Raw genomic sequence first — 72089 nt, forward strand, 5'->3', positions numbered from 1 at the left:
TATTATGGGGGATTCATGAATTACCATACATTATGCGTAAGTACAGATACTTATCACTAGTTCCCCATGTACCTAAACATGGAACGAAATTAAAACATTGCTACCTCTCGTACACAGAATGATTAGGTCATGTATATCAGACTGTTTTTTTATATACCCCAACACGGAACGGTTATTTATGTGTATACACTTATCACTTTGCTAATACACTGGAACACGAAATGGTATGTATGGCCATAATGAAGCTTAGCATAATGCAAGTGATTTCATAATGAGTGATGCACACATATCAAAATCACATATCAAAAACATAAAGTGAAATAACACTTATATCGAAGTAAAACTTCAACAAATTCTTACTTAGCACATACGAAAGACAAATTAACACTTGCACATTTTTATACTGAAAATATGTAAAATACTTCATAACTATATAGACTATGAATCATTAATATCCATTTACTTTAGGTCCTTAGCAGTCGTAATCTTAATTTCGATAGAGTTCTAACTTTATTTATGATATTTTTCTCTCAAAAATCTGACAGAGTTTCAAGACATTTTTTTGTCACTTTCTTGACTCAAAAATGTCCAACACAATATTCAAAAACTACTCTTGAAAATTAAAGAAAAACTAAACTTTAAAACTTAAGAAAAGACTCACATTTCTAACAGTTTAAAACTTTCTTTTGACCGTGAGTCTTATTCATTTTCTCTTCCTCTTCTTTTACTCTCACGAATTTACTAGAGTTTCTCTAATATTTTTATCTACAACATCACAATACTTTCAAAAATCACACACTTTATACTCTTTCTTCTTTCCTCACCTCTCTGTTTCTCACTATTTTCTCTCATCCAGAATGTCTCTTCCTCCCTTCTTTCATCCCTTATTTATAAGCGTGGGGAGCCATGAGAGAAAGGTCACCACTATTCCGTCATACCATTTTATTTAAAAGTTGTTACCTTTCATCATATCACTTCATCTAAAAGGTTATTACTTTTCATATGTCGCTTCATCTAAAAAGTTTTTTCACATGCCACTTCATTTAAAAAGTTACCACTTTTTACATGCCATTTCATCTAAAAGTTATCACTTTTTGTTATGTCACTTCATTTAAAAGTTACCACTTTCTGTAATTTCACTTAATCTAAAAGTTATCACTGTTCATTATGCCACTTCATATAAAAGGTTCTCACTTTTTTCTATGCCTCTTCATGCTTATTCTAGCTACTTCATCCTTATTCATCCTCTTTTCGTTTGATTATATACTATGTCTTTAACCTTATTATATATTTTCAAATACATATAAAAACTAAATTAAATATATCAAACATAAGAAATTATGTAACGACCCCGAAAATCCAAAAGAAAATATATAATAATTTAAGTGCGGAAGCAAAATAAAAGGTTAAGGTTTACATCCCTTATACAATGACTTAAAAGTACTAAACAAACATTACGGAATGAATTATCTGAAAGGAACACGAGAAATACGAAAAATAATAGAAAATAGAAAGTATCTAACATTTACTCGCAATCTTCCTGCGAATTGGGCTCTGGAACCAGGTTCTCTTGATATAAAATGGTTAGATAAGGAATTAGCTACACTAGCCCAGTAAGGATATCACACTACATCACTACCACAGAAGCAAAGATTGGTAGAAAATCAAAACAACTAATGGAGCACTAAATTTAGCAAATTCGTTAATCAATTGTAAAATCATTTAGCTCTCACTTACCATTGTGAAATTTATGAAAACAACCTATAGAGACAATAATATCATACAGATCATACCTTCATGCACAATCAGCAACATATAATACGTTATAAATTCATATTTATTAACAATAAACTAAATCATAACTGTTTCTTGTTTCACCAGCCTATTAGTATCCGTGGGGATCCATAAGGGTGTCCCCGCTACACGTGAACGTCTTCCCTTAACAATCTCAAGTACAGGACCGTCCTCATACCCCATCTGGTATGAGCGCCAAAATATTAAACCTTAATACCCCGTCCGGTATGAGGGTGAAGCAGATCGTCCCCATACCTTGTCCGGTATGAGTGCCAAATTACCAAGTCTCCATACCCCGTCCGGTATGAGAGAACATTCACGGTAGGGTTTCCTATGAACTCGGTCCATCCACCATCTCCCAGGATATCTAGTGATGCTGTCATCTTATCTGTTTATCTGATCACACCCCTTTCATGTTTTTCCTTAGTCTCCATTACCAAATCAAACATAATCACATAAACAAATGAACATGCATCCGGTAATGCAATTATATCTTAAATCCCAAAATCAAGCAGTGGTCAAGTAAGGTAGTAATACATGCATTTAAACCATAAAATAGATAAACCAGATACCATCATGCTTTTAGACTGTAAAATAAATCAATAGAAATCAACAGAGAACAATGTACGGTTCGGGCTCCATTAGTAATTTGTAATTAATTATGCACATCTATTTAATTTCTACAAAAGACTTTATTATTATTTATTCAAACTTCAAATCTATGATAGGAAATAAGATGAGAGGTCCTTACTTGATTTGACACCGAAAAGCTAAATGGTTTACTGCGCCTACGGGCGGTCCTTGGGTTCTCTGAATTTTTCTTGAGGAACTAAAACGCGCTTATGGTACCTACAAATGTCGCAAGTAAATTCAAAAATCAGTCCTAGGGCCTACTCGACCAATTTTAAAAATCCGGCACGGCGGCGAGGCTTTCTGATGCGACGGCTTCTCCGGCTCACGTTGCAGTTGGGTGTTTTGCTTCGGTCAACCTGTAGAGAAGAAAACGGTAATCACAATAGTAAAAAAATTACACAAAATGAGAATCGAAAAGGGCCTCATCAGAGGCGGTTTGTGAAATTTCCTGCGGCGGCGTCGCCAGGCTTCAGCGGTATTTTTCGACCAATTGGTCAGTTTTTTCACTCCAATTTGGCCATGGGTGGGTTTAAAATTGAATTTCGTGCAAAAGGAGAAATTTTTACCTTTTTTGGCGGTCAAAAAGGGTTCTAGTGTGGCGCTGGGTGGCGGCAGTCGGCTCTCCAGCGATTGAATTGTCTTCTCCGGCGAGGAGTTCTAGTGGCTAGGATTAGGGTTTGGTGCGGTGGAGTTATTTATACCCATCGACTTTCGATCTGGGTCGTTCAGTGTTTTTGATCTGGAACATACGATCGCGATTAAATAAGAAGTGAATTTGGACCGTTCATCGCGATTTAATCTGGGTCGTCCGTACGCGATTCAATCTGGGTCGTCTGTGCGTGAGAGAACAGATCTCGATCTTTCAATTGCACGCACGCAGATCACCCATGTGGCTCCCACCGCGTGGCCTCCCGCGTCAGCACCTCTGCCACTTGGCGCGTCCTGGTTGATCGAGGCAGTTGACCGAGCGTTTAACGTGGCACAATTTTTCTAAATTACGTTTTGACCTCCCGATTTTCGATTTTTCTTTCAAAAATACCCATAAAATCCAAATTTTCACCCCTTTTTCCCAAAATTATTTTCAATTTAATCCTTAACAAATTTTTACCCTTTTTTCATTAAAATAAAATAAAGTAAAATAAATAAATAAATAAATAATTATATTTATTAAAAAATAAAAATAAAAATAAAAACTAATTTTTTTTTTGTTAGGTGTTACAAATTAACTCGGGAGTATTTTCGAGCTATCACATCTTGTCCCTCTTTAAAAAAAAAAAATTGGTCCTCTAAATTAGACTTACCGGTGGTCACAAACAGATGTGGGTATTTAGCCTTCATTTTTTCTTCTGGCTCTCATGTGGCTTCTTCAGTCAAATGATGCTGCCATAATACCTTTACTAAGGTGATTACCTTAAATCATAATATATTTTATTTGCGATCCACTATTTGCACTAGAAGCTCAATGTAGGATAGGTTATCCTAAAGTACAAGGGATTCATATCGGACTACCTGCGATGGATTTGACTGATATTGCTTAAACATTGACACATTGAAGACATTGTGTATGTTAGCTAACTCAAGTGGTAATGCTCAACAGTAAGCGACAGCTCCCACTCTATTCAATATCTTAAAAAGTCTGATAAATCTAGGACTAAGTTTTTCTTTCTTCCAAAATCTCATGATCCCTTTAATTGGTGAGATTTTTAAAAATACATGGTCGCTTACTTTGAATTCTAAATATCTTTTCTGATTTTTAGCATAATTGTTCTATTTACTTTGAGCTGTTAGAAGATGTTTCCTTATTAATTTCACATTCTCTGTAGTTTCTTACACTAATCCAAGTCCAACTAGTTTTTGTTTCCCAACTTCTTCCCAACAAATAGATGATTTGCAGGGTCTTCCGTATAAAGCCTCATAGGGTGTCAATTGAATGTTGGAGTGATAGCTATTGTTATATGTGAACTTAATCAAAGGTAAATGATCATCCCCAATTACCTCGCAACTCAATAACGCAGGCTCGTAGCATATCTTCTAGAGTTTGGATTGTCCACTCTAACTAGCCATCCGTCTAAGGATGGAAAGCCATACTAAAGGATAGCTTGGTTCCCATAGCATTTTGTAAACTAGTTTAAAATCTTGAAGTAAAATGAAAATCTCGATTGGAGATGATTGTGATTGAAATTCCATGCAATCTCAAAAATTTCCTTGATATAGAGCCTCTGACTATTAATGATAACCTAAATGGCATCATGCTATGATCTTGTTTTAAGTATGCCTACCACCAAATCCAGGTAATATGTTCCCATTTCCATTCTGCTACTAGCAAGGGCTGAAGTAGTCTTACTGGCCTTTGAAGTGTAGCCTTTACTTATTGGCAGGTGAGACACTTGAAAACGAACTCTGTTATATTTATATATGTTGACAAATCCCAATAACATAATTCCTTCCTTAGTGGATTTTTTTTCACAAAAAGAAAAGAAAAAAAAAACCTTAGGATTTAAAATAAAATTAATTATACAAATAAAATAATATAATATTAGTTAATAATTCAATTGATGGATTCCGGCTATGTTAATGAGAATCAGAAGCAAATAAAATTAATGGATTGAAGAATATCATTTCTATAATGCTTGAGGATTTTATTTTTTTCAAGTGACAACAATTTCTATAATTATTTATATTAAACACAAAAGTAACTTTTAACTACAAATACTTTTTAATAAAAATTATTTTAATAATATTCTTAAAACTTAAAATTTTTAAAAATATCCATAAAGTGCAATGCCCAAAGTATTTGATACTCAGTGTACAAGTTATTATATATGAATATTCAGTATTACTTAAAAGTTAATATGAAGTTTGGTGTATCAGCTATATATATTATTTTTTTCAATTAATGAAACCTCATTATTAATAGATATAATAACATAATGATAATATATATTAGTTAGATACAAAATTAATTTTCTTAATGAACAAAAGGATAAATAGAGTAAAGTTTAATCAAATGACTTAGTACTCAATAATTGATTGAAATATTTGTTTTCTAGATTAATATCCGATATTTATTTACATTGTAGAAGCTTATTTTCTAATTTTGGCCCAACTGATAAATTATACTTTTTAAATTTTCCTATTTGAGAATAAAATCATGTTGTGTTGGTACACCATGTTTGTTTTAGAGGGTGTTGGTGCTCTATTAAAGTTTGTTAAAATATTTTATTTGTTTTTTTTTCTAGTACAATATAATATATAGATAATTTATTCTTGTACTATGTAAGAGTTGAAAGTGGCTCTCTAACATAAAAGATAGATAGATAACTATTGACATAAAGCTTGTTAGTTAAAATATTTGCATTTCATACAATAATCTTTCTATTAATAACAACCCGTTTTAACTTCCAAAAGAAAATGACAACTTTTATGCTTAGCGGCTAAGCAAACTTCCTTCTAGAATCTCGTTCTGTAACATCACGCACTCCTGTTGGAGTAATGAACGTCGACACACGTAAATTAAAGTGATATTTTAATCATGTTGTACAATACTTATAAGTTTAATTAACCTAAATTTCCCTTATGACAAAATAACTCACAAAGCATTATGAGGTGCCGATTCCCAACATCTAAAATTGTTGAGCTACTTATTCTTCCTTTCCTTCCATTTATCCTCAGAGTCTAAGATTCCAATTCTTTATTCTCCTATTTTGTTCTTCATTGAATCCTGATACTGACCTGCAATACCACAATGAATTCGGGTAAGTTTCACATAATCTGCAAGAACAATATAGTACCTTAACCGCAGACATGAAGACAATATACGAAGAAGTAGAAATTACAAGAGCAAGATAACCGAATTACATAAAGATGAATCAAGAGTTACTAAAGATAAATAATTTATGTTCAATACTGAAAATCCCTATTTGCTTTATTTTTTATTTTTTATTTTCTCAACATGAAAATAACTTTTGAGTGTGTTTTATCCAAATTCTTGACTTTCAAAATGTTTCTATGTACACAGTAACTACATAATCTAGATTTGAAACATCTTACATCCACCATTTTCCTTTTGTCCTTCATTACTATTATAGAATTATATATATACATATAGGGGTGTACTTATTTCTTACATTGTAACATTGCTATTTCGACTTCTTATCTTGGATTAATTTTACTTCTTCTATTTCGTTCCCATACTTTCCCTTTTCCTATGAACTATACTTTCAATTTTTCTTACACTTAATATTTTTAGTACTTTATACTTTCACTTAATGTTCATGCTTAACTTTCAAATGCTATACACCTTATACAGACTACCTAATACTTACACTTTTTGCTTTTAATATTTATGATTGACCCTTTTAACGCTTTATCTATACTTTAACAGTTATATTTTCCACTTAGTCAGTTACAGTTATCAATTTTAATTTACATCTTAATAGTTATGATTGACAGAACAGTTTTCACTTTCACAGTAGAGTTAACAGTATGGTCCACTTTCACAGTTCATACTTTTATAATTAGGCACTAATATTTCATCGTACAATGCCACTTTCAACTATTAAGGAGAGCAATAGGGATCTCCACTATCAATGTAGACACAATCACAATAACAATAGAATAATACAATACGTCCATAAGATGGGATTCACTAATCGATCGAAACCGGCCACACATGTACCCACCCCTTTATGGACACAGTAACAATACAATATAGTTTATCTTTTTCCATTCATGAGATGAAGTCATCAATCGATCGAAATCGGCCACATACATACCCACCCCTTTGTGGACACATTAACAGTACAATATAGTTAATTTTTTTCCATTCATGGGATGGAATCACCGATCGATCGAAACTAGTAACACACACACAACCCTCCATGAACACGATAATAGTAATTTTGTAATTAATTTATTCATTCATGAGGTGGGGTTCACCAATCGACCAAAACCAGTCACACATGTAACCTCTCGGTGAACATAGTAACAGTAATAATATAGTTGATTTATCTTTTCACTAGATGGGGTTCACTAGTCAACCAAAATCGGCCACACACACCCAACCCTACGTGAACACAGTAACAATAATAGTATAGTTGATTTTTCGTCCATGTGATAGGGTTCACTATCACTTGGCTCGAATCTTGGCCACATCATGCATGCAATCCTCCTTGATATATGATCAGACGGGTTTAAAGGCTTGATACATTATATTGAGTCACGACTTTTAAACTAATAGCATATAATTAACTCTTAACACTGGGACCCATGCTTACACTTATTTATATGTTTATATTTTTTAATTTCTAATCTATAGTTAGTTTTCTTTCAACATCTTTACTCTTGATATGGACTATTGTTTATTTTTTTTGTTTTACTTCAGTTTTCTCTTAAATTTGTTATTATAATTTTATTAAGTATGAAGATGAAATTTGTTATTTCTAAATTTTTCTCAAGGATCTACTATACTTATTCCTAGTTTTTAGAACAACGATTTCCCTTTTCAAATTTTAGTTCCAATATTTCACTAAATTGAGATTTATTATTATTATTTATTAATTTTGAACATACATGTTATTCCTTCTACATCTTCTTTAAGGAGCCATAATCTTTATTCCCACTAACATTTGGCCTAACTGTATGGACTCTGTTATCTTTATTCTTTCACTCATTTATCTCGATAATTTTTAAGATTCCTTTCGTCTCATTATCATTCTAAATTCCTTATGTGTTTAGATCTTTAACAATATTTCAACGTTGGTGAAATTTAAATTGGTCCATATCGAATTCTTAAATTATTTACTACCTTCCTAGATCTTAATTTATTTGAGCCTTAATATTGTATTAATATTTACTTGTGTGTGTATACTATATTTTTCGGTTATCCCTATCGGCTTCCTTAATTAAATTTATTTATATTGAATAATTAAAGTCTATCCCTGTGAATTTCATTGAGTCAAATTAATTTCCATAAATTGCTTTGGTATGGGTTAAGCCTTTCTAGGTCCCTATTCTCCTAAGTTATTTTTTTATAAGGTTAATTTCCTTTATAATCACCAATTATAAGTTTGTTCTTGTGATTGCCCATTTTAAATAAATGTCATGTTTATCCCATCCCATTCACTTCCTAAAGGATTTCTCACTAAAACCCAAAATTATTTTTGATTTACTTCCCATCGATTCAACAAAAATACTATTAAAGTTTAAAAGGACAGGTGTTAATTTATTTTCAGATAACTATGTTCATCATCCCGTCTACTCCAGCACGTCTTTACCACCTCTAGATATATTTAAAATGGATTAAACCGTAAATACATACCCTAAACAGGAAGACATGGATTCACATGACCATTTTGTAGTAGGTGTCAGACATATTTTAAAACAGTATGGATTTTTCATAAAACAGTGCAAGCCCATATGTTTCAGCCTCTACCATAGGGTTCTCGAAAATCCTAATACTCCTACCATGAACTCCAAACACCCACAAATATTAAGATCTAATATAATCATTTAGATGCACCTATATTAAAATAAACATACACAAAAAGGAGAATGAGAGACCTGGGATAGGGCACTATGCCGCTCTTACTTAGGCATGGATCCAGAATTACCTTGGCTTCATGGTAATGAAATCGGGGTATATCTTTTCTCCATCAACACAAGCAAACATCATAGGGTTTTCTAGAAACTATAAAGGAGATTATGCTTCAGGGGGACAAAGAGCATATCGAAAAGAACAGGAGAGCTCTAACTGTGGTAGGTGTTCAATGGGCTAATAGAGCTCTCTGTCACTTCTCTCTTCTCTCCTACCCTATTTCGTCCTTTCCCTCAGCCTTTGTTCACGGTCTCAGCTCTCTTTGTGTATTGTCCCTCTCACTTCGCCTCTCTGTTCCCCGATCAACCTCTTTTGTCTAAAAGAGAAATTTAAGTTAGGGTTTTGTTTAAATATTTAATTTGAGATCTCTCTGATCCCTTGTATAAAATCTAGACCGTTGGACACATATTTAAATCTTTACCGTTTATTTCTTATTGTCTCTTTCTCGGTGGCAAGATATGAACGGTTATTGTCTATCTCTCTTCCTCACTCCTACGTGGTCGTGCCTGATTGGGCCCCTCAGACACCTCATAAGCTGAGGTATCTCAACTCTTTAAATTTGTGGACTTTTCATTTCCTTCTAAATTTTTTTCATTTGGTCTGTAAAAGTTAATTAGTTTTCCTCATATCTCATAATATTTTTACAATTTAGTCCCTTTATTTTTATTTAATTTTTTATATTATTATTAAAAATTTTATTATTTCTCGGATTGTTACACGTTCTATTGTCACATGTCACCACTCTAAAAGATGGATATGTCATTGGAACAATTAAGAAAAAATAAACATAGTAAGGAATATTTGGATATATATGTCAATCAATCCTTACCTGCCAAATATGAAAGGAACATAAATGACAACTTCATACCTTCTTCCATTTACGGTTTGTGAGTTATATTTTACAAGCTTTGTTACCAAAACTATAATTGTAATAACAGGAGAGACTATTCTCAAAAAGTGCTCATTCTTCATCATCTTCTTAGTTCTTCTGTTAGTCTCAGTAATTAATTAATTATATGTGTGTGTGTGTGTGTGTTAATTTTATGTGTATGGCTATTGTGGTTAATAAATGGAGGTATATTTGTTTAGCAGGCTGATCGACAAAGAAGGAAGCTACAAACCATGAGATTGTTTTGGAATAACCAATTTTAGCTGTTGGCCCTCCAAGCAATAGCTTAGATAAAGATGTGCAATCATTGTCTAGGGGGTCGAATGTGGCAAGCCCTACTGCTATAAACTTGACTCTAAAGTTGGCGGCTCCTCCTCCGAGTGAGAGGCCTAAACTTGATCATGAGAAGGATGATAAGAAAGAGAAAAGGTATGTTGTTGTAAATAACATGTGGTAAATAATTGAATAAATTGATTAACCCAAAATTTAAAATTTTTCTCTTACACATTCCTCAAATGTGAGTCCACCAGGCTGAAAGTACGAATCAAGTATAGGCCCACCAACTCTTGGATAAACTTAATTTCTAACAAAAATTAAACTAATAGGATTCAAATATTATACATTGGCTCTAATATCATGTAAAACATTACATTAAATTGATGATGCTAACATCTTAAGGTCTTAAAAGAGTCTAATCAAGTATTTTTACTACATGTCCTCCATTCATAGAGATGGGCACATGGGTTAGGACATCCATTAATCTATTCCACCCTATCCTAAATAGAGCAGGCAAATGTTTATAATTTATTAGGTATGAGGTAGGTGTAGACAAAAAGTTACAAAACCCAAAATAGGTACGAGGCATGTATGGATTTCAATATATCCACCTTCCTCGTCATGCTATAATATATATATGTATATATGTAATCATCTTTTGATTTATTTTTAGTTATACATAAATTAATCAAATTTCGATAGATAAATGTTTTATGTTAAATACTTATAATATTATTTTATATTTATCATTAATTATATTGTGTAAAATATTATTTTAAATTATATTTTATTTTTATTAAAATTTAAGATTTTTTAATTAGTTTTAGTCGTTTATTGAATATTTATAAAATTTTCTAAAGTTGAAAAAGAAATAAATGGGCGGGTAAAATATTTTATCCATGAGGCAGGTGGTAAATATACATTTATCAGTCCACTTCGACTATGAGGTAAGTATATATTTGTCTTGTTACTAGTGAAGTGAGTATGAGAATTGAGATAATCATCTCATATCCATCCTTTGCTCATCTCTGTCCACACATAAAATCATTACGCTGAAAGTGTGGGTAAAACACAAATAAAAAAAACATCGAATTAACTTAATTTTTAATAGGAATGCTATTAGTGTAGAGGCCCGGAAACTTAAATAAAAATAAAGTCATTAATTAAATGCGACAGCAAAATAATAGAGTTTAGGGTTTACATTCCTTACATAATAATTTAGAATACCTAATAGGGCTACGGAAATGTTCCTTCTAAAAGAATAAACAAAAATAAAAAAAATAAATAAAAGGCAAATAACTGAGCATTCTATAACGACTTTCACTAGCTTCTGAAGGGAGTCCAAGTGGTGAACTTATTCACAACCCTATTGATCGGGATCTGGGTCTTGATCCTATTAATCTAAAATAGTTAATGAAAGGTGAGCTACACTAGTCTAATAAGAATATCACACTACTCACCGATACAGAAACTGAAGGTTGATAAAAATTATAAAAATAACTAATAGAGCTCTTGATTTAAGTAAATTCATTTATCATAAAGAAAAATCATTTATTGCATATATTTAATATTGCGAGATTTTTAAAAATCGACCAATAGAGATACAATAATTCAAATAATATTTCAATTTCATTTTCAAGTGAGCAATAACAACCACTTTTCCTTTTTATTTGTCTACTGATATCCCTGAAGGTCCATAAGAATGTTCCACTATACGTGAACTAATATTCAACATTATCAACTAAACGGCCGTCCCCATACTCCGTCTAGTATGAGCGCCAAAAATATAATCCTTCAATACTCCGTCCGGTATGAGAGTAAATCAAGTCGTCCCCATACCCCGTCTGGTATGAGCGCTAAAAATACCAATCATCGATACCCCGTCCGGTATGAGACAACATTCCTGATAGGGTTCTCTATGTATCCGATTCGTCCACTATCTCCCAGGATATCCAATAAGGCTATCATTCATTAATTCACATGATCAATCAATTTTTCGTTTGCATATTAATTACCAATTTCACAAATCAACCGTAAATCACACAAAACAGACAATATATATATATATATATATATAAAAGAAGCACAATTAAATCAATTAACCATTCCAGTATATCATCATAAGCTATAAATTTAACAATCAGTTAAACATGACAAATAAAGAACTAATCGGTTCTGGTTCCATTAGTAACTTGTAATTATTCTCAAAGTTTTTCTAAATTATAAAAAATAACATATTATTGATTATCAAACTTCAATTCCGTAACAGAGAATAAGGTGAGGGATTCTTATCCTAATCGGTGTCCGAAACACTAAACTTTCTACTATACCTACTGACGATCCTCGAGTTTCTTGAATTTTCTTGCAGAGATTAAAACACATTTCACATACCTAAAAATACCCCCAAAAAACTCAAAATCGGTGTTAAAAATTTTTTTCGGCCAATTTTAAAATTTCGGCACAGCAGCACTGCCCTGCTCCGGCGACGGCAGTGCCGGCGATGGCGATTTGCCCCAGCTTGGCTATTTCAGTCAGTTTTGGCTGGTTTCGGCTGGTTTTATACTCATCCCTGCTAGAAAATACATTAGGGGGTCTCGGTTGGCCGAAAAAAGTCAAAAAACAAAAACTACCGGCAGCGAGATTTTTCGATGCGATGGCTCCGCCGGCTCACCTTCGCGACTGAATATTTTTCTTTGGTCAACCTATAGAAAACAGAATGGTGAATACAACGGTGGAAAAATCGCACGAAATGAAAAACGGAAAGGAACTCATCGGAGGCAGTTTCAGATTTACCCGCAGTTTCTGGCTCATCTGCCGTTCTTTTTGCTCTGATTCGGCCATGGGGGTGCTCGAAATAAAATTCCGAGGGGATAAGAGAATTTTTACTTTTTTTGTAACAACCCCAGAAATTTAAAAAGAAATGTATATAATAATTTGAGTGCGGAAGCGAAATAAAGGTTAAGGTTAACATCCCTTACATGATAACTCAAAAGTACTAACAAACATCACGGAACAAATTTTCTGAAAGAAATACGAAAAATAGAAAAAATAAAGGAAACTATAAAGTATCTATCATCTACTCGTACCCTTTTTGCAGATCGGACTCGGTAACTGGGTCCTCCTGATTTGAAATGGTTAAATAATGGATGAACTATACTAGCAGTAAGAACATAACAATATATCACCGTCACAGAAGCAAATATGGGTAGAAAAACCAAAAACAACCAATGGAGTACAAATTTTAAATAAATTCATTTATTAATAATAAAACCATTTACCATCCACTTACCGCTGTGAGATTTATAAAAAATAATTTCTGGAAACAATAACATTATAAATATCATGATTTCATATACAATCTCCAACATAGCACATATTATTCTATTATATTCAAATCATCAAACAACAATTTCTATTTTTTATCAGTCTACTAGTATCTATAGGAATCCATAGGGGTGTCCTCGCTACACGTAAACTCTTTCTATTAAAAATCTTAATTCTAGGGCTGTTCCCATACCCCGTTCGGTATGAGCACCAAGACATTAAATCTCAATACCCCGTCCGGTATGAGGGTGAAGCGGGTCGTCCCCATCCCTGTCCGATATGAGTGTCAAATGACCAAGTCTTCATACTCCATCTGGTATGAGACAACGTTCATGGTAGGGTTCCCTATGAACCCGGTCCGTCCACCATCTCCTAAGATATCTAGTGAGGCTGTCACCTTATCCATTTATCAGATCACATCCCTTTCCTGTTTATTCTTAATCTCCGTTACCAAATTAAACACAATCACATAAACAATGAACATGTACCCGGTAATACAATCATATCTTAAATCTAAAAATCACACAGTGGTCAAGTAATACAGTAATACATGCATTTAAGATTCTAAAACTAGACACCATCATGTCTTTAAACCGTAAAATAAATCAATAGGAATCAACAGAGAACAATGTCCGATTTCGGGCTCCATTAGCAATTCGTAATTAATTATGCATATTTATCTAACTTTTACAAAAGACCATATTATTATTTATTCAAACTTCACATCTATGATAGGAAATAAGGTGAGGGGTCCTTACCTGATTTGATGCCGAAAACTAGATGGTTACTGCGCCTACAAGCAGTCCCTAAGTTCCCTGAATTTTTCTTCAGAAACTGAAACGCGCTTCGGTACCTACAAGTATCCCAAATAAACCCAAAAATCAGACCTAAGGCCCACTCGGCCAATTTCAGAATTCCGGCATGGCGGCTCCGCGGTGCTCCTGTATCGGCGTCGCCGCCTGGGGTGGCGATTCGCTCGGGTTGGCTGTTTTTGACCGAATTCAGTCGAACTTGCACCGGTTTCTGTGAGAAAACACACTTAGGACCCTCGGTGGACCGAAAAAAACATAAAAAATTGAAACTCACCGGTAGTGGGGCTCTCCGGTGCGGCGGCTCCTCCAGCTCACGTTGCGGTTGGGTGTTTTACTTCGGTTAACTTGTAGAGAAGAAAACGGTGGTCACAACGGTGGAAAAATCACATCGAACGGGAATCGGGAATTGGGCTGTCCGTGCGCATTTTTGATATAGGTTGTTCGTGCACACGGGAACGGATCTTAGCCGTTCGATCGCGCGCACGCAGATCGCCCATGTAGCTCCCCCCCGTGTGGCCTCCAACGTCAGTGCCTCTACCATCTGGCGCGTCCTAGCGGACAGCTGACGTGGCGTAACTTTTTTAAATTATGTTTTGACCTCTACTTTCCGATTTTTCTTTCAAAAATACCCCTATAACTCAAATTTTCACCTCTTTTTTTCAAAATTATTTTCAATTAAATCCCTAATCAATTTTTTACCCTTTTATTATTATTATTATTATTATTTTCATTAAATCAAATTAAAATTAAATAAATTAAATTAAAATCATATAAATAATAATTATATTTATATATATATAAAATAATAATAATAATACAAAAAAAAAGGTTGGGTGTTACAACTCTCCCCCCTTAAAAGAAATTTGGTTCCTCAAATTTTTCTCTTACTCTTGATCGAACAGCTAGGAGTACTAGGCTTTAAAGTCTTATTCTAGCTCTCATCTGGCCTCCCTTGGTGTGTGATTCTGCCATATGACCTTCACAAAGGATATCTCCTAGTTGCAGAGTAATGAAACACATTGTGGACCTTAGAAAGTTCAGTAGGTAGTGCTAGTCTGTAGGCGACAGTATCAATCATGTCTAAGACTTCAAATGGTCCAATAAATCGGGGGTTCAGTTTCCCCCTTCAAAATTAAATATACTACCTGAAAAACTTGATTCTGTGTTGTTCGTGTCTACTCTTGGAAGTAGGACACTACTGAGAGAGGTTGTATACAGGGCCTGTGTCATAGATATAGCAGATAGAAAATTGAATATAGACCTAATAGAAATTGACACGAGGGACTTTAATGTAATCTTAGGAATGAATTGGCTAACGGCGTATTATGCCACTGTAGATTGTTTTAGTAAGAAGGTTGTATTCAACCCTCTTAATGATGAGTCATTTACAAATTAATAAAACTGTTTAACATTTATTTCCCTCATGGAAAATTTTCTTATTATCGAGTGCTTTAACCCAGCTGTTTTCTCTAACTAGACAAACCGAAGAAAAAAAATTATATTCAAGAGATTCCGGTAGTCTGAGATTTTTCATATGTATTTTCAAATGAACTACCTAGACTGCCAGTAGATAGGGAAGTCGAATTCACCATAGACCTTCAGCTAGGTACCCAGCCTATTTCGGTTACTCTTTACAGCATGAGCCGTGTTGAGATGGAGGAACTGAGGAAACAGATCACTGAACTGCAAGACAATGGATTCATCCAACAAAGTGTGTCCCCTTAGAGTGCCAGAGTCACATTTACAAGAAAGGCTGATGGGATGTTGAGGTTATGTATTGATTACAGAGGTCTGAACATGGTCACGATCAAGAACAAGTATCCTATCCCCAGGATTGACGACCTTTTTGATTAGTTGCAGGGTGCCCAAATCTTTTCCAAAATAGACCTGCGTTTAAGTTATCATAAGATAAAAATCAAGGCGGAAGACATCCCCAAGACAACCTTTCAAATCATGTACGGACACTATGAGTTCCTGGTCATGCCAATTAGACTAATCAACGCTCTAACAATCTTCATGGACTTTATGAACAGGATTTTTAGACAATTCCTATATCAGTTTCTTATTGTGTTCATCGATGACATTTTGGTTTATTCAAAAAGCAGAGAGGAACACGCTCGCCACCTGACTCAAGTTTTATAAGTTCTTAGAGAAAATAAGTTGTGTGTAAAGTTGAGTAAGTGTGGGTTCTGGCTTGAGCAGACTACCTTCCTAGGACACATTATATCAAAGGATGGAGAATTAGTGAACACTAAAAAGGCAGAAGTAGTGCTCGACTAGAAAAAATTGACATTGGTTAAGGAGATCCGTAGTTTTCTAGTCTAGCTGCTCCTCTAACTCAGCTCACAAAGAATAATGTCAAGTTTGAGTGGGATGAGAACTGTGAAAGGAGTTTTTCAGAACTAAAGAAGCGGTTGCACATGTGTTGGCCTTGCCGAGTTAATCGAGTAGATATACAGTTTACAGGGATGTCTCCTACCCAGGTCTGGGTTGTGTTTTGATACAACATGGGAAAGTCACAACCTATGGGTCCAAACAGTTGAAGAGTTATGAGAAAAACAATCCCACCCATGACTTAGAGCTTACCGCAATCATACATGCCTTGAAGACTTGGCGCCATTATTTGTATGGGGAGACCTTTCAGATCTATACCGACCATAAGAGTTTAAAATACATATTCACTCAAAAAGATCTCAACATGCATCAGAGAATTTGGATAAAACTTCTCAAGGACTATGATTGCGGCATCTTGTATCACTCGGGTAAGGAAAACGTGGTAGTCAACACGTTCAGCAGGAAAAGTGCAAGTACATTAGCCTATTTGATGGTTTCAGAATACAGGCGGATAAGGGCCGTACAGTAGGTACAGCTTCAAGACCTGAAGAGAATCATATATCTAGGTCACCTGACTGTTCAGCTTGAGTTAATCGAAAATAAAGGAAGCTTAGTCTGCCGACTCCACCCTAGTGGCCCTCAAGAAAGATGCAGAATAGAGAGTTAACCAAGAATTTCGAGTCTCCATCGATGGGTTGCTCAGATTTCAGGATAGAATGTGTGTTCTATGTGACAGTGAGTTAAAAATGGACATTATGACAGAGGTCCATAGCTCAAAGTTTGTCATGCATCTCGGAAGTACTAAGATGTACCAAGGTATGCGACCTCGATTTTGGTGGAACGAGATGAAAAGAGATATAGCTGACTTTGTTTCTAAATGTTTGGTATGTCAGCAGGTCAAGACAGAGCATCAACGCCCAGGTGGACTACTTCAGCCATTACCAATCCTGGAATGGAAGTGGGAACATATCACCATGGACTTCGTGACAGAATTACCTGAGGCACACTCAGGACATGATGTCATCTGGGTAATTGTTGACTGGCTTACCAAGTCTTCCCACTTCTTGACCATTAAGATGACTGATTCCTTAAACAAGTTGGCAAGAATGTATATTTGGGAAGTAGTCAGATTACATGGAGTGCCAGTGACAGTAGTGTCCGACATGGACCCTAGGTTCACTTCTCGATTTTGGTCTAGCCTTTAGCAAGCCATAGGAAAAAAACTATCTTTTAATATTGCATTCCATCCTCAGACCGATCAGCAATTAGAAAAGATAATCCGCACACTTGAAGATATATTTCGAGTTTGTGTTCTTGACTTCGGAGAACATTGGGATGACCATCTACCCCTGATAGAGTTCGCCTACAACAACAGCTATCAAGCAAGTATTGGCATGGATTCGTATGAGGCGTTATATGGGTGTCCATGCAGATCGCCAATTTATTGGGAGGAAGTGGATGATAAAAAACTATTCAGCCCAGATCTGGTAGAGGAGACTATATCCAAAATAGTTAAGATTAGGAAGAACATTCAGACGACTCAGAGCAAGCAAAAAAGTTATGCGGACATCTAGAGGAGAGATTTGAAATTTGAGAAAGACGATTGGGTGTGCTTTAAGGTCACTCCTTTCAAGGGAATCAGTAGGTTCGACAAAAAGAAGAAATTAAATCCCTGATTTATTGGACCATTCAAAATCTTAGACAAAATTGGTGTTGTCGCCTATAGACTAGCACTTCTTCTAGAACTTTTCAATGTCTATAATATGTTTTATGTGTCCATGCTACGTAAGTACAATCCGAACTCCTATTACGTCTTGGCCCACGAGCCTCTTTCACTTCATGAGATTTGTTCTACAAGGAAGTATCGGTCGGCATTGTGGGCTGAAAGAGCATATTACTCCCAAATTGGGAAATTTCTTTTGTTAAGGTCTTATGACAGAATCACAAATTGAAAGATGCCACATGGGAGCTAGAATCAGACTTTAGAGCCAAATACCCCTAGCTGTTTGATTGAGAGTGAGAGAGACAAATTTGAGGGGCTAAATTTCCTTTAAAGGGAGGAGAGTTATAATGCCCAAGTTTAAATTTAATGTAAATTAAATTTATTTAAATGTAATTTTTTAATTTTATTTTGGAGTAAAAATTAAATAATTTTGATTGATGATGAAATTGGAAATAATTTTAGGGAAAAGAGGTGAAAATTTCGGTTCTGATGATATTTTTAAAAGAAAAATTAAAAACCAGAGGTTAAAATGTAATTTAGAGAAATTTTACCACGCCAAATGCCCAGTCAGCAGGTACGATGAATCAGGATGCGTTGTGTGGCAGCGGACGCTGACGCAATGCCATGCAGGAGGCCACGCGGGCGATCCACGTGTCCGGGATCGAATGACCCAGATCTATTCCCGCGCGCACGGATGACCCAGATGCGTTCCCTTCCCAAACACAATCGGATGGTTAGATTTGAACGTGATCAGATGGTCATTATTAGATCGTGATAGACGGTCCATATTGGATCATGATGAACGGTTCAGATTCACTCCCTATTTAATCGCGATCGGACAGTCTAGATCAAATGCGATGGACGACCCAGATCAAAAGTGTACGAATATAAATAACTCCCATCCATACCAAACCTTAACCCTAGCTGCCAGACCCCCTCGCCAGAGAAAAAGACCCAACCGCTGGGAAGGAGACCGCCGCCGCACCGAAGCCCTTTCCAACCGTCAAAAAAGGTAAAAATTTCTCCTTTTGCTTAGAATTCAATTTTAAACACACCCATGGCCAAATCAGAAAAAAAGAACCGGCTGATTGGCCAAAAACGTGGGCAAAGCCCAGCGACTGCCGCCGCAGGAAATTTCACAAAAAGTCTCCGATGAGGTCCTTCCTGATTCCCATTTTGCGTAATTTTTTCACTGTTGTGATCACCGTTTCCTTTTCTACAGGTTGACCGAAATAAAACACCCAACCGTAACATGAGTCGGAGGAGCCGCCGCACCGGAGAGCCCCGCCACTGGTGAGTTTCGATTTTTTATATTTTTTCGGCCAACCGAGGCCCCTTAACATGTTTTCTTACAGGGATTGATGCGAAATCGACCGAATCTAGCCGAAAACAACCGACTCGAGGCGAATCGCTGCTGTACCAGAATTTTGAAATTGACCAAAGTGGGCCCTGAGACTGATTTTGGGGTTATTTGGGACATTTGTAGGTACTTATAGCGCGTTTTGATTTTCGAAGGAAAATTCAGGGAACCTAGGAACCGCCTGTAGGCGCAGTGAACAGCTTAGCTTTTCGAACACCAAATTGAGTAAGAATCTCTCACCCTATTCTCTGTTATAGAATTGAAGTCTAATTAACAATAAATAAGGTATTCTGTACAATTTAGAAAATGTTCATAATTAAATTACGGATTATTAATGGAGCCAAAATCGAAAACTATTCTCTGTTGATTCCTGTTGATTGTTTTTACAGTTTAAATGCATGATAGTGCCTTATTGATTTATTATATAGCTTTGAATGCATGTATTGTTGTTTTACGTGTTTATGGTTGAATTGGAAAAATAGAGGTTAAAGGTAAACGGAAAACTTGTGTGATTAAGTGACTGGATGAAACGACAATCTTGCTAGACATCTTGGGAGATGGTGGACAGACCATGTACATAGGAAACCCTACCGTGAACGTGTCTCATACCAGACAGGGTATGGAGACTTGGTAACTTGGTGCTCATACCGGACGAGGTATGAGGACAGCCCACTTCACCCTCATACCGTTCATTTCCTTATTTCTTTGTATTTCCTTCAAAATGGTGAATTCTGTAACACTAATTGGTACTTTAAGTTATTGTGTAAGAAATGTAAATATTGAACATTTATTTCACTTCTGCACTTTTATTATCATTTACTTCTTTTGGATATTTTTGGAATCGTTACAACAACTACAGTCAAGTATCTAGGTTTGCTAGAAAATATTATTTATATTATTAATAAAGAGAGCCATAAAAAAATTGTCAGTATATTTGTGTGTGTGTGTGTGTTTGTGTGTGTATGTATGTATATATATACTCAAATGGTTACATGTGCCATTAAGCTATCAATCAACTTAGTTTCTTAATAATTAAGTGGCATAAAGGTAGTTTTTTTTTTTAATTTTTTAAGATTGATTTTTTTTTCTTTTTAATTATCAAATAAAATAATACTTACCACGTAAGATTTTAGTCTGATCTAATAAAACTAATTAGAAAAATATTATTTTAAAATAATATATACAAATTTGTTTAAGAACTAAATATATTTGGAATTAAAAAAAAAAAAAAACATTTAACTGGGGACAAAGTGAGAACAATTTGGGAAATTAGGGAAAAATTTTAAATTTAGAAAGGGTTTTTCAATTAGGGGTAAAAACTGTATCCAAAAAGTGTTAAAATGGGCCCAAATAAGAGAAGAACAGTGTGAATAAATAATTAATTAAATTAAGAAATTGTTAGTAATTAATTAATTAAAATAAAATACAAAATTGGTAAACGGGCTGGGCTACCTACGAGCTTTGGGTTAGTATCCGGAGACCCCGAAGAGAAGGAAACGTTTCATAAGTTAATGAATTAAACTAAAACTATTTTGTTGAGCCCAATTGTAATAACACCGGAAACATCGGGTACAGTGAGAGACAAATAATAAGATATAAAAAAGAAATATTTAAAGAACTTATATAAACGTACATATTTATAAATAAATAAATAAAATAATAAAAATATTTTAACCAAGAGTTTGAATTTTGTAGTGTGCGCCGTTGGTTATAGTTTAAAATGATATTTTTTTTTATAAATAAAAAAAAGGGTATGTTAGATAAATGGTACATAATTGGCATTTGTATTGTATCTATAGTTTATACATATATCTATATGAACCCAATTCCTAACTAACAAATTCTAGAAGATTTCTTTACAAAATTTATGATCATTGACTAGAGTTACATAACCAAAAACAATAAATTCTTTATTTAAGAGAAAAATTAGAGAGAGTTGTTGGCCTTCACATACTATATGTACATAAAATGGCACCCATCATAGCCTGTGTACAATAATAAGAAAATGTTATTATCATATATTCTGAAGTAGCTTATGAATTATTATAATTATTTATAATAAAAAATCATTTTACTTTTTAAACAAATTATGTGAAAGGTATGCCATCTATCAATTGTATGTACACATATAAATGTATTAAATATTTATTATGTTACACTTTATGAATATAATATCAAAGTATGTAACCAAAAAACAAAAAAAAAGGTATTTTATTTTGTAACAAAACTGTATTCTTATTTGTTAAAATTATATCTGTTTTTTTTTTTTTTTTTTTAATTTTCATTTCCTAAATATATATGAGGTTTTTATTTATTTTTTAAATAATATATTTTTATATAAATATTATTACTTTTAAACATTCATGAATTATTTTATAAAATAATTAAAACTTTAATATACAGAGAAAACAAAATATTTTTAAATTTTTTCTAATTTAATCATAATTTTCACCATTGTTTTCTTTACTTTTGACTAAATTTATAAAATAAAAAATATAGTTCGATGAGTTACTTGGATCCACGGTGACGAGCATGGCTGTTCCTCCAAACTCACAGGTTCCACCTGCACCCTTCGTTTTTTGCCAGTAACTATTGAAAGCAAATGAAGCATGCGCAAACAACGTGTTTGGCTGGAAACACGGTCCATCCGCCTGAATCGAATCGCAATCAGCTCCCGATCCGCAAGCATAGTTCATTGCCTCTTGAACGATTGGATCTGGCACTGACGGCTTCGCCACACACCACAGCGCTAAGCTCGGAGCCACATTAGGAGGCGGCGGCGCTGTCGGCGGCGGATACACGATCGGCGGCAGAAACACGGTCGGAGATGGCACGGCGGATGGTGGATTGGGCGTATAAGTTGCAGGGGACGGCGGATTAGGGACGAAATAAAACGGCGCTGGCGGCGGATTAGGGATTGGAGTCGGAGTGGTTGATGATGGTGGTGGAAAAACACAGTAAGGCGGCAATGGAATTGGAGAAAGTGAGTCGTACGGAGGAAGATTAAATGGAGAACTCACACCATACGGTTGGGTGTTGGATGAGTCCAGAGACTGAACCAGGTTTAAATTTTCCATTACTTGTTCTAGAAATGTGTGCTTGAATGCTCTCAATTTCTTTGCTGAATCTCCTCTGATCAATGCCATTGATTGTCGTCCCTCTGCCAAAACCGCAATACAACATATTAATTCATATTAAGAACCAGATTATTAAGTAAGTTTAGCTTCCATTTGAGGTAGCCTTTTGCTTTGAAATAAAAACCATACTTAATGGACATTTGGGCGGGGAATAGTTTGTCTGGTAAATCTGTGAACTGCTGTTAAAAAATATGTTTAATGTAAAGTAATTTGATAAAATTTAGATTTTAAAATTTTAAATATTAAAAAATTAGTACCATTTTTTAAGAGTTACGTATTGTATTCCACAGTTTCTCAACAGTCGACTAAAATATTTTTATTCCATGTTTAATAAATTAAAAATATTTTTTATTTGATGCCAGAAATATTTTTAGAACAGCACAAACAAAGCTAAATAAATTAATAGACCTTATTTGGTGATATAAAACAAATGATAATTAGATTCTTAAAAATAACTTGAAATTTGAAAGAACATGTACTAAATCTTAACAAAAGAATCATCTTGCTTTTGCAGCTTTAATTCCTGAGTCTGACATTCAATTACACTTTTAACTTCACACTTGTTCGATACTGATTACTTTCCCTGCTTCAAAGAATGCGAAGCTGGTGTGTGTGTGTGTGTATATACACTAAACATATATGTGTATCTATAAGCAGATACAAAGTATATATTCAAAAGAAACGAGGAGCATTATTAGACAAAATATCTCGGAAGAAGCAAAATTTCTACGAGTTCCCAAAACAATAGCTTCGTACTAGTGAAAAAAAAGAAGACTCAAGCTTCTGTTAACAAAAACAAGTGTCAGGTAAAAATGGAAGAAAACAAGTTAGAAATATATATATATGTAAACATCTGGAAGTACATACACACACATATTATAGCGGCAGTTTAAATATTGATAGACTAATTTGCTGCATGCAATAACTGAAAAATACTGTATTCAAGTTGATATAAAAGTTAAACTCGATAAAATAATAGTTGCCTACAAAGTGGACTGTGAATGATTAATTAGGAAATGATTAGGAAGAAGCTTACCGCAATGAATGAAAAAGGTGGAAGTGACTAACAGATAGAGAATTAGCCGAATGCAAGCTCTTATGCAATGACCTGGGCTTGCTTCCATGACTCACACTGTCACAACTTGAAGATCCCACAACAAACAAGTAGGAGTTAATAATATATATGGATATATAAATTAGCCAAGTAGCGTAGGGTGAAATAAAGATTGATTCTTGCGGCAGTCTGTACAGTTGCTTTACTTACCTGAGTATGATATATATTGTGTGTGTGTGTGTATATATATAAATTATGTTATGGCATATATGCTTGCTTGACATTGGGAAAAATCAAAATAGGTTTTTTTTTTTTTTTTAATATTTGTTATCTTTTTGTTTTGCTTGCTTTCTACTCAAAGCTCTCTTTCAATCCAACCCATGTTGGAAACAGCAGCATCCTTGGTTACTTTCATTGACTAGTCTGTGTTGGAAGACTTGCCAGCCTCAACTAAATGCACTTTTTAAATCATCTACTTACAATATATTTATGTCTTAATTATGGATTATGTCACGAAAAAGAAGAAAGTGGTTTCTGAATGGGATTATCAAAGCATATTGTAGGGAGTTTAGTAAGAGAGAGAATTTATAGTTAAACTCCTGTATTGGGTTCAGAATGAATTTCTATTTGTGCCTTGCAGAATTTATTTTATATACGAAATAATGTATCTATAGGAAAGAATTCTAATGTATCCGAGATTATTTATTTAGTGCCCCATTTGTAATTGTGTCCAATCAGTTCTTTTGTTTTCTTTTTTAATATTTTTTTGGTTCAAATATATTATATTTTTATATAATTACAAGCTATGTCTTTATAAATTTTACCGTAGAGTAGAACATAATACTATTATTCTTTTTTACAGTAGAGTTGTAACGTTTTGGAAATTCCAAGTATATGATTTAAGTAAATACCAATATGTGTTAAACCAAACTCAGTCGTGTATTCCGTATGTAAGTAAAATAAACTTAATTTAAACAAGGAGGATTAACAAAAAAAAAAATCATTCCATTATTAAACTCTTCTGCATCACCTTATTTTTCCTCACAAATACACCACATAGACACTCTTTAAACAACTAACAGATGCATGTAAATGCAAATAAAATAGTAAACATCCTCCTAAGGACTCATCCATTTCACCGCTGTCTATGGTGATAGTCGTACCATATTTGACCCAAATCAGTGGGCCACACCAGAGCATATTTATAGATGCATGGTAAACAACTAGCAATGCATGGTAAGGGAAAATAAAATAGTAAACGTCCTTTCAGGGACTCATCCATTTCACCGTTGTCTATGGTGACAGTCATACCATATTTGACCCAATTCAGTGGGCCACACCAAAGCATATTTACAAATGCATGGTAAACAACTAACAATGCATGGTAAGGGAAAATAAAACAGTAAACATCTTCCCAGGGACTCATCCATTTCATCATTGTCTATGGTGACAATCATACCACATTCGACCTAATTCAGTGGGCCACATCAGAGCACGTTTATGGCAATTGGTTAGTAAATGATATTAAGAAAATATAAAAAAATGTATGCACACAAGCATTATGCAATGTCCGACCACCCAATGGCCACGCACACACACTGTCACAAGAGTAGGTTTAAGGTATACTCGGCACTTTATGCCACTCAGTAAGACCCATCTCTTAGTGCTTCCCACCACAACATTTTTAGGTCCTTTAGTTTAAACACAATAGCTCATGTCCCGCATGTATATTTTTCTCATATGGCCCCCTTTTTCCTTTTTATATTGATCTATCCTTAAGAACCTCACTACCTATCTCAGTTGGCCTTCCCATGTTATTCCCCAAAGTTTTTCTCTATTAATGGCTCATCCCTGTATATCAGTTCTCCCTACTCGGACAAGATTTTGTTTTATCCTTAAATCTATTCTTTATAATTTCTTTGAAGAAATCTGTCTTCATACTTTATCAACTTAAAAATTATTAAACGATTAATCCTTACCAGTACATAACCTATTTTTTCACTCTCTACCAACTCCAAATTCAAATATACTACATTTTCTCCAACTATGAATCTTAATTTATAGTTTAAAACTCAAATATGACTTACCTCCTGTCTCCGCGTGAATGTTCACTTGCAGTGTCGACCCTCTCTCAAATCCTTCTTAGTGGCGCCGTAATGTAGCACCACCAGTTCCCCTTCTTCTTCGTACTCTTCCTCTCATTCTTCTCTCAATCAGCCTAGCTATTTTCAAATCTTGTTTCCTCTTCTCTCCCCCTCTATACCACAGCCCCCTTTTTTTATATTGGGGTAAAAACAATCATAGTCGTTTAAAATATTTGCACCATCCTCGTCGTTCTTTTCAAGGTGTTTTTCGAGGTTCCTGGTCAACATTACTTGGCTTCATCTAAACCCTTCCTCTCTCTAATGATGCACTCTAATGTCACTCAACACGTGTGGCGATTCCTTATTGGTTTCCCCCACAGTGACTTGTTGACATGTTAGCTTTTCAAGGTTTACAATTCTACCCCTATTTGATTAATTTTTCGTTTAAGTCCTTCCTTATGGTTCATTCATTGATTTTTTTCTTTTTTTTGTTAATCCTACTCTATTCCACTTGTTTAAATTAAGTTTATTTTACTTGTATATAGAATACACAACTGAGTTTGGTTTAACACATATTTGTATTTACTTAAATCATATACTTGGAATTTCCAAAACGTTATAATCTCCCCCCTAAAAAATTTGGTTCCCCAAATTTGATTACATAATCTCGAACAACTAAGGATAGTTTGTTTTCATCAGGTCTTCCCGCTCCTAAATCGATTTTTACTGTGAGTGGTGCTACCACAGGACTTTCACCATTAGTATTGTTCGATTTTTTTTATAGCAGCCCCGGTAATTCAAAAAATGGAAATTATATTATAAATATTAAATGCGGAAGCGAGATCAAAATTTCAGTTAACATCCCTTACACGAAAACCAAAAACGTACTTAAAGTATAAAAGATTAAACTAACTAAGAGAGAAACTCGAAAATAAAACTATGAGTATGACTACAGAGTCTCTAGGCATCCCCTTCGTCGTCCTCCTGCGGAACGGGCTCGGGAATCATATCTTCCTGATCTGAAATGGTTAAATAAGGAGTGAGCTACACTAGCCCAGTAAGAACATCACGATATCTCACCGTCACGGAGGTAAAGGTGGGTAGAAAAACACAAAAGACCAATGGAGCATGATTTACAACAAATCCTTTTTATTTATGATAAAACCTTTACCATCCACTTAGCTCGGTGGAATTCATGAAGCAATATAAGAAAACAATAACATTATCACAAACATGGAATAATATAAGCTGTAAAACATAGCACTTATCACGCCTTTTGTAATTCAATCATTATACAACATATCCTTTTCTCATTTACCAGCCTACTAGTATCCATGGGGGTCCATAGGGGTCCCGCTACCCGTTAACCTTTAACATTCATAATCAGTTTCCAGGGTCGTCCCCATACCCCGTCCGGTATGGGCGCCAAAACCATAAACCTCAATACCCCGTCCGGTATGAGGGTGAAACGGGCCGTCCCCATACCCCGTCCGGTATGGGCGCCAAAACCATAAACCTCAATACCCCGTCCGGTATGAGGGTGAAACGGGCCGTCCCCATACCCCGTCCGGTATGGGCGCCAAAACCATAAGATCTCCATACCCCGTCCGGCATGTGAGACCACAATTCCGGTAGGGTTCCCTACGGACCCGGTCCGTCCACCATCTCCCAGGATATCTAGTCAGGCTAACCCCATCATACAATTATCAGTCTACACAATCTTTCATTTTCCTTTTCCTCAATAAGCATCGTCAATTCACATTTAAGAAAGCAAATCGTAATTCATGCCAAACAGACAACATACAGTATCAGTTCTTCAGTCTTTTAACCCATAAATAAATAAAACAGTAATATATGCACTCGAAACTATAAAATGAACACATCAAACCTCATAATGCATTTAAAGCTGTAAAACAGGCCAAATAACAGTAAATCATAAATCACACTAGACTCGGGCTCCATTAGCAACCTTAAGCAATTTCACACATGCGTTAATTCAAGAAATATCGTTTTATCATTTTGAACTTTAATACCGTGATAGGAAATAGGGTGAGGAGTCCTTACTTGTTTTCGGGATCCAAATACGATTCACAGTGCGCCTACAGGCCGTCCCTAATTTTCCCTGAATTTTTCCCGGGGAACTGAAACACACTAACGGTACCTGCACGTGTTCCAAAAAAAAACCCAAATTAGGCCCAGGGCCTCTTTCGGCCAAAATCGCAACTCCGGCACGGCGGCGGCGAGTCGCCTCGGGTTGGCTGTTTTCGGCCGTTTTCGGCCAAATTCGGCCACACTCGCATCGGTCCCTGTGAGAAAACAACCCTAGGGCCCTCAGGGGGCCAAAAAAATCACGGAAAAACGGAGCTTACCGGCGGCGGCGCTCTCGGGTGCGGCGGCTCTCCGGCGAGGTTCGTGTTTTGGTGATTCGGCTCCGGTCAACCTGTAGAGAAAAGAATGGTGATCACGGTGATATAAAAATTGCATCAAACGGAGGCCGGGAAGGGCCTCGTCGGAGGCAAAAACCGAGAGGGGGCGCGGCGGCGCCGCTGGTCTTCGGCCGCGTATTCCGGCCGTTTGGCCGGGATTTTGGCTTCGATTTGGCCATAGGAGGAATCAGCGTGGAAAAACGAGTTGGGGGTATGAAATTTACCTCGATCGGCGATCAGAAATTTCCCCGGTGCGGCGGCGGGTGGCGGCGGTCGGCCTCTGGTTCGTCTTCTCCGGCGAGCGGCAGGCGGCTAGGGTTTGTGGTCTGGTGTGGGGGTTCTATTTATAACCCCTTGCCCTTTGATCTCAGCCGTCCATTTTGTTTTAATCTGGGCCGTCCATTTTTGATTAAATCTGGGCCGTCCGTGCGATTAAATCTGGGCTGTCCGATCACGCGATTGATCTGGGCCGTCCGATCGCGCCCACGCGGATCGCCAACGTGGCCCGTTCAGGAGCGACGTGGTCTTGCCACGTGGCAGGTCTCGGTTGGCCGGGACTGCTGACCGGGCCTGCTGACGTGGCTGTCGGTTTTTTTTTTTTTTTTTTTTTTTTCCCCTCGGTCCGGGCGCTACAACTTTAATATCATATTTTGTCATTCGAGTATGCAACTGGGCTTTTCTTCATACGTCAGGTCCTTTTCTAGAGAAAGTAACCATGTTGTATGATATGCAATGGTTGAGATGGTACTTTCATAGCATAGATGTGTAGAACACATTATGAACTCTATAATATCCCGGTGGTAAAGCTATTCTTTAAGCAGTCATACCCACTTCTTCTAGTATTTCGAAGGGTCCTACAAATTGGGACCTTAACTTTTCCTTCTTCCTAAATCGTAAAAGGCCCTTCATAGGTGAAACTTTAAGGAACACATGGTCACCTATTTCAAACGTTACATATATTTTCTACTATCAGCATAGCCCTTCTGACTGCATTGTGCCTCCTGAAGGTTTTTTTTTATTATGGATATGTTTGTGGTGGTTTCCTCTACTAGTTTCAGCCTGATCATTCTCTGTTCTCTGACTTTTTTCCAACATATTAGTGACCTGCATGACCTACAATAGAGAGCTTCATAAGGATTCATCCCAATACTAGTATGATAACTATTATTGTACGCAAATTCTACTAAGAGCAATAATTTATCTCAATGTCCTCCGAACTCTATGATACAGGCTCGTAACATGTCTTTTAACACTTGAATGGTTCTTTCAGTCTGTCCATCTGTCTGATGGTGAAATACTGTATTGAAATTCAATTTCGTGCCCATAGCCTATTGAAAACTCCCTCAAAATCTAGAAGTAAATCTGGGGTTTCTATCCAAAACAATTAAGACAGGAGTTATATGTAATTTGATCACTTCTCTAATATACAATTTGACAAGTTTATCCACTAAGTCAATAACTCTCATGGTAAGAAAACGAAAAGATTGTCATTCGATCCACAATAACCCAAATACTAACGTGATTGGAACGGGTTCATGGCAATCCTGTCACAAAATCTATAAAAATATGTTCTCACTTCTATTCTGGTATTGGTAAAGGTTATAACAGACCTTCGGGTCTTTGGTGTTCTGTCTTTACTTGTTGACATGTCAAATATCGTGACACAAATTCGGCAATATCACGTTTCATTCCATTCCACCAATAGTGTCTTTGCAAGTTCTGGTAAATCTTTGTACTTCCCGGGTACATAGTAAACTGTGAATTGTGGGCTTCTTAAAGGACCTATTTTTACAACTCTTTATCATTTGGGACGCATACTCTTCCTCTAAATTTGACTAAACCATCACTGTGTGTGCTGAATTCTACTCTTGTTTCTTGTTATGTGTCTTTTCTTATCAATTGTAACTCATTATCTGACATTTGTCCTTATCTCATTCTTTGAATTAAAGTCGATTGAACCCTAATACTGGCTAAATATCCTTTCTTGCGTCGTTCTTTAATTTCTAGCCACTGCATTGCTTCCCTCGGTTCCCAGTCACAGATCATTATACATGTCAATAATCTCGTACTTTTCCTACAGAGGGCATCATCGACCATATTCTCTTTGATTGGATGTTATTGGATTTTATAGTTAATGTCCTTCAGTAGCTCTATCTATCGTATCTGACACATATTAAGTTCTTTTTAGAGAATATTTATTGTAAACTCTTATGTTCAGTGTAGATTTCAAAGGTCTCACCATACAAATAATGACACCATAATTTGAGGGCGTAAACTATCGTGCCAATTCTAAGTTGTAGGTTGGCTAATTCTCTTCGTGTACCTTCAATTATTTAGATCTATAGGCAATTACCTTCCTATAATGTATTAGTACGCAACCCAATCCTTAATGAGATGCATCACTATATACTGCATAACCACCGACACCACCCAGAATTGTCAATATTAGGGTCGTGGTAAGTCGGTGTTTGAGTTCATTGAAACTTTTTTCGCAGTCATTATCCCACTCAAATCTTACATTTTTCTTGGTCAATCGAGTGAATGGTGTCGCAATAGTCAAAAAAACCCCTTATGAAGCGGCGATAGTATCCGGCTAGTCCTAAAAAAACTTCGAATCTCAGTTACAGAAGTTAGTTATTCCTATTTTATCATTACTTCTACTTTTGCAGGATCTACTGATACACCATCTTTATACACTATATGCCCTAAAAATAAAATCTAATCAAGCCAAAATTTACACTTGCTTAGTTTAGCATACAACTTAGCTTTTTTGAGAATTTCCAGTACACAAGTCCAATGCCCAACATATTCTTATCGATCTTTGGAGTATATCAAGATGTTATTTATGAATATAATCACATATCGATCCAGAAGAAACAGAAACAGTCTATTCATCAAATCCATGAACATTACAGGAGCATTTGTCAATCTAAATGGTATAATGAAGAATTCATAGTGACCATATCTAATGCAAAATGTTGTCTTTGTTATATTTTTTGCTCTAATCTTCAATTGGTGACAACTAGATCGCAAATTTATTTTCGAAAATACTTGAGCCCCCCGAATTGATCAAAGAGATCGTTTATTCTCGGAAATGGATACTTGTTCTTGATTGTGACTTGATTCAAATCCTGTTAATCTATATACATTTGTATCGTATCATCTTTTCTCTTCACAAACAACATTAGCGGACCCTGTGGTAATACGCTCAGTCTGATGAATTTCTTATCCAATAATTTTTGTAGCTGCTTACTTAGTTCCTCTAGTTCAATCCTTGTCATCCTGTGATGAGCCTTCGAGATGGATTGTGTCCTAAGTTGTAACTTTATGGTGAATTCAACTTCTCAATTCGACAGCAAATCGGGGAGGTCTTCTGGGAAGACATTAGAAAAATTCTTACCATAAGTATTTCTTGAACTATAATCCCTTTGTTTCCATTTCCTAACAAGTGATACACAAGGACAATTGTCTTGCGAATTCATGAGCGTCAGATAAAGTTCCTATAACAATGCAACAATCATAAAGGTCATTCATGTATGCATACAAAACTACGTAGGAAGTACAAAGGCAACTCATGCATTTGGCAATCATTTATATGTTAAAGTGATATTTATTAAATGTTATTCATATCTCTATATTTGATATTACATAGCGAATGGTTCTTCGTTGGGGATTTTAAATACAACCTTCTTATTAAAACAATCTACATTAGTATAATAGGCGACCAACCAATCCATGCCTAAAATTATATCAAAATCCTTAATATTTAACAAAATCAGGTCTACTTCTAACATCCGACCTGCAATTTTTACCACACATGATTTATATATTATATTCGTACTCATCGTGCCACTTGTAGGCAGTGTTACCATTAACACACAATCTAATGAGACTGGCTCAACTTTTAACCTAAGTACAAATGTGTGTGAAGTGAATGAATGAGTAGCCCCTGGGTCAATTAAAACTCTAGCACGATAGTTAGAGATAGAAAGTGGACCTTATATGACATTTGGTGTTGTCTTGACATCTTGGGCTGTAATGGTAAATACTCTGCCTTCAATTAATGGCCTGGTGGGCTTTCTAGGTTCTGGACAATCACGTAGAAAGTGTTGATTACTGCCACACTTGTAACATCCACGACAGGAACATTGCACGAGCGATCCCCATGGTTCATACCACAACGTGTACAATTTGAACTCTTCACCAAGGTCTAGGCATTTGTAACTAGATTCTGAACTGTCTTTTGTCATTTATCTAGTCGACTGGGTAATGACGATGGTCTCTTATGGCTGAAGAGTACTTTGTTATGCTTGGTGTGCTCCCTACATAATGTCTCTACCAATTGAACCTTCTCAAGAACTGCTTGATATGTTGCTAAGGCAAACACAACTACTTAATGGTTTCAATCTTTTCTTGAATCTTCGAGCCTTTTTTAACTCATTCATCATCATTTTAGGTGCAAAACGTCCCAACTCTATAAATTTTTTTGTATACTCCACCATTGATAGTCTCCCTTGACGGAGGTTTGTAAATTTTGCTTCATTCTGATGTCTGAGGAAATCAGAGAAATATTCAATATTAAAAGCCTCAATAAAGGTCTCCCAGGTCACAAGAGGGACTAGAGCTTCCTTCGTTAAGTTCCACCAACGTTCTACTGGTCCTCTCAGCATAAAAATAGCTAGCTAGACCTTTTGCTTTGTATTGACCTTTATCACACTAAATAATTTCTTAAGTTCCTTGGTCTAGTCTTTTACCACCAGTAGGTCATAACCCCCACTGAACACTGGAGGATTAAGTCTCTTATACTGCTTAATATTATTGGTGTCAACCTCATCCTGACCTGTACCTTGATTCTGAAGCTGTTGTGTCTCTTGTCGCATTTTTCTCTCTCTGATCATCACTGCCAAACTCTCAAATACTCGGTATAGCCTATTGAAATCATTTAATATGCACCTGATTGCCCCAGGAGTGGCACCTTTAGTTCAAGGGGTGGTCTTAGTGGTGACAAAAGGTATTGACTGATAAGGGGGTGGCCCAAGTTGCCCCTAGTGAGTGGTAGGGGGCATCGACTGATAAAGGGGTGATCCTTAGAAAGCAAGAAGTGGCACCTAGTGGAATGAGGGGGGCCTCTAAGGAGCTGGCGACGGATCTTGAGGGGCTGGAGTGGATCCCCTTCGAGGTCACCCTCTGCCTTTCTTCATTGTCTTTTCTTACGTACCTGCATTCTAGACACCTATGTAAGTTACTTATTGTTTTTCTTTACATATATAGAAAATCTTAAGTTTGTATCATAGAAAGCCCAAAAACGTTGCTCTGATACCAATTATAACACCCTATATCCCGAAAGGGCGAGGGGTCATCCTTCCCCTTAGATATCCAACACATAGAGCATATTATCCGAGGTTTCTGATAAGATAAAATTTTAATTCACAAGGATTACTTATGTACATATTATCTATTGTGCATTACACATATATATGTTAAATCCTTTCCTCTACAAATACCACAACCAAATCTGATCATCCCGTAAATAAGAGTAAATATAATGATGCAAATAAGAAGAAACAATATAAATTTCTATAGTGTTGTGTGTGTAATATTTCTAAGACCAAGTTATACCAACTATCTCCATTAAGTGCTCATAGGTAGTGGATTCATTTCCTTATATGTCTTGGCCTTGTTCTTGCTTCACTGGATCTGAAATAAAAAAATAATGAGCTATACGAGCCCAGTAAGCTATATTTGAACTTAAAACCAAACGAACTGAAAATATGTAGACTTCATTTCCTAATTTCCTCATACCCACCTATGTTCATCTCTTTAAAGTTTGCCCTCTCTCATTCATATAACTTCACCCCTTCCGTTTCACTCAACCAGATCCATGTACCCTCATTATTTTTTCTTCAACTAGCTATTACACTCCCTCAATTTTATTTTCTAGTTTTCACAGGGATATCCGAGAGTAAATAAGGTTATACGGGCCATTATGAAAAGAATAAGCACAATAAGATCAGAAGGGGTGAATAGATAAAACTGAGGGAGTGTAATAGCTAGTTGAAGAAAAAATAATAAGGGTACATGGATCTGGTTGAGTGAAACAGAAGGGGTGAAATTGTAGGAATGAGAGAGGGTAAACTTTAAGGATATAACATAGGCGGGTATTAGGAAATTGGGAGATGAAGTCTATGTATTTTTAGTTCGCTTGGTTTTAAATTCAAATATAGCTTACTGGGCTCGTATAGCTCATTATTGTTTTATTTCAGATCCAATGAAGCAAGAATAAGGCCAAGACATGTAAGGAAATGAATCCACTACCTATGAACACTTAATGGAGATAATTGGTCTAACTTGGTCCTAGAAATATTACACACACAGTACTATATTTACATCATTATATTTACTCTCATTTACGGAATGATCAGATTTGATTGGTATCTATAGGGCAAAGGATTTGATATATACGTGTAATGAACAGCGGATAATATATACATAAGTACTCCTTGTGAATTGAGATTTTATCTTGTTAGGAACCTTAGATAGGATGCTCTATTATTGGATATTTAAGGGGAAGGATGACGCCTCGCCCTTCCGGGATATAGGGTGTTACAAGAGTAGAGCATAATACTATTATTCTTTTTAAACAAATTGGTAATGAGTTTAGTTAATATGAACTTATTGTATGTATTAGTTTATTTACGATATTCATAAACTATCAATTTAGTCAAAATAGAGAAATATGATTATCTACTTTTGATATATAGACTTGTCAAATTGTAGTTATTTTGTCTAAAAGTTATCATTTATATTTTTATACTAAGTAAAGTATATAAATAAATGTAAAATCTTATTTTATTTAAATTATTTTTTATTTTATATTTATAGTTAATTATTAACATAAATAATCATAATTTGTTAAATGTATATCATTTGACAAGATATAATTTCTTGAAATAGTCATTTCAAATTAAAATAATGAAGCATATATATAACTTAACTCTTAATAAGAAAAGATAAAACCACAATGAAAGGAAAGAAACAAAAAAGGTTATAAGCTATTCATATATTATAAAGTTTAAAATTATGGTTAATTAATGTTCTATTTTAAAAAAAAACTAATGTAATAATATAAATAATAGTTATTTATTTTTTAATATAATAATTAAATGTGATAATATATAATAATTATTTATTTAAATATAAATATAACTATATTTTTATATGATTTATTTTAATTAATTATAAATTCTAAAATTCTAACTCATATGAATAGTATATTATATTTTTTTTCTTCACATTTCATTCATCGTGCATATTTTTTTGTTAAAAATTAAAGTATGATAATTTTTTTTAAAATAAAAACAGTATATTTGATGAGTATATTTATTAAGTTTACATTTTACCAATTATTAATTTAGTATTTTCTAAAATAAAAATATAATATATAATTTATTTCAATAACTCCATCTTGATTATAAATTATTTAAATAATTCTTATACTAAACTTATACTCTAATAATTTAAAATTAATATTTATATTCAGTAGAATACATGAAATAGTTAAATTAAAATTAATTTAAATATCTAAATTTAATTTTTAGAAAAATTGATATCATTTACATATTTATACTAATTAATTTTTTATTATTTTAAATTTTATGAAAAAATTAATTCATATACAATATTACATTTTATATTAAAAACACTATGCATTAAATCTTAAAAGTTTATATTTTTAAGCTTAAAAAATATTTTTATTAAAAAATTATTTTCTCCTCTCTCCAATGTGAAAAAGTTATTTTGAGCTCTTCACGTGGGAGAAAAATCAAAAACCCCAAAACATGAGCCGATTAGGGTTTTAGCATTGGCACGAAGAGTAGGAGACGAGAAACTCATGCGACAACATTTAGGTAACTACTTCTAAACCCAGCACAAGAAGTAGAGAAAAAACCTACTGTAATATCTTGAAAACCTTTTCTTCTTCTTTTAATCTGCCCTGAAATTCAATGTTTCTTCATAGTGGTGCCAAATTGTGCCGTAGGTATCTTCCCTCCACGCTTACCAAGAACCCCAGCTCTAGGTCTCAGGTTCACGCATTCAGTCCACTGAAGTCTAAATCTTGCGCAGATATAGTCAATAATTGTTTCGGTAACTTAAGCCTCCTTAGCTCTTTGAGGGGTTTCAATTCATTTCCCTCAGTTTTTCTTGTATCAAGCAACCTTTTGTTTACTGGTAAACTTAGTTACATTCGGAGCCCTTCTATGTTGAGGAATTACTGTTCTGAGAATAACAGCGATGGTGGATATGGTGAGTGGACTGAGAACGTAGAGTATTTAGATGAGTCAGGCAGTATTATATACAGCGGCAAGGGCATAAGATCTGTTGAACCAGGAGTTGATGACCATGTTATGATTGGTTCGTTAAAGAAGCCGTTCTTCAATGCCTCTGCAGTTGCAAAGCTTGTTGAGGTTGTGAAGAGGTGGAAATGGGGGCCAGAACTAGAGGCTCAATTGGCAAAACTACAATTTGTGCCAAATATGGTACATATAACTCAAGCCTTGAAGTTGATTAAAGATAGCGAATCATCATTAAGTTTGTTTAGATGGGCCAAGAGGCAACCTTGGTATTCACCAACAGATGAGTGTTATACCATTTTGTTTGAGGGGCTGAACCTGAATAGAGATTTCAACGGGATCCAGTCTCTGTTTGATGAAATGGTTCTGGACTCGAGTAATAATGGGACGTCCTCTTTTAGTGCATATAATCAGGTGATTCAGTATTTAGCTAAAGCTGAGAAATTAGAGGTGTCATTTTTTTGTTTCAAGAAGGCTCTGGAATCTGGCTGTAAAATCGACACGCAAACATACAACACTATTATGACATTGTTTCTCGATAGGGGTTTGCCTTATAAGGCTTTTGAGATTTACGAAAGCATGGAAGCAGTTGGATGTTCATTGGATTGTCCAACCTACGAGTTGATGATACCAAGTTTGGCAAAATCAGGTCGGCTTGATTCAGCTCTTAAGCTCTTCCAAGAAATGAAAGTAAGGAATCTTCGGCCAAGCTTTAATATCTTTGCATCACTTGTTGATTCAATGGGTAAAGCTGGGAGATTGGACACGTCAATGAAGGTGTTCATGGAAATGCAGGGTTCGGGACTTAGGCCATCCACTAACATGTATGCTTCTTTGATTGAATCATTTGCAAAGGCTGGCAAGTTAGACACTGCATTTAAGCTTTGGGATGAGATGAAAAAAGCAGGTTTTAGGCCAAATTTTGGCTTGTATACAATAATTATTGAGTCCCATGCAAAATCAGGGAAACTTGATATTGCAATGTCGACCTTCAAAGATATGGAGAAGGCAGGGTTTTTACCAACTCCATCAACCTATTCATGTCTACTTGAGTTGCATGCTGCCTCTGGACAAGTAGATTCTGCCATGAGGCTCTACAATTCAATGATAAATGCCGGGTTGAGACCAGGCCTAAGTACTTATACTTCCCTTCTTACCCTTTTGGCCAATAAGAAGCTTGTGGATGTGGCAGCTAAAATACTACTTGAAATGAAGGCCATGGGCTATTCTGCTGATGTGAGTGCTAGTGATGTTCTGATGGTTTATATTAAAGATGGTTCTATTGATCTTGCTTTGAGGTGGCTAAAGTTTATGGGGTCATCAGGCATTAAAACAAATAATTTTATAATCAGACAGTTGTTTGAATCATGTATGAAAAATGGTTTGTATGAGTCAGCCAAGTCTCTTCTTGAGACCTATGTGAACTCTGCTGCAAAGGTGGATCTCATTCTTTACACATCTATTCTTGCACATCTAGTAAGATGCCAGGAAGAGCAGGATGAGAGGCATTTGATGTCAATACTTAGTTCTACAAAACATAAGGCCCACACTTTCATGTGTGGGCTCTTCACTGGTCCGGAACAAAGGAAGCAACCAGTCTTATCATTTGTAAGGGAATTCTTTCAGGGTATTGATTATGAGATTGAAGAAGGTGCTGCAAGGTATTTTGTGAACGTTCTCCTCAATTACCTTGTTCTTATGGGCCAGATTAATCGAGCTCGATGTTTTTGGAAAGTTGCTTATGAAAACAAGCTTTTCCCAAAGGCAATTGTCTTTGACCAGCATATTGCGTGGTCCTTGGATGTTAGGAATTTATCAGTGGGAGCTGCTCTTATTGCTGTTGTTCACACCCTGCATAGATTCAGAAAACGTATGTTATATTACGGTTTTGTTCCAAGACGAATTAAATTAGTGACAGGACCCACACTGAGGATTGTTGTTGCACAGATGTTGAGCTCCGTAGAATCTCCATTTGAGGTCGGTAAGGTTGTTTTGCGGGCACCAGGCGACTCTGTCATGGAATGGTTTAAGAAACCAATTGTTCAACAGTTTCTTCTGAATGAGATTCCATCCAGGGCTGACATCCTTATGCACAAGCTTAACATTCTCTTTCCTAGCTCAGCACCTGAAGTAAGATCATTATCACCTCCCAAACCACTAATGTCAGGGAAAGCAATAAATTGGTAGGCAAACTTGAGATGAGATACAGCTATGTACTTGTCAAGAAACTGCCAAAGCCACTGATAATATAATGCAGAAGAAAAGGTAAAAAGAGAAATATCCTTACAGTGGCAAAAGGGACAAAATTACAGGGGTAGAAGGGACTTTTTCAGTGTAACCACTGCAACTAGGATTAGGGTTTTGGATCGGTGAAAAAGAAAGCTGTTAAAAAGGGACCCTTACCTGCCGGCCATTTGAGCCGTTGCGGCCCCCAGGCACGCCTGGAGGTTGCACGCTCCACTTCCCGCTCAATTTCCTTGCCATTATAGTCTATAAATGAGCATGATCTCTGGGAATGAAGGCATCGAAATCTATTGCCTTCAGCAAATCCAGTCTCTCTCATTTTTTGTTCTCTCTTTCATTTTTTCAGATTGGAACCATGACTAAGGCTTCTGACAGTACTTAATAGAATTGAAGTGTAAGTATACTCCTTTTTCACAGTTTTGTTGTTTGTTGTCATTATTTATTTGATATTTTTCATTTATTGGCCATATGAGGAACTATTTATCTGTTAAAATAAATAAAGAAATGATTTGCGTTCTTTGCATTTTAGAGATTTAATACCCTGATTCTAGGGCAGTAGTTGGAGAGAAAAATTAATTCTCTTCTTCAAGTCTTGTTAAAAACCTTACTCCCAAAAAAATCATATTCTGTTCTATTCTCTTGAAAAGGTCTTAAGTGAATGATTTTGTTCTTGAAGGTTTCAGGTGAATGATCTTATAATAACAAAGTGTACTAAAAATTCAGAATCTATGTTCGATTTATAGATACTTGGCGAAGATTCTGTATACAATCATGTAATTAATCCGTTTTTTAATTCAAAAAACTGATTTCCACCTTTCATTCATTTGTTCAAGGTAATTCTTCCATCCTCAAGCTGACTGTTAGTGCTTCTTTTTTTTTTTTTTTTTTTTTTTTCTGTAAAAGCTCTAATACCTCTTGCATTGTCTAGTTTCAATGGACATGAAGATTTTAGTATTGCGTACTTCTCTAATTAATAAACTTTAATGCCAATTGTTTAGAACAAATAGTATTTGATCTTAATCTTAATTAGTTATTTATATAACGTGATTAAAATCCATGTATAATTAACCATATAGTTGAGTAGCCATACAAAGTTATAATTATTAAAATATTTTTGTTTTCTTGGGCTCTTAATTATAATTAGGTGCAAATTACTGGTTTTGAGCTTTAATTGGAATCCATTGAAATGCTCTAAATTAAATAATTATTAATTATTTCTTTTCAAATTTAATTAGTGGACTTGAATGTTAATTTTTACTTACCTCTTAATGAATTTCTTTAGTTGTATCTCTTTAGATTGTACCTGGACAATATTTGGGGATACCTGCAGTTATTGGTCAATCACCAAGTTCTACTTTCAGTTTTCTGGTGAAGAGAATTAGAAAGTGAATTCAAAACTGGAATTTGACCAAATTATCTGAAGTAGTTAGTGAAGTAATGCTGAAAGTTGTAGCCAAAGTGATTCCTACATATGTGATGAGTATATTCATATTCCAACAATCAGTGTTTCCCTCATATGTAAAGCATAATTTCAAGATTTTTATGGGATTAGAGGGTGAGAGAGAAAAAGCTATATTGGGTGAAATGGTCAACACCATGTGCTAACAACTAGGTGGGAGGTTTGGGATTCAGTGATTTTATTATATCTTCAAACCGGTTATGTTGACAACACAAGCACATATGTTACTTTAATCTCTAAATGCTATGGTGACTATATTGCTACAACTAAGATGTTACAAAGAGGATATCTTTTTAATGTCTTGTCAGACTGTAGATCAAGTTATACATGGAGGAGTATTCTCACCTGTAGAGATCTATTAGAGAAGGCCTACGGCCACGGATTGTTAATGGTCGATTAGTGAATATTTAGATAGATAAATGGGTCTCCATGCAACAAGGTTACAGAGTGTGGACTAGGAGACTAGAAAATTGTTCAGTGGCGACTCGCTAAATCTCATCTTGATCATCTTTTCACTCAACAAGAAATATAACATATCCTTAGTATCCACCTAAGTAGAGGACTCTCGCATGATCAATTGTTGTTGTCTTATACAAAGGATCAGAAGTACTTTATAATAATAAAGCCATAATTGATAGGATCATCAAGCCATGATGAATCCTCCACTTGGCCATCTGACTTTTCTTGGGTAAAAGTATGACACACTCCCTTTCTTCTTAAAATAAAGCATCTTATTTGGAGAATTTGTTGCAATATTATGTTTGTTTGTGCTCATCTAGCAAAGAGTGTCTTTTGAGATACAACATGCCCTATGTATAGGGAATGAGAGGAAATGATGCGGGAGAGACGGAAAATGATCATTTTGACTTTCGGAACCTCACACAACGTAACAATTAGAAAGTTTAACCACCTAATTTATCCTATCTACTTGAAACTACATTCACTAATATGGAATACAAATTAAAGATAATTGAAAAATAAAAAGAATAAGAAAAAATGTCACAGCTTACCCGATAAGTCAATTCTAATTCTTTGACTCAACAATTCTTCTGAAGCTACTTAATTTGAAAGAACTTGAAGATCACTCAAAGAAAATTAGTAAAGATTATTTAAAAGCAAACCAAAATTTTAAAATTTTATTGAACTCAAGTTGTGATTACAACCTAAGGATTGAAACCTTTATATAAGCTTTTTATTTACTAACTCGACTCGAAGTAGGATTACAAATTTTTATTTGGACTCTTAAACAAAATTTAACTAAAGTATTTCAATAAAAATATTAAAATACTTAAGTCATATCTAAACTTAATAAAATAATCAAGAATAATTAAAAATAAATGTTAAAATAATCTTCTCTCCTTATCCAAATCTCCATATAGCTTTATCTCCCTTGGACTTCTAAATTGAGTAGAATTTCACCTGTAAATTTGCATTTTAAGCACATGTCAAAATTTGTAAAAGTCCCTTGCTGCCGAAATTAAAGGAGAATTAGGAAAAATGTGATAAAAGAGTCCAAAAAGGACTCATTATGCGGTTGTCAATCTGGTGCGCGCAATTGGCATGCGAGGTCATGTGTTCTTAGCGTGCGAAAGTTTCCTCGTGCGCTTAGTGTGCGAAAGGAAACACATGCCCAGCTAGCTGCACAGTAGCTGCGCAAGTACCTTTTTTCACACATGTGCATCCCCACACACGTGTATCTGATGGGTATCCATACCCATATGATGTTTTGGACTTCTCTTTGTGGCGGAATTCTTGGGTTGAGTCTCTCTTTGGTCGTGAGGCCTAATAACTTTCTTATTTCTTGTCTTTTCTAATTTCTTCTCTTTTTAAACCGAGATTCATACCCTCGTAATTCCTTTTGGGTTCTTAACTACCTTCCTTCATGTCTTGGACTTGGATCTAGTGGATCTTGTTTGAGTACTTTCATATCAAATATACTTCCTAGTGTGTCCTGAAGGCACACAATTACACAATCGTTTTTGCCCCTTCGTTGCCTTATTCTTATGTTCCCATTCTCTCTCATGGGTTGCCGGTCTGTCACACAATTTTTTCTCATTTATTATCGTATCATTTCCCCCTATTTTGAAAGGATTCATCCTCAAATCTGTGATCTCTGTAATCTTTTCGTCTAAAGACAAAGAAACTAAAGAGAATATCAAGCAATCTAGAGAATAGCTAAGCACATCTGAATGCTCATGCAGGAAGAAACAATTTTTAGTCCTTGTTGGGGCATTATCTTCTTCTACCTGTTGTCCTGCAAACTCATCATAGGACTTCTTAATTTTGAACTGGTTTTCGTACACTTTTTTCCTTAACAATGGAGTTAGAACATGGGTGAGACCTCCCATATGTATGAAATAGTGATTCTTTCCACCAACATGATTAATATTCATGTCGTACTACCATGGTCTTCCTAGCAATAAATGTCATGCTTACATGGGAATAACATCACATAATATCTCGTCCTCATACTTATCAATAGAAAATGGAACTTGAACCTGCTTAGTGATATTGATTTCCGTACTATCATCTAACCAGTGTAGTTTGTAGGGATTAGGGTGCGGTATGTAAGTTAACCATGCCCTAACTATAAATAGTATGCTGGCAACATTAGTACAACTGCCTCCATCAATAATTACATTGTAGACCTTTTCGTTAACAAAACATCTAAAGGGGAAGATGGTTTCTTTTTTATCTCTGTCTTCAGTCTTGACCTACATGTTTAGAGTTCGTTGGGTTACAAACACATCTCCCTAAATTAGTTGGGCGATACTCTCTTCGTTAGCCCCAAACCATGGCATGTCCTCCTGTTCATTGTCACTCTCATGATCATTGATGACATTCCCATCATGTTGTATGATCATTACCCATTGATTGGGACATTAGGTTGCAACATGTCCAACTCTCAAATATTTAAAACACTTGACAGTGCTCTGCCTTATATCAAGTGCTTTAGGATTACCTCCAGAAGGTTGTTTATCCTTTTTCTTCTCAACCTTCTTTATTCTCATCCCTTCTAGATAATCTTTGATTGACCTAAGGAGCAATGCTGATGAACCCCCTTGTAGTTCCTCTGCCCTTTAACTACCGCTCAATTTTGGTAGCTTTATGTACCATTTTTTCTAGGTTAATGTAGTTCCATTATTCAAAAATATTGGCAATTTCCTTATTCAAGCCTCCTAAGAATCAAGTCATAATAGCTTTGGGTCATTCTTCAACCCTAACGCGAATCATAATGATCTCCATCTCCTTATAATACTCCTCTACCGACTTAGTTCCTTGAGTCAGGCATTGTAACTTTTTATTCATATCTCTATCAAAGTAGGATGGTATAAATATCTTCCTTATAATGGATCTTAATTCTCTCTAGATTCAGATAGACTCATCTCTATCTCGTTCTCTGAAAGCAACTAATTGATCCTGCCAGACCGAAGCATAATCAGTAAATTTAAGAGTTGCTAGCTTGATTTTCTCCTCTTCACTGTAGTTATGGCAACCAAAGATTAGTTCGACCTTTCGTTCCCATTTAAGATAGGCCTCAGCATCATTTTTCCCTTAGAAGACTGGTTTTTTAAAAGCACTAAGATCTTTGTCTACTTTTTCTCGTCGATCTTTTCTTCTCTTGCTAGCATCATTACCACAAATCCTTGTCTTATCCTGTACTACTTGGTGTCGAGTATGGTTGCAATTGCCTCCCTACTTTAATCAATCCATTTGCACAGTCATGTTCCCCATCTGAATACTTAATTTGGTGAACATGTCCATAATCATCTCTTTCATGGTGACAGATCTATTGTTGGCGCTTTAGTGAGACATAGTGAATTACTTACAAAGACAAAAGTTAGTGAAAAGAAAATCTCTCTCTCACCTTCACTCATGTTTACCTCATAACTTCTCACACTACAGCTTCTTCAGTCAAGTTGAGCATTCCAAATTGGATCCACTTAAATCAAGATTTGCACTTTAGTCTCAATGACATAACAAATAATTCTAATGGAATTTTATTTTTAGAAGCTCATAAATAAACACATAGAAGAAGGAATTGTGTGCTTTTAATTTATGCTAAGTAATTAGAAATAATTAGCCATTCAAATATATTGTGGAACAATATCACAATGAAGGATAGAAATGTAAAGCATAAAGAAATAAGTATAGATTTAAAGCGTAAAGGATATGATCAATCTCGATGGATATAACTAGAAGGTTTTTCCTACTTATACTACCCCAATGATGGCTATGGTCCACGACTAATCAAGTTTTCTTATGCAACATTTATCCAAAATTTCAAGTTGTAAAACAAAAATTAAACGTGAAGTAAACGATTTTCGCTCACATAAGTGAGGTAATCTTCTTTTACTTTATGCAACATAATGAAACAAAAGTTTTTACGCACACCTAATAGATGATGTAATCTTTCTTTAATGAATCAAAGGTTTTCGTCACACTGATAGGCAGTTAATCTTCTTTCGTTTGGTTTGCATGCAATAATAGAATGCAAATTGTCTTATGATGTACAATTGAGATATTTTTGTATTTTTTTACTTTTTTTATTAATGGAATAAACAAATGATCACTTGAATTAAATAGATAAAATGAATTCAAGTGAGATGTAATACGAATTAGCAATAAAATTTTTTGAATTGCAAAACAAAGATGCTAAAGCAATAAAGATAATAGATTGACTAGGAAGCTAAACTTTAATACCAAATGACACGGGAGGGACGGGAAATGGTCGTTTTAACTGTTAGAACCTCACACAACATAACAATTAGAAAGCTTAACCACATAATTTATCCTACCTACTTGAAACTACACTCACCAATATGGAATGCAAATTCAAAATAATTGAGAAATAAAAAGAATAATAAAAGATGTCACGACTTACCTGAGAAGTTGATCTCGATTCATTGGCTCAACAAGCCTTCTGAAGCTACTTAACTTGAAAGAATTTGAAGAACACTCAAAGAAAATTTGAAAGCTAATTTAAAAGCAAAACAAAGCTTTAAAATTTTATTGAACTTAAGTTGTGATTACAACCTAAGGATTGAAGCCTATATAGATTTTTATTTACTAATTAGACTCGAAGTAGGATTATAAATTCTTACTTGGACTCTTAAACAAAATTTAACTAAAATACTTAAACAAATATTAAAAAAAATTAAATCTTATCTAAATTTAATAAAATAATCAAGAATAATTAAAAATAAATATTAAAAAAATCTTTTCTCTTTATCTAAATCTCCATGTAGCTTTATCTTCCTTTGACTTCTAAATTGAGTAGAATTTCACATCCAAATTTGTACTTTAAACACATGTCAAAATTTATAAAAGTCATTTGTTGCTGAAATTAAAGGAGAATTAGGAAAAAATGTGAGAAAAAAGTCCAAAAAGGACTCACCATGCGACTGCTAGCTTGATCAGGCCTAGTTGAGTGCAATTGGCGTGCGGGGTTGCGTGCGCCTAGCGTGCAGAAGCCTCCTCGTGCGCTCGGCCATTTAGGGATGCAGCTGAGTGTGTCCACACATGCGTAGCTATTACGCAACTGATTGGGCGTGTGCGTACACATGAGCCTGTCCTCGGGCACATCTTGTTAATGCATGTGCACGTGCATGCGCGCTCTTGCTGCGTGCAGGTGCAGCTTTCTGGTATGCTCCACGTCGTTCTTCGGGCGGGCAGAATTCCTGCATGTATGGGTATCTTGTTTCGTACATGTGTATCCCCACATACAAGTATTCAATGGGTACCCATACCTATATGATGTTTAGGCTTTTTCTTGTGGTGGAATTCTTGGGTCGAGCCTTTCTTTAGCCATGAAGCCCAATAACTTTCTTATTTCTTTTTTTTTTTATTTTTTATTTCTCCTCTTTTAAGACCGAGGTGCAGACCCTTGTAATTTCTTCTAGGTTCCTGACTCACTTTCCTACGGATCTTAGACTTGGATCTTACTTGACTACTTTCAAATCGGATATATTTCTTACTGCGTCCTGAAGGCACACCATTTCACAATTGTTTTTGCCCTTCTATTGTCTTATTCTTATGGTCTCATTCTTTCTTATGAGTTGTTGGTTTGTCACACAGTTTTTCCTCATTTATTATCACATCAAAAAACTCTTGAGCATTTTACACGAGTATGTGAATATCTGAGAACAGTTTGGATGGTATGGATACTTAGATGTTGCAATCATGCTCAAGCTACTTGATCCCTTATGTACCACGGAGGTTGTGCTTGATTAGATAATCTCCCTTCTCTTTCTTACAAGGTAGGATATAAGTTTGATTAATGACGAAAATAAAAGTAAATTACAGTTATACCCAAAAATCAATTATCTCATTTTAATTTGATTTTTCTTATATTTATAACTTTTACTTTATTTAAAGAAAATGAGTTTGGAATCAAGTTTTTTATGTAGCCTAATTCCAGCCTTGCACATACTCTACACACAGATTTTGAGTCAAACAAGAAAGTAACTCATCTTGATAATTGAATTCACAACTTTTATTTTTAAGGAAAAAATAAATAGCAACTGTACATTGTTACAGAAGTACATATATATAATAATAATAATAAGTCTAATTTTTCTCAATAGACAGAATAATATTTTTATGTATTGTATTACATGATGGTCGTGTAAACTAATAAAAAAAAGTATGATACACAATTTTACAACATAAAATGTTATGATTTACATATTATGAAAAAGAAACAGAAGTGTAAAAATAAATAATTTATAGAGTTTATTTTCAAAACTTTTTACAATAGTAAAATGATAAAAAAAAAAAAAAAATTAAATCAATTATAACTAAAAATATGTATATTTATAATTATAATAAGATCGTTAATAATTTATTAATATTTTTTAAAATATAAATTATTCTTGAGAAAGATTGAAACTTGAGAAACTAATAAATAAAAAACAGCTTGCAATTTTCAGCAAAAAGAAATTAACAATATGCAATACAAGACAATTTTATTCCATGGACAACAGAGTTCATCTCATGAAAAACCATATAACTTGGCTGCCAATGGGACAGCCAGTTTGCTGTGCAGATCAATATATACAAACATACAGATTAATCACAAGTCAAAATTCACTGAGAGAAATGGGTTCTTGAATTACTGCATTCACCACATTCATCATGTCATGTGAGGTGAAGCCATCATCCTTGATGTAAAACATGTGCACAATTTTGCACATTTTCCAAAACAAATCCTTGCAAGCTCTCGGAACGATACTATCTTCCTGCAAAACTAATCTTAAAAGCTGTCTCCTGTTATGCACGATATCGCTCTTCATTTTTCTTATGGCTTCTTCTTCATTAAGAGTGCCGCTATGATGCATCATGTATAATGATACAGCATTCAATTTTCCTTCACTTGATTCTCTCTGCAAGATATCAATTATTGATTATCAGAAAAAAGAAAAAGAAATTCAATCCAATAGCATTCCATGAGCGTGTGGTGTATGAGCATGGATGTAAATACAATTGTTTTAGTGTTTTCTTTAAGGGAAAAAAAAGATGCACCTTAAAGCTATGAATGTCATTGTGAAGACGACCGCAAGTGCTCATGAGCTTGTATAGATTATTGAACTCATCACTTTTAACAACCTTCTCCGAAACACTAGGCCCAACAAAGTAGACAGCTGGGAGGACGATTGGTCCCAATGCAAATGATACATATCCGTTTATCATGTATTCATCAAGAGTAGGGACAGACTTGTTTATCTGCCACTCAGCTTCCTGCAACATGGACTTCAGCAAGTCCAACCACTGCAGGGAAAACATGGCTCATGTTATGTACTTTGTGAAATGAATATAGTACATCCAATATGGGCAATCTCCTCTAGGACTCCATGGTCGAATATTTCCTGCTCATGTCATATCAAGAATGCTTTTGTACACCCTAATGTTTGCATGTAAAAGTAAAAGGAAGATTGGGAAATTACTGCAATCTTATCATGAAAGCAGGGTTAGAGTGGGAAGAGTGTCAGTTAAATGAAAAACCTTCTCTCTTTTTTTTTTTGTGTGAGAGAAGTGAAAGAGGCTAAATATTATCTGACTAGTACTGTTAGAAACTTGACAGAAAATAACAAGAAATTAATGCTTCATTCAGTACATAAAAACATTTAAATTCATGTAACTGCATGTGTTTATTCATAAAACTATATAAGAGTTGCATATTTGTGGAACAATGCTGTATATAAAAATTTAGAAATGGAAACTGTAAATTTCTTCCCTGTACCAAAGGGAGCCTAAATTTTGAACTGGAGGATGTAAACTCACAATATTGATAATGTGATTTGTCACATCATACTTCTGACATGCAGATGCCTTCTTTCCGATATCCAAGATTGTACTATGAAGAGCTGAAAATATGATCTCAACATGCTCTGAACAACAATCATCAGCAACATTCTCATCCCACCTGCAACAATTTGATTTCTTTTAAAAGAATAAATCGGAGAGGCAGTAGTTCACCAAAGGAATCCACAAAAAGAAAGGAAAGGAAAAAGAGCACACTTCTCAATCAAGTGGATAAGGTTAACCAATTCCTCTTTCGAACCTCCAACATCAAAGAAGTCATCAACCACAGTGGTAAGAACACCATTTTTGGCCCAAGATATCCGAGCATTGGATAATTCAGGAGTCAACAGGGTTGCAGCAGCAGAGAAGTAACAATAAGCCAGCTTCTGCCGGGCAAATTTGAGCTTGTCCAATCTTTTCTCCTCAACCCAGCTGCATACATTTGAAAGGAAATCATATGATACCCATAAAAAATCCTCTTTATCAAGGGAAAAATAGTGGTAACCCTATAAAAGTTCAAATTCACAAGATATCTCTAATAAGGCAACACCGAGATTGTTTATGTGACCAGATCAATTTCAAGATTGTAAGGAACAACTCAAGTTGCTCCTATCACTTTAAAGTGAATCAAACTAGGCTATTTCTGAGCTTGCCACTTTTTTTTCAACACCAAAGTAAACAATTGAGCTTCATGTCCAAAGAGGGGGCATAACAGTAAACCAAGGAAAAGCTAAACAATACCTTGCAAGGAGTTTGAGCTCTTCCTGGTATGTTGACTGGCGGATACTGAAGTCTTCGAAAGCCAGTTTTAAGAAATATTCATTACTGATATTCGGGGAACTAGCACATGAACAGTAAAGGATAAGTAAGCAGTATTAACAGTTCTTATTCATTAGGTAATAATTATTTTCCACAAGTGAAAGAGCAGAAATGAAGGACCAAAATCAAACAGGAACAAACTCCGTATACCAATATGAAGTTTTTAGAATCCTTGTACTATCTGTACTATAATGTTCAATTTTTCTCCTGTGTGCCAAGCTGTCCAAATTTGCATGATAGGGAATTTTAAGAGCATTATCAACCTGAAATCATGAATAATTGCTGCCTTTCAGGAATTACATCAAAACTGAAAGAGATTTTGAATTCTTTAAGAAAACCTTAGTTATTTGAAGAAGCTACCTCTTGGATAATATATTTGCTGAATCTATTTTTAGAAACTGAACCATTGGATACTTCATTTTCTAAAAATTGACTTGTCCACAAGTTCTGCTTCTCGAGAATATATTCATCTGGATGTATAATAATTTCTGAGGCTCTGAATAGCTCTAAGACAGCACTAATGTCTTTCAGATATCCTCCAAGAGAATTGAAGAAATGATCTTCTTCAGCATATTGACTTAACTGATCTACACCACATAATAACAAAAAGCTTAACGAAGAAGAACAGTTTATGAAATAATACTCAAAAACACAAGTCCCTAAGCAACACACCTGAAGAGACATCGTATCCATTGACACGCAATAAACGGAATGCCATTGCAGAAGTAATTGGATCTGAAAATACTTCCTCCTCTCCCTGCAGCCAGCATCTGTTGGTTTGGCTAAAGTTATGATTTGCTTTTCAATTATGAGATATGCAGAAATATTAGGAGCAAATCTAGGGGAGGAAATATGTAGAAATTTTAGGAGGAAAAATAGGATCTGAATTTGATACTAGAATCCTAGATAGATGAAAGTTTCTTAAACTTTTTAGAAGTATATGTTGTGCGATAATCTATCGGCAATGAGTATTGCAAATAGTCTGGTTCACCATGATCGAACTAAGCATGTTAAGATAAATCCACATGTCATAAAGGTAAATGTAGAACAAGGGAGAATCAATGAGGTAAACGTTTTGTCCGAAAACAAACAATGGACATACTGACTAAGGCCTTGCCAACAAAAAGAACTTTGAGGACTTGAGCTCCAAGCTTGGCATGATCAACATCTATGCCTACCTTGAGGGAAGTACATAAATATTTGGAGAAAATCTATGAGAAGAAATATGCATAAATATTAGGAGAAAATCTAAAAAAAAAAAAAAAAAATAGGATGTAAATTTGATGCCAAAATCCTAAATAGAGGAAAGTTTCCTAAATGTTTTAGAAGTATATTTTTCATCCTATTTTTGGGAGATATTGATTTGATATCCAACCCTATAAATAATGTAATAGTGCAGAAGAAAATCATGGAATAAAATATACAGCTTTCTTCAAGATACAATCATAATCAACAACTAATCATGTATAAAATTAAAAAAAATCTAACCTATTTGTGCAAAGTTAAACTGAGCAATTCATGGAAAGATATTCTCTCTCCAAAAGGAATATTACCTGTATGTTCCATCTAATACGCTTCTAATTTCATCCCGGAAATGTCGATCAATTCCAAAACTAACAAGACTGTCAACTGTAGAAAGACGAGTATACATATCCAGAGGATAAACTGTGGGAACTGATGAGACCAACAATGAATCAGCAATTTTTCACCATAGATGCATAAATTACACTACACATTGTAACAAAGAGAAACCTGCATTCCCAAACTTCTGTACGAGTGACTGGAGGTAATGAAGACAACGGGCATTGCCAAGCTTCATAAGAGCAGCTGCTGTGGTTGATGGTGAATTGAAGATTGATCCATTTTTTCTCTGATAATCCATGACCTCTTTCCAGTCATGAATCTTCTGCATCCCCTCTGAAACATAAGCTAAGTAGGCTTTTCGTCCCTTCAGTTTGCTTCCATATCCACTAGATCAATACAAAGTCATAGATAGCATGTCACTTCAGTTACAGAAACACCATGAAATTTAAATGATTTCCTTGTACTAGATTCGCCTTTATTCTATAGTTTTTTAATTAGAAGGAAAACTCTGTATGACTTGCAATCAGTTTACTTCATAGAATATAAGAGACAATCTCTTTCCTGGTACTCTGTAGTTCCCAGATAGCACTCATCAGACTCATCAGGCAACCTTAAATCAGAGAACCAAGTTGAATGTTTACTGAATTTTAAGTCACTGATGGAAATAAACTAAGTTGATGCATGTTCTGCTGTTATTTGATATCATGAATTAGTTTAATGGCACATCATCTCACATAGATTTCTTTGAAGTGATAACCAAATATGAGTTAGCGTACAAGTATACCTTAGAAGCTCCATATCTCTTCTATGAAGCATAGCATCTATATCTCTCGATCTCAAAGGGAGATTCAGACTCAAATCTTTAGCATATTCAATCATCCCTGGAAATATTATATCGAATCCAACTGGTGTATGTTGCTTCTCATCAGTAACTGAAGAAAAATTCTTTTCAATAAACTGAAGACCTGCAATAATAGATACCTCTTATCCAATGAGCACCCGATAATAAAGAAAAAAAAAAAAGTAAATCATTGAGATCAATTACCATTATTCATCTGTTTGTCACCAATTTTCCATCGTTTTAGTGCTAGGATAGATGCAAGTGTCGACGATAGAGCATCCTTAATTAGCAAGGGATGATGATGATTAAGACCCCAAGATCCGTCAGGATGTTGATTTTCAAGTAACCAATTTACACACTCAGGGAAACAAGGGACCTCTGAGGAATTTGGAGATGGTACCATTGCTACCCAAGCAGTGTCATATGCAGAAACAGAAAGTTCAACCTTATCAAACAACTTCTTAATTCTTTCTTTAGTTCCCTCAAAAGCCTGCAAATGTTTAAAAAAAAAAAAAAAACTGAGCCTCCCTGAAATAGGAACTTGCTCGTTCTTCCTTATGTTTCGAAAATATTGGAAAATGTAACAATAAAAAGAAGAGAAGGATTATCTTACCACATTCACAATCTTAGTTTCCGTCTTTAATTTGGGTCCCAGATGTAGAGAAGCTAAAGGGAGGGGGAGAGAGAGAGAGAGAAGGAAAGAGTGAGCAAAAATTCAATCTAGATCATTGACAAAGTTGTTTTATACATGACAAATTGAAAAATGCAGAAATTAAAAGGAACAAAAATAGATGATGAGGAAGCCTCCACTTTATAAAATTTTCCTATTTAATTTCTAAGTGCCTCAATGGAACCTTGCCCTCAGGCGTAAATAATTTTTGATGCAGTCAGGTGTTTATGCATTTATCATTATTAAATGCATGGAGAAGAGAAAACATGTAATGCAGAGCCCCCCCTTTTTTTGCAAAGTCCTATAATTCAGAAAATAATTGCTGTAATTCTAAACGTCTTTCTGATGGAAAGAAAGGATAAAATATCCTGAAAAAACATGGATATCTTAAGCTTTCCTTTTGTTAGGAAATGAAAGTCATGTCATGCACTTCAAGACATCCCACCAGAAACTTTATTGTCCAGTAATGCGACCTTAACCATTAATACCCGATTCCCACATAAAACGGGATGCATAAAAATTTCTCCAGAATAACTTATTGGCCATAGATCTAGATTATGAAAGATTTCTCGCTATCTGTTGTTAGAATGATGATACAACACACTGACTTTATCAAACTAAGAACAGAGCATTACAATTGGAACAACCCTAAGTAATGCCAAGACTTCAGACAGGTTTACCTTGGAGTTAAAATATAAATAAATAAGGTGACAAGAAGAAAAGAAAAAGAAATAGAAAGAACCTCATAAAATTTAAAAACTCAGTCACAGTTCTATATCCGTTAAGTGTGAAAAACACAATAATCCACTGAAACTTTGACTTGCCTAGTGAAAGTTACAATTCCATTAAATTATCCTTGAGAACAAAAGAATAGTACGCAATCTCCAAGTCTAACTGAAACTTTGACTTACCTAGCGGGAATTACAATTGGATTAAATTAATCTTCAGAACTATTTACGAAAGAAAAAAAAAAAAAAAAAAACGTAAAACCGCCATGGGAAAGTGAAATTCAGAATCACAATTCTATACTCCAACACGCATTCAGTTAACACACAAGATTAGTCCATTATAGTTTGACAGGAAACTACAGTCTCAAACTCAAGCTAAATGAAAACCCTGATTACTTTGCAATTCCGCTAAATCATCCTTGAGAACAAAGAAATCAAGAATGCATAGGAAGAATTAGTATCAGGCACTTGAAAATGAAGAAACCCATTTCAAGTAAGTTCAGATATGTGCGATTACGTGCTGCTAAAGGGTAAAGATCCCAGAAACCATTGTAGAAAAACACACGAGAGTGAAAGAGATTAAACCTGCTACAGAAGAAGAAGAAGAAGAAGAAGAAGAAGGAGAAGAGGAAAAGCCAAGCTTGCAGGGAGAGGAGAGATACATGGCAAATGTATATCAGAGTAAACAAAGAGACTGTTTGTAGCTTATCAGTGAAAGTGCCCTGGGTACTGTATATGAGGAGGGAGGAAGAAAGTATCCAAGTGCGAGAGATTACGGACAAGGACGAGGATTCCTCGTATGGCAATAAATCTGCAATAATGTTAATCCACCTGCCAACATCGAATGCAACGTCTGTTCAAAATTTTTGAAAAATTTGTAAATGAATTTAATTCGATGTATATACGTTGATATGGAAGAACGCGATCTGTGCAATTCAGTCAAATCGGGCAGATGACATCATTTTTTATAGCAGGCGGGCAGTTCGGGCAAAACAAAACAATTTTTTTTTTTTTTTTTTTTTTGTGCCGGCTCAATCACGTGATGACTAGACAAACCATTTGGGCGGGTTTGTCGGGGAGATATTTTTAATTAATTTGATTAATTAGTTTTTAACCATATTTTTAAAAGTACCTATCATTTATTTATTTTATTAATGACAAGTTAATTTAATTTTATTATAAACACTTCACATTTAATGAGTGTATTGATGTCCACACATCTTATCTCTTACCTTTTTTTTCATAATTTATAATTTATATTTTAATTTAATATATGATTTTATGCAATCTTATAAATAATAAGTTCTAACAAATTTTATTGTATGATGAATTTGAAGAAAAACTTTTTGTCGACTTTCTTATATTCTTCTCTTATTTGTTTCTATTTTCTTATATATTATTATCATATATTTTTAAATTTTATAATATTTTAATTTTTAAAATTTTTTGAATTAAGTTGAATGACTTTAATTATTTTGGTTTAATTTGTTTATGCATCTAAATCGAGAATAGGTCAAACCCCAGAGATATCTATTTTTTATATTTATTTCATTTTAACTTTCATATTTAATCAGTTTTCCGTTTAATTTGATTAGATTATATTCAAATTTAATACATTACGGTCCAACTTTTCATCTTAACTTCTATATTTAATTAATTTTTGGTGTAATTTGATTAGAACGTATTCAAATTTAATATATTCTGGTCCAACTTTCCATCTTAACATTTATATTTAATCAATTTTTAGTTCAACTTGATCGGATCATATTTGAATTTATTATATTTAATTACAAATTGAAAAACATTCTTATTCAATATTAAGAAAAGTTAGTAGGGTAATATTATTGAGCAAACACAAAGCTTTTTTCACTGTTTAATTTTTTAATTTTAAACCATTGAATATTAATTTTTATTTTATTATCTTACTTGTGTTATTAATGCCACATAACATCATATATTAAAAACAAATATACATATATTGCTCCCATCCCCTTTCATTAGTCTAACTGGTACGGTCAGAAAGTTATCATTTGAAAAAAGAAAAAGAATGTTTAGAGTAATTTTTATATTTTGTAATAAACTAATATAATTAAATTACACAAAATGATGTGATGTAACATGGAACCTACAGATTTAACGTTATTAACCTCTAACTGAGAGAGACATCAAACCAAATACAATCATAATATGTATAATTACATAATTGTTTGAAATTAAAATTTAATTAAAAATAATAATTAGAAAACTAACATACTAATCAACTTAATTAGAGAGAATAAGTAAACTAAATTAAATACAACAAAATTTAGCCACTTAATAAGGTTGACCATCTACATAAATTTTTAAAAATTCAAAGATTTTTTCATATTGATTTGTTAAAAATGTTTGTATTAATTATTTTAGATTACATAAATAAGAATTGAAAAGTTTTCATATACGTATATGAACATAATAAGGAATATATGCATACAATCAAGTATTGAAGTAATCTCACAAAAAAAAAAAAAAAAAAGAATATGAAATGAAGTTTAATATTATAATTCTCAACTTAAAATACTTTTTAATGATTTTAAAAAATTAACTACAACTTAAAATGATTACACATTAGATTACATAAATATATGTGCATCACTATTAAATGTTGTTATAAGATATAATATTATAAGTTAAATCATTTCACCAAGATTAATTTATTTTAACTTAATTAATTAATTTTTACTAATAGCCCCTTAAGTATATTTATTTTCATTTAATCATACTAACTAAGCACATAATTAAGACTCACTATTCATATCAATTTCCTCATATTGATCACAATATAATAATATTGTAATTACTTAATAGATATATTATAGATATCATTAATATTTTTAAATATAAAAATATTTTGGTTTTAAATTCGTCATATATGGCATTCTTAAAAAATTAAGTTATTTTTTTTTTCTTTTTAAAGCTATAGAATACGATTTTATTTTCATTTCTATGTACGTTTTACTTTCAAATTGCACATAAAAATATTTTTATATTAACTCATTGAAGAAGAAAAAAGTTTGGAGTTAATAATGCAAATTTGCATTATAAAAACCTTCTCTTATCAAAATCATTCTCTTCAAAAACAAGTAAATAAAATTAAGAATGAAAAACACCAAACAAAAAGTAAGTGCTAACATATAATGTAACGGTTCTGGAAATTAAAAGGAAATGCATATATAAAATTTTAAGTGCGGAAGCGAAATAAAATATTATAATTAACATCCCTTACACAATAACCAAAACATATTAAATGTATGAAAAATAAGCTAACTAAAGTAAATACTAGAAATGAATACTATAAGGAAAACTATAAAATATTTAGGCATCTACTCACCGTCTTCCTGCGGAACGAGCTCGAGAACCAAGTCCTCCTGATCTGAAATGGTTAAGTAAGGAATGAGCTATACTAGCCCAATAAAGATGTCACACTATCTCACTATCACAGAAGTAAAGGTTGGTAGAAAACAAAAACGATCAATGGAAGATAATTTATAACAAATTCATTGTTCAATAATAAAACTCTTTACTGTCCACTTATCTCGGTGAGATTCATGAAAACAACTTATGAAAATAATAACATTATAATATCATGAAATCATACGCACTCTGTAACATAACACATGTTATACTTTTAATATTTCAATCATCAGGCAATAAATTTCCTCTTTTATCAGCCTACCAGTATCCATGGGGATCCATAGGGGTCCCCGCTACATGTGAACCATTCACTTTAACAACTTAATTCCAGGGCGGTCCCCATATCACGTCCGGTATGGGCGCCAAAACGATAAACCTCAATATCCTGTCCGATATGAAGGTGAAGCAGGCCGTCCCCATACCCCATCCGGTATGAGCGCCAAAACATTTAAAATCTCCATACCCCGTTCGGTATGAGAGACAACGTTCCCGGTAGGGTTTCATATGGACCCGATCCGTCCACCATCTCTCAGGATATCTAGTGAGGCTGTCGACTTACCCATTTATCAATTCATATACCTTTTCTATTCTTTTCTTAGTTTTCTGTTTCTCACATAATCATGAATATTTAAACCAGTAACGAGCATTCAATAATGCAGGCATATCATCGGATTCACAAAATCAAGTAGTAGTGAAGTAAACACTAATTCATGCATTCAAAACTATAAAATAAATAAATCAGATATCATAATGCATTTAAAACTGTAAAATAACTAAAACAGTAACTGACCGAAAATATATCAGATCCGAGCTCCATTAGCAACCTTTAATTAATTATACATATCTATTAATTCATAAAATACTGTTTTATCATTTATTAAGCTTTAATGCCGTGATAGAAAATAGGGTGAGTGATCTTTACTTGATTCGAAGTCTAAAATCGGTTTTTCACTATGCCTACGGGCAGTCCCTAGATTCTCTGAATTTTTTTTCGGGAATTGAAACACACTTCCGGTACCTGCACATGTCCCCAAAAAACTCCAAATCAGACCCAGGGCCTCATCGGCCAATTTCAGAATTCTGGCACGGCGGCGATCTGCCTCGGGTTGGCTGTTTTTGGCCGTTTCCGGTCGAATTCAACCAAACTAGCACCAGTTCCTGTGAGGAAACATATGTAGGGCCCTCGGTGGGCCAAAAAAATACAGAAAATCGAGACTTACCGGCGGCGGAGCTCTCAAGTGCGGCGGCTCCTCCGGTGCGAGTCACAATTTGGCGTTTTACTCTGATCAACCTCGTTTGGCAGCCGGAAAGTGCTCCGGTGCGGGGGCGGGTGGCGGCGGTCGGTTCCTCCAGTGGCTAGGTTGTCTTCTCCAGTGAGGGCTCTGGCGGCTAGGGTTTGGGGTTGGGTGTGGATGAGATTATTTATAACCTTTTCCTTTTAATTTGAGCCGTCCATCACGATTTAATCTGGGCTGTCCGATCGCGATTAAATTAGAAATAAATCTGGGTCGTCCATCGCGATACGATCTGGGCTGTCCGTGCATGATTCAATCTGGGCCATCCGCACGCGTACAATCTGGGCTGTCCGCGCGTGCGTTTGATTTGGGTCATCCGTGCGCGCGGGAACGGATCTCAACCGTCCGATCGCGCGCACGCGGATCGCCCACGTGGCCCATTCTGCGTGGCCTTCCCGCGTCAATGTCTCTGCCACACGGCGTGTCTTGGTTGGCTAGAATTGCTGACCGGGCTGCTGACGTGGCACAATTTTTTTAAATTACGTTTTGACCCCTAGTTTCTGATTTTCTTTTCAAAAACATCCCCAAAATCCGAATTTTCACCCTTTTTTTCCAAAATTGTTTTCAATTAAACTCCAAAAATAATTTTACCCATTTTTATCATTATTATTATTTTTATTTCTATTAAATTAAATTAAACTAAATTAAAACCATATATTATTACTTAAATAAATCAATTAAAAAAATTAAAATAAAATAAAATTATAATAATTCCAATAATAATAATAAAAATAAAAATTAGGGTGTTACATTTAACGCCCCAACCTAAAGATGGGGCATTACCACCACCCATCATCCCAATTCAAGAACCTTCTCCATCATGTAATAAATTTCTATCATTTCATTCATCAAAAGTAATAATTACCTCGTGTCCATTAAACATTTAGAGAGTACATAGTCAATTCGCATAGTTCGATGTTACAACAACTATAATTTCAAGGTTGGTACAGTGTGTGCACTCATGTGTATAAAACAAGCATCCTATACTAGCGTGCGTCCCTTCTTTAAGGGTGGGGCTCCATCACTATGCATTCTGATTTCGACTTCGCATCTAACACATCTGAGAACAACATTAATGAGCATCAATAGGCCCAGTAAGAAAATATAGAACTTAAGACTACAGTATAGAAACAAAGAATTTTTTCACCCTAACACTCTTCACTTAGACCCTCACTCCCACTTATTCATTCTCCCATCTCTACCCTAAGATGGCCATTTCCCCAGAACTTTGTTACCTATATCCACTCAATTACACATACTACTCCTACTAACACTGAAATACTCCTACCACACTCGTAGCTACTTCTTAGACACACTCACAATTCACCTATGTCCACTACTCAACCTCAGTATCGGGACCAATCAATCTTTACCAACCACACATCCATACCTTTCACTCTTCCGGCCTGTAGAGGCCACCCACACACATCACTCAATTGGTTATCCCTTAATACCCCTGGGGCAACAACCTGTAAAGACCCCACCTACACACCCGAGCCCATACCAACACCGGCAAATACCCAGCTTAAAAGGGCCACACCCACACATCCACCCAACCAACTTTCCATGTCCAACCTAGGACAAAGGCCTATAAAGACCACATATACTAACATCCTATACACTCAAGCCTATACCAACACCGACAAGTACCCGGCCTAGAAAGACCACACCCACACATCCACCCAACCAGCTTTCCATGTCCAACCTGGGACAAAAGATTGTAAAAACCACACATAACAACATCCTAGTCCACATAGACGACTTCCTCCCACACAACTCTCGACCATTGAAGGCCCTTTGTCTATTTATCACCCCACTTGCCACCACAACCATAGAGGCAACACACACTTACACACGCACTAGATCATATAAACTCACCTACTCAGTCCCTACCATGCTCAGCCAGTCTCTACCACACATGCACACACCAGATGCTATCCTGGAATGCTCATGTACACTGTCACACTCGGCCTAAAATGGCCACACACGCACACGACTGCGTCACGGCTCTTCTGGAGCGCACACACACTCACACACAAACTAAATCACATAAATTTAACTACTCAATACACACAATTCTCGGCCAATGTCTACCACACACATACATACCAGACGCCCTGAGTCGCTCGCTCACACAATCACACTTGGCCTGTAATGGCCATACACGCACATCGACCACGTCACGACCCCTTCTTCGCTCCATAATACTCAATCACTTCTTCTATTCGGATCCTATGACCTTGCCCTAGCCTACACAACTTCCACTCAATCTATACTCTCACCTGACCACTTTTACTCTATCCACACAAAACCTCCTCATAATAGAGATTACGACATCTACACTCGACTTAATAACCTCATCCGCACCTCTCCTCCCTCACTCCCCATCATCTCATTCAACCGATTCTAGGAAAAGAAAAAAAATACAAATAGAATTGGTCTGCTTTACCATACCAAGTCAAAAACTCTAAATATCCCTTACTTCTTGCCTTTATTTCCTCTCCCTCATCCATAACTCACTCAACTCCTCTGCTCATTCGAATTCTCCCTACGATTTCATTTTCCCTCGTCGTCTCCTTTATTTCTCCCATGTATCTCCCTCGGCCGCTCTCTTTTACTCTTTCTCTCTTGTTTTTTTTTCTTTTTCTTTTCTTTTTCTTTCTTTCTCCTTTTTTTTTTTCTTTTTTTTTTCTATTTCCTCAGCCCATTTATACTTACCTTATGGCTCATCCCAATCGTCCCTTTTTTTTCCCCTAATTTAATCTACACCATCCCTTTCACTCTTCTCTCTCTCTTTTATTGTATTTATTTATTTGTTTCTTTATATATATTTTCTGAGTTATTACATTAACAAATTATAATTTCCTCTTTCTCTAATTTACTAATTTTTAAACATGCATCTATTATACATATGCATGTATCTATTAAATTAATTTTAAACATGGGTAATATACATGCATGTATTAGTATAAATACACTAATATAATTTAGTGTGAAACAATATTTACGTATTAAGTTAATTGTTAGTACATGTATATATTTCTATAAATAGTTAATATACATTCATGTACTAAATTAACTTTTAAAATATTTAATATTATTCGACAATGTAATCCAACGTGCAATTAATATTTGCAATGATATGACTTGATGGGTTACCAACTTCACCAAACTTTATATATGCATATATATATATATGTATATATAAGATTTAAAATGAGCTTGTATATTCTCTACATATGTTACACTAAAATTTTGTTATTTTTCTTAAATTTTTTATTTCTTCTTTCTTTTCTTATATTTTTTTGATTGTTTATTTCTTCCCGCATTCCTCCTAAACTTCTACTACTTTAACATGAGATGAAATCCCTTTAATTATTTTTTTCTTTATTCTTTACCTATCCTTCTATTTATTTTTTCTTACTCCCTCTTTTTGCCATTTGGCCTCTTTTACCATCTCTATGATCATCGAATCGAAATTTTAATTATTTTAAATTCTAATTAATTTTCACAAATGTATTGGTTCAAAGATGCATTTTTGAGTCTTTATTGTTAATTTCAATAACTAAGTGGATAACTCACTAATCTAATATTTTATTTTTCTCATTCATTTATAACGGTTGAAGTCTACTAAAAGAACATCTAAAATAATAAATAATCACTATAAAGAAAAAGATTTTTTGATATGGTAACCTTAAAATAAGTTATAAATTATTATATTTTATGATAATTAAAGTATAATAATAAAAATAGTTATCAACACATTCAATTATCATGAATGTGCTTTGGTCTCTTCTTTCATCTATACAATGAGCACAAATTCCTCTTTTATAAGAGTCTTTCATCAACTAAAGTTTTAAAATTATTGTGCATAATAGTTAAGTATAAAGAAAAATGAGTCAGATGATTAAAGATTTTATCAAGATGTCTCTCAATCACTCTATGACTGCATCATCTTTAAATGGTACGTAGCTCTAATTTTTTTGTTGTTGGTTTTTTCTTAATATATATTGAATTCAATAAAAAATAACTTCTGCATCAAATATTCTTACATTTGGTATTAGAGCAGGTTGAATTCACACTTCTTAGAATTTTACACTAATAATTTATATATTTTATTACATAGTTTATATATGTATATATTATTATACTAAGAGTTTGTATATATGTATATATTATTACACTAACAATTTATATATATGTATATATTTTTAAATTATAATTAATTTCATAATGTAAATATATATGTATATTTTATACAAATTATGATTTCATAGTTTTATGACTTAAGATTTATTAACATGACAACTTACCAAGGTAACGCAAATTGATGAGTCTTAAGTTAGTTAACCCAAATGATAGTCATTTTCTACTAATTATGAGCTGATAGTTATCTTGTATTATTTAGATGGACACCCAAAGATAACATGTAAATGATGTAAAATATTAAGTATTTTAAGCCTTTTTGAATAAACACTAGATATGCTAATGTTTTGTACAAAGAAAAAACTATAGTAATATCAATAGTTCATAATTTACAAATTTTAATTCTATATTATAGATATACTTGAGACCTTACTACGAGCATTATTATGTTTTTATAGCTCCCATTTCATTGTATTCTATTGCATCTTTAATGACAACTTTTGATGGATTGAATTTTGCAGAATAGTGTAAAAGGGGTCAATTCTCACTAAGTATATTGGACCTTGACCTACCTTTAATAATTGAAAAATCTCCTGAAGCTACCGAAGATAGTACTCTAGAGTAGATGGAACAATTAAAAACCTGGACAAGATCAAATAAACTCAATTTTATGTTTGTGAGAATGACCATTGCCACTAACATCAAAACCTCCATCCCTCAAACTAAGATAACTTCATAATTTCTAAAATCTATAGATAAGCATTTCAAATGCACTGAAAAATCTCTTACAGCTACATTGATGGCTAAATTGATCACCATGAAATATAATTGTCAGAAAAAAATTCAGCAATATATTTTGAACATAGCTGAAAAGGCTGCAAAACTTTAAGGCATTATGTATGAAAAAGTATGAGTCATTCTCAGTACATTTATCCTTAACTCACTTCCTTCGCAGTTTGCTCCATTCAAAATTCACTATAACTTTAATAATGAGTAGTAGAACATGAATGAGCTTACTAGCAAGTGTATACAGGAGAAAATTATACTAAAGCAAAATGGACATAATTCTGTCCTTATGGTTACTCATGGAGCTATGAAGAATAAACGTAAATCTTAAAAAGTAAACAACATTTCACGAAAGAAACAAAGTAGACCTGAGAGAATATCTGGAGTCATGCTTGAAAGTTTACTCTGAATTACTACTTTTGTGGCAAGAAATGTCATGTGAAAAAGGAATATACGAAACATAAGGGTTGGTTTGAAAAGAGATGTATAAATTTTTCTTTTATATGTTATGAATCAAATGAGGTTCCTTCTAATATTTGGTGGATTAATTATGGAGTCACAACTCATGTTACTAATTCAATGTAAGGATTCCTTACAACCTGAAAACAAAAAAAAAAGTGAAAAGTTTATCTATATAGGAAACCATCTTGAAGTAGAAGTGATAGTTGTAGGTATTTATCGCTTGCTATTAGAAACTGATCATCAGATAGATCTTTTGAACACTTTTTATGTACCTTTGATTTATAGGAATTTAATTTTACTATCTAAATTAGATGTTGTTGGATATTCAATTTATTTTGGTTGTGAAAAAGTAAGTTTAATATTTAATTAAATGACAATTGGTTCTGGTATTTTATATGATAGTTTATATAAAATTTATTGAAATCATAAATTTACACAAGCTTTAATTACTTTACATTTAAATATTGATTCAAAACATGACTTAACTAATGAAAATTCTTCATTCTTGTGGCATAAAAGGCTAAGACATATCTCTAGGGAAAGAATTTAAAGATTAGTGAATGATGAAATTTTACAAAATTTTGACTTCATTGATTTCCAAGTATGTGTAGATTGCATAAAAGGAAAACAAACTAAACATACAAAGAAAAATGTCATAAGAAGTAATGAACTTCTTGAGATAATTCATACAGACATTTGCAAACTACTCTACATTCCTTATTTCACTAGAGAGGGATATTTTATCATTGTTATAGAAGATTTATCTTGGTATAGTTATGTCTATCTAATGCATGATAAGTCTCAAGTCATTGACATCTTTGAGGTCTACATTACAAAGATTAAGAGATAATTAGGTAGAAAGGTTAAGATTACGAGATCTGATCGAGGTAGTGAATACTATAGTAAATATGATGAGTCAGAAAACAATCTTGGTCTCTTTGCCAAATTCTTAAAAAAATATGCATTCGCACTAAATACACAATGTCAAGTACGCCATAACAGAATAGTGTTGCTGAAAAACATAATTGTACTTTAATAAAAATTGTTAGGAGTGTGATGAGTTACCCATCTATACCTATTTCTTTAATGGGTGAAGCCTTAAATATTGCAATGTATATCTTGAATAGAGTTTCTAATAAGATAATATTTGTAACTCCTTCGGAGTTATGAACTGGTAGAAAACTAAGTTTAAGACATTTACATATATAAGGTTGCCCAATGGAGGCAATAATCTTCAATCCTTATGAGAAAAAACTAGATTCAAGAACAATATCTAGATATTTTATTGGTTATCCAAATAAGTCCTAAAAGTATAGATTTTACTGTCTTAATTATGACACGAAAATAGTTAAAAACCAGCAATACCAGATTCTTAGAGAATGGCAAAATTAATGGGAGTCAAGAATTAAGAACAATAGACCTTGAGGAAATAAGAGTAGATATCCCACCACCCTTTTTGCTTCAAGAAACAATTGTTACTCAACTTTCTCAGCAAGTTACAGAAAATGAGCTGCGTAATAAAATTGGTTCATTACCACAAGAAGATGTTGTCATTGAAAATATTGTAAAACAACCCCATTTAATGCCTTTGACCACTAGTCTGACTTTAAGTCGTTCAATAATGGCTTTGGCATCGTGTTTGGTCTTGAAGACCCATTTACAACTGTTACTTTTATAATTATCAGATAATTCGATAATAAAGATAATACTATAGTAGATATGATAAGTTAGGACAAAATGAAGGTATGTATTATAGAGATACTTTCTCTCCTATTTCTAAAAAAGACTCCCTTAAAATCACTATGACACTTGTACATTTTAATTTAGAGTTACATCAAATGAATGTAAAAATTGCTTTCTCGAATGGGAATTTGGATGAAAATATTTATATGGAACAATTTGAACGGTTCGCAAAGAAAGGAAAAGAACATAATTTGCAAATTAAAGCTATCCATTTATGGTCCTAAACAAGCTTATAGATAATGGTATATAAAGTTCAATGATACCATTACATCTTTTAGATTTAAAAAAAATATTGTTGATCAATGCATATATCTAAAAATTAGTAAGAACAAATTTATATTTTTGATATTATATGTGAATGATATTTTGCTAGCTAATAATTGATCTTGGTTTGTTATACAAAACTAAGAAATACCTCTTTAGAAATTTTTAGATGGTTGATATGGGTGAGGCATCTTATGTAATTGGAATAAATATTTTCAGAGATTGATCTCGAAGATTGTTAGATTTATCTCAGAAAGGATATTTTAAACGAATTTTAAAGAGTTCAATATGCAGTTATGTTCACTCAGTATTGCGCCCATTTTAAAAGGTGATAAATTAAGTAAAACTCAGTGGCCAATGAATGACTTAAAAAAGGAACATATGAAGAAAATTTCTTACGCATCTGTTGTGGGAAGTTTAATGTACATTCAAACATGCAGTAGAACATATATCAGCTATGTTGTTGGTATGTTAGGAAGATATCAAAATGATCCAGGAATTGAACACTAAAAAGTTGTAAAGAAGGTTATGAGGTATCCCAAATGGACAAAAGTTATATGTTCACATATAAAAGATCAAAATAATTAGAGGTGACTAGATATTCGAACTCAGATTATGGTGGTTGTCGTGATAGTTTAAAGTCTACTTTAAATTTTGTCTTTATGCTAATAAATGAGGCAATTTTGTGGAAGAATAAAAAGTAGTTTATTACTGCCTCATCCACAATGGATGCTGAGTTTGTAGCATGTTTTGAAGCTTCAAGCCATGCTTTGTGGTTGCAAAATTTTATCTCAAAGCTTAGTATTGTTGACTTTATTACCAAGCTGCTGAGAATAATTTGTGATAATATTGCATATGTTTTTTTATCTAAGAATGATAAATATTTTAGTGGATCCAAATACATAGACTTAAAGTACTTAGTTGTTAAAAAAAGAGTCCTGAAACACCAATTGTTGATCCATTGACTAAATGATTACCTCTAAAAATATATGCAAAGTATGTTGTAAGGTTGGATTTTTTTAGTAATTTATAATATGACGATAGATATTTCAGTGGTTGAATAATTGATATTTTGCACATCAAAGTTTTTTTATGTTCTTTCTTAGTTTTTAATCATAGGAGCACAATTTAATATTTAATCAATAAGAAATGTCTTAATAAAACAAATTATATTGGTTGTTTTGGCATTATCTACTAAATTAGTAAATGTTATTAATGTGTGGTGCACAGAAAGAAATGTGACATTAAAATTATGTGACTGCTATGATTCACATTTATAATTTAAGGTATTTCAATATTATAGTATAATAATTTTTGGTTTATTGGCTGATTTTATCGTGATCACGTATTAAATTCATTTATCAATAAATATATTTTTAATATAAAAATATATATGTTATTATAGTTTTCATATTCAGCTAAGTGGATCAAGTGAGAGAATGTTGGTTCCAGTAATTAAGTGGATGAACCCCTAGTCTGATGTTTTATTTATTTTTTATCATTCACAACGATTGAAACCAACTGAAATGACACCCAAAATAATATATAACCATTATAAAGGAAAATGTACATTGATGGTGTAACGACCCCAGAAATTTAAATGAAATATATGTATTAAAAATGTCAAATGCGGAAGCGTAATAAAAATTTTGATTAACATCCCTTACACAATAACCAAAACGTACTCAAAACATAAAATTACAAACTAACTAAGAGAGATATCGAGATAAAAACTATAAATATAGCTATGGAGTCTTTAGGCGTCCCCTTCGCCGTCTTTCTGCGGAACGGGCTCGGGAACGATGTCTTCCTGATATGAAATGGTTAAATAAGGAGTGAGCTACACCAGCCCAGTAAAGACATCACACTATCTCACCGCCACAGAGGTAAAGGTGGGTAGAAAATACAAAAAGACCAATGGAGCATAATTTATAATAAACTCTTTTATTAACATAAAAACCTTTACTGTCCACTTACCTCGGTGAGATCCATAAAACAACATGTGAAAACAATAACATTATCATCATCATGAAATCACATGAACTTTATAATATAACATATATCACACCTTTACATTTCAATCATCAGAAAACAGATTTCCTCTTTTACCAGCCTACTAGTATCCCTGGGGATCCATAAGGGCTCCCCTCTACACGTGAACCTTTAATATTTACAACCTGATTCCAGGGTCGTCCCCATACCCCGTCCGGTATGGGCACCAAAACCATGAACCTCAATACCACGTCCGGTATGAGGGTGAAACGGGCCGTCCCCATACCCCGTCCGGTATGGGCGCCAAAACACATAAGGTCTCCATACCCCGTCCGGTATGAGAGACCACGTTCCCGGTAGGGTTCCCTACGGACCCGGTCCGTCCACCATCTCCCAGGATATCTAGTCAGGCTGTCCACATTATCCACTTATCAATTCACATAATCTTTTTGCCCTTCTTCTTGGTTTCAATCATTCAAACACACACAACATGTAAACTAGTAATGGACACCAAACCACAGACAAGACACCCCGGCGGCGGTGCTTTCGGGTGCGACGGCTCCTCTGGCGTGAGTCGTGTTTTGATGTTTGGCTCCGATCAACTTGTAGAGAAAAGAACGGTGATCACAGTGGTATAAAATTTTCATCGAACGGAGGCCGGGAAGGGCCTCATCGGAGGCAAAAACAGAGGGGGGTTGCGGCGGCGCCGCTTGACTTCGGCTGGATTTTTCGACCGTTTAGCCGGTGGTTTGGTTCCAGTTTGGCCATAGGCGGATTCAGCATCGAAAAATGAGCCAGTGGGAGAAAATTTATCTCGATCGGTGGTCGGAAACTTCCCCGGTGCGGCGGCTGGTGGCGGCGGCCGGCTCCTTCGGCGTCTAGTTCTTCTTCTCCGGCGAGGCACTGGCGGCTAGGATTTTGTCGTCAGGTGTGGGTGGGGTTATTTACACCCTTTGCCTTTTAATCTCAACCGTCCATCAAGATTAAATCTGGATCGTCCGATCGCGATTTAATTGGGATTAAATCTGGGCCATCCATCGCGACGCAATCTGGGTCGTTCGTGCCTGATTGAATCTGGGTCGTCCGTACGTGTGAATCTGGGCTGTCCGTGCGCGTGGGAACGGATCTGGGCCGTCCGATCGCACGCACACGGATCGCCCATGTGGCCCGTCCCCTGGTCAGCGTTTCCTTGCCACGCAACGTGTCCTGGTTGGCCGAGGTTGCTGACCGGACCGCTGACGTGGCATCTGACATGGCACAACTTTTTTAAATTACGTTTTGACCTCCGGTTTCTGATTTTCTTTCCAAAAACACCCACAGAATCCAAATTTTCACCCCTTTTTCCCAAAATCAATTTCAATTAAATTCAAATAATATTTTTACCTAATTTTTAAAAGAAAATAAAAATAATAAGAATAAAAATTAAAATACTTGGGTGTTACAACTCTCCCCCCCTTAAAGAAATTTGGTTTCCCAAATTTGCCTCCTACTCTTGGTTGAACAAATGGGGATACTGGGCTCTAAATTCTGATTCTAGCTCCCAAGTAGCCTCCCTGGGCATGTGGTTCTGCCACACGACCTTTACAAATGATATTTCCCGGTTGCGGAGTATTCTGCTCTTTCGGTCCGTGATACCGACTGGTACTTCTTCATAAGACAAGTCCTCTTGGAGTGGAAGCGGTTCATGAGCCAAGACATGAGAAGGGTCTGGGTTGTACTTACGTAGCATGGATACGTGGAACACGTTGTGGACTCTGGAGAGCTCTGGAGGCAGTGCTAGTCTGTAGGCAACAGTACCAATCATGTCTAAGATTTCAAAGGGTCAAATATATCGGGGGTTTAATTTTCTCCTCCTGCCGAACCTACTAATTCCCTTGAAAGGAGTGACCTTAAGAAACACCTGGTCGCCTTTCTCAAACGCTAGGTCTCTCCTCCAGGTATCTGCATAACTCTTCTACCTACTCTGAGCTGTCTAAATGTTCTTTCTGATTTTAACTATTTTGGACATGGTCTCCTCTACCAACTCCGGGCCGAACAATCTTCTATCGCCCACTTCCTCCCAGCAAATCGGTGATCTGCACGGGCGCCCATATAACGCCTCCTATAGAGCCATGCTGATGTTTGCTTGGTAGCTGTTGTTATAAGCAAACTCTATCAGGGGTAGATGGTCATCCCAATGGCCCCCAGAGTCCAGGACACAAGCTCGGAGTATATCCTCAAGCATACGAATTGTCTTTTCTGATTGTCCATCAGTCTGGGGATGGAAGGCAGTACTAAGAGACAGCTTTATTCCCATTGCTTGCTGGAAGCTACTCCAAAACCAAGAAGTGAACCTGGGATCCCTGTCGGATATTATTGTCACTAGAACCCCATGCAATCTGACTATCTCCTGGATATACATCCTTACCAACTTGTCCAATGAATTGGTCATCCTGATGGCTAGGAAGTGGGAAGACTTGGTAAGTCGGTCAACGATTACCCATATGACATCATGTCCTGAACGTGCCTTGGGTAGCCCCGATACGAAGTCCATGGTGATATGTTCCCACTTCCACTCCGGGATCGGTAAGGGCTGAAGTAACCCACCTGGGCGTTGATGCTCTGCCTTGACCTGCTGACATACCAAGCATTTAGATACAAAGTCAGCTATGTCTCTCTTCATCCCATGCCACCAAAACCAGGGTCGCATGCTTTGGTACATTTTGGTGCTTCCTGGATGCATGACAAACTTCGAGCTATGGGACTCCATCATGATGTCTCTTTTTAACTCACTGTCATCTGGGACACACACCCTATCTTGGAAACGAAATAATCCATCGGCAGAGATTCAGAATTCTGAGCTCCCTCCCTGTTCTGCATCCTTCTTGCGGGCTACCAGGGGTGGGGTCAACTGTCTGGGCTTCTCTTATTCTCTAGATTAACTCGGGCTGGACTGTCAGGCGGCCCAAACATGTGACTCTCCTCAGATCATGAAGTCGAACCTGTTGCGTGACCCCAATTGGTCTACATTCTGAAACCATCAAATGGGCTAAGATACCTGCATTTTTCCTGCTGAGAGCATCTGCTACCACGTTGCCCTTACCCGGATGGTATAAGATATCACAATCATAGTCCTTAAGGAGTTCCATCCACCTTCTCTTACGCATGTTGAGATCCTTCTGAGTGAATATGTGTTTCAAACTCTTATGATCGGTATAGATCTGAAAGGTCCCTCCATACAAATAATGGCGCCAGGTTTTCAAGGCGTGAATGATTGCAGCAAGCTCCAAGTCATGGGTGGGATAGTTCTTCTCATGATTCTTTAACTGTCTGGACCCATATGCTATAACCTTTCCATGCTGCATTAGGACACAACCCAGGCTCAGATAGGAGGCATCACTATAAACTGTATATCCTCCCGATCCGCTCGGTAAAGCCAGCGCGGGTGCAATGGTCAGCCGCTTCTTTAATTCTGAAAAACTTCTTTCGCAGTCCTCATTCCACTCAAACTTGGCATTCTTCTTTGTGAGTCGGGTTAGAGGAACTGCCAGACTGGAGAATCCTTCAACGAACCTGCGGTAATAACCTACCATTCCCAGAAAGCTACGGATTTCCTTAACTGATGTCAGCTTCTCCTAGCCAAGTACTGCTTCAACCTTTTCAGGATTCACTTGTACCCCTTCCTTCAATACAATGTGTCCTAGGAAGGCGGTCTGCTCAAGCCAGAATCCACACTTACTCAACTTCGCATATAACCTCTTATTTCTAAGGACCTGCAAAACTTGGGCAAGATGGTGAGCATGTTCTTCTCTGCTTTTTGAGTAGACTAAGATATCATCGATGAATACGATGACAAATTGATCCAAGAACTCTTTGAAGACCCTGTTCATCAGATCTATAAAGATTGCCGGGGCATTGGTTAGCCCAAATGGCATTACCAGGAATTCATAGTGTCCGTACCTGGTTCGGAAGGCCGTCTTGGGGATGTCTTATGTTCTTATCTTCACCTGATGGTAACCTGATCATAGGTCTATTTTAGAGAAGACCTGTGCACCCTGCAGCTGATCAAAAAGGTCAATAATTCGGGGAAGGGGATACTTGTTTTTGATCGTGACCTTGTTCAACCCTCTGTAATCAATGCACAGTCTCAACGTTCCATCTCCCTTCCTTACAAAAGTGACTCCAGCACCCCAAGGAGACACACTGTGTCTAATAAAACCACTGTCTTACAATTCAGTGATCTGTTTCCTCAGCTTTTCCATCTCAATGCTGCTCATGCGGTAAGGAGTAACCGAAATAGGCTGGGTACCTGGCTGTAGGTCTATAGTGAACCCGACTTCTCTGTCCACTAGCAGACCGAGTTGTTAGTCTGGAAACACAATTGAAAAGTCTCGGACTACCAGAATCTCTTGAATACAAATTTCCTTCTTGGACTTGCCTAGTCAGAGAAAACAGCAAGATTAAGGCACTAGAAGTTAAGAAAACTTGCCATCAAGGAATACGTACTGAATAATTTTATTAATTTGTAAAT

General features: G+C 35.0%; 3 protein-coding genes and 2 long non-coding RNA genes across 8 annotated transcripts; 2 read left to right on the forward strand and 3 right to left on the reverse strand.

The window, feature by feature from the left end:
- Nucleotides 1-21591: 21591 nt before the first annotated feature.
- Nucleotides 21592-24136, reverse strand: LOC110817282 (Carbohydrate-binding X8 domain superfamily protein). 2 transcript variants are annotated; one of them, XM_022045741.2, is made up of 3 exons: nucleotides 23914-24136; nucleotides 22253-22900; nucleotides 21592-21725 (listed from the first exon to the last, which is right to left on the reverse strand). In XM_022045741.2, the coding sequence occupies exons 1-3, from the start codon at nucleotides 23999-24001 to the stop codon at nucleotides 21694-21696; spliced, it is 768 nt and encodes a 255-aa protein (XP_021901433.2). In that variant the 5' UTR covers nucleotides 24002-24136; the 3' UTR covers nucleotides 21592-21693. The 2 variants fall into 2 exon arrangements, with proteins under 2 accessions (XP_021901433.2, XP_088069601.1); XM_088213475.1 differs by lacking the exon at nucleotides 21592-21725 and having other exon boundaries at nucleotides 22145-22900.
- Nucleotides 22678-24665, forward strand: LOC148268827 (uncharacterized). The gene is made up of 2 exons (XR_015817058.1): nucleotides 22678-22802; nucleotides 24293-24665. It is a non-coding gene; the product is annotated as an uncharacterized LOC148268827 (long non-coding RNA).
- A 3217-nt stretch (nucleotides 24666-27882) lies between these two features.
- On the reverse strand, nucleotides 27883-28958 carry LOC148268828 (uncharacterized). The gene is made up of 2 exons (XR_015816725.1): nucleotides 28385-28958; nucleotides 27883-28176 (listed from the first exon to the last, which is right to left on the reverse strand). It is a non-coding gene; the product is annotated as an uncharacterized LOC148268828 (long non-coding RNA).
- Nucleotides 28959-36250: 7292 nt separating this feature from the next.
- On the forward strand, nucleotides 36251-39503 carry EMB2217 (Pentatricopeptide repeat (PPR) superfamily protein). The gene has a single exon (XM_022045770.2). The coding sequence runs from the start codon at nucleotides 36445-36447 to the stop codon at nucleotides 38977-38979; it is 2535 nt and encodes an 844-aa protein (XP_021901462.2). The 5' UTR covers nucleotides 36251-36444; the 3' UTR covers nucleotides 38980-39503.
- Nucleotides 39504-47437: 7934 nt separating this feature from the next.
- Nucleotides 47438-54363, reverse strand: GA2 (Terpenoid cyclases/Protein prenyltransferases superfamily protein). 3 transcript variants are annotated; one of them, XM_088213477.1, is made up of 14 exons: nucleotides 54222-54363; nucleotides 52657-52709; nucleotides 52248-52533; nucleotides 51987-52167; nucleotides 51371-51588; nucleotides 51172-51292; nucleotides 50291-50388; nucleotides 49979-50205; nucleotides 49769-49881; nucleotides 49541-49639; nucleotides 49016-49231; nucleotides 48779-48920; nucleotides 48020-48265; nucleotides 47438-47880 (listed from the first exon to the last, which is right to left on the reverse strand). In XM_088213477.1, the coding sequence occupies exons 1-14, from the start codon at nucleotides 54280-54282 to the stop codon at nucleotides 47578-47580; spliced, it is 2364 nt and encodes a 787-aa protein (XP_088069603.1). In that variant the 5' UTR covers nucleotides 54283-54363; the 3' UTR covers nucleotides 47438-47577. The 3 variants fall into 3 exon arrangements, with proteins under 3 accessions (XP_088069603.1, XP_088069602.1, XP_088069604.1); XM_088213476.1 differs by having other exon boundaries at nucleotides 54027-54348; XM_088213478.1 differs by having other exon boundaries at nucleotides 54104-54345.
- Nucleotides 54364-72089: the final 17726 nt, after the last annotated feature.

The sequence above is a fragment of the Carica papaya genome, chromosome 2 (genome assembly GCF_054855325.1).
Source record: "Carica papaya isolate Zhongbai chromosome 2, ASM5485532v1, whole genome shotgun sequence".
NCBI classification, from domain to species: Eukaryota; Viridiplantae; Streptophyta; class Magnoliopsida; order Brassicales; family Caricaceae; genus Carica; species Carica papaya.

Bases quoted from the DNA above. Each gene is read 5' to 3' on its own strand.
- LOC110817282 (XM_088213475.1), bottom strand. From the start codon at position 24,001: ATGGAAGCAAGCCCAGGTCATTGCATAAGAGCTTGCATTCGGCTAATT. The intron at 22,901-23,913 runs GTAAGCTTCTTC...CGGTTTTGGCAG, and splicing joins CACCTTTTTCATTCATTGCG to AGGGACGACAATCAATGGCA.
- GA2 (XM_088213476.1), bottom strand. From the start codon at position 54,105: ATGTATCTCTCCTCTCCCTGCAAGCTTGGCTTTTCCTCTTCTCCTTCT. The intron at 51,293-51,370 runs GTTTCTCTTTGT...TGGTCTCATCAG, and splicing joins ACAGAAGTTTGGGAATGCAG to TTCCCACAGTTTATCCTCTG. The intron at 50,206-50,290 runs GTGTGTTGCTTA...TATGTGGTGTAG, and splicing joins TGGATACGATGTCTCTTCAG to ATCAGTTAAGTCAATATGCT.
- EMB2217 (XM_022045770.2), top strand. From the start codon at position 36,445: ATGTTTCTTCATAGTGGTGCCAAATTGTGCCGTAGGTATCTTCCCTCC.